This window comes from Peromyscus eremicus, chromosome 1, assembly GCF_949786415.1.
Source record: "Peromyscus eremicus chromosome 1, PerEre_H2_v1, whole genome shotgun sequence".
NCBI lineage: Eukaryota > Metazoa > Chordata > Mammalia > Rodentia > Cricetidae > Peromyscus > Peromyscus eremicus.
Window position 1 is genome coordinate 158,823,435 of NC_081416.1, and position 67,306 is coordinate 158,890,740.

Here is a 67,306-nt window from a genome sequence, read left to right on the forward strand (position 1 = left end):
GCTGGCCTTGAACTCACAGAGATCCGCCTGGCTCTGCCTCCCGAGTGCTGGGATTAAAGGTGTGCGCCACCACCGCCCGGCCTCTTTCTTTTTTTTAGGCCAAACGGCTTTATTTATCAACCAATCAGAGAAACACATATTCGCAACATACAGAAAGACATTCCCCTATCACTTCCCCTTTTCTGTCTAAACAAAAGGAAGGTTTTAACTTTAACCTATTAAAATTATATATAACGAAACAGTTATCAAGCAAGAATTACAGTTACAATATTTAGTCTATTTGTATTTTGTAAAATTAATTTTTTTATCTATCCTATATTTGTGAGTCTAAGATTTCATATCTAATTTATCTTTTATCATAACCAAGGAAAATTATGATTATAACTATCTAGTCTTCAACTACATCAAAGACCTCAGAAGGATACAATATTATCTGTGGCTGCATTCCTGCTGAGCTCCTGGCCTGGCTCCGGAGAGCAGCACCTAGCCCTAATCCTTCCTTTGTTTAACCACATCTTTTGTTCCTCTTACCTTTTGTTTCTCTTATTGCCCTATGTGAATCTTGTCTGAGAGTCAAGGATCAGAGAGTCCCCCAAGGATCAAAGGTCTATGCAAAACTTGGTCCAGGAAACCCGGAAAACCGAGGTACCTGAGAATAATTCAAGAAATTTGCACCTGGCATTTGGTCTCTGGGAGCTCCTTTTGGGTTGCCCTGAAGGTAAGGAAATTAACTATCTAAACTGTAAAAATAAATATGCCCTAGGTGAAGGGAAAAAGCTTCAGTCCTTTGAGGCTGGACCCCCCTACAGCCGTCAAGAGGCTAAAGACATTCTTAAGGTGCCACTGAGTCTTTATTCCGCGGATCCGAGTGAACCCACACACCTGTGTCACGATGAGTGAACCCACACACCTGTGTCACGATGAGTGAACCCACACACCTGTGTCACGATGTACAGCTACAATTATCTAAGTAAACAGGAAGAGCATTGTAAGCAACTTCCAAACATCTAGAATGACAAAAGACAGCTGCCTGCCTGGACAGTCGCCCAAAGTTCCGCTGTAACATTGGGGCATCCATCTTCATCCCATAGGCCTAGTCTCTCAGTCACTTCTCTCTGTGTCCTGTAGAATGTCTGGAAATTTCTTCTGTGAAGCAGGAACCTGAGGGATCATCTCGCCTTGCAAAATGGTCACCTTCCTGTAGGTCCTGCATGTCCAATTGATACAACATTTTGTCAAGAAGTCCAGGCAAGAACAGTTTCTTGCCCAAATGGCTATAAATTAGTGTTTATTTTTTTTTAAAAAAAATCTCTGGAACCGCTAGGGCTACACAGAGAAACCCCGTCTCGAAAAACCTAAATAAATAAATAAACATTAAAAACAAACAAATGTGAATCCTCTGCTTCCTTTTGGCATTTGAAGCCATAGGCCTGGATGATTTTTGTAAACAGTTCATACATTTATGTTTAAATTATTTATGTATAAGTATAAATAAACATATGGAAGGCCTCTAGAAGTGTCAGGGAGCTACACCCATAAAGCCTCAAGGACATGACTGTCCAGAAAGACGTGATGAACAGGAGGGCATCAATGGACACGCTAACATGGAAGGGGAAAATCTGGCCCCACCCTAGACAACCACAGGCAACTAAGGGATGTTGAGCACAGCAATGGTTTTCCTCAGGGAAAAGCCCCTCCATTTGATACCCAACACCAAGTGCTCAGCCCTGAAATCATATTCATACAGGTAGCATTATATGGATCGAGCAGGCCGTATTTATCTATTTAGGAATATATAACAGAGAAAACAAGACTAAAGGCTGTGGATTTGGTGGGGATTTATATGGGAAGGGTTAGAAAGGGGAAAGGAAAATGATGTGATATTTTAACATTTTTTTATGTATGAGTGTTTCGCCTGCATGTATGTATGTGCACCACATGTATTCCTGATGCTTTCAGAGGTCAGAGAGAGCATCGAATCCTCTGAAACTGGTGTTGCAGAGTTACCACCGTGAAGACGCTGGGAATTCAACCCAAGTCCTCTGCAAAAGCAACAAGTGCTCTTGACCCCTGATCCGTCTCTCTAAACTGTAGTAATTATATATATATATAATTGAGGCGCCACTTCCCGGCCTCACTTCTGTAGGGAGACCATATATTACATTATATATTACATTATATTACATATATAATTTTTTTGTTTTGTTTTTGTTTTTGAAGACTGGGTTTCTCTGTGTAGTTTTGGAGCCTGTCCTGGATCTCGCTCTGTAGACCAGGCTGGCCTCGAACTCACAGAGATTCGACTGCCTCTGCCTCCCGAGTGCTGGGATTAAAGGCGTGCGCCTACACTGCCCGGCATTTTTTGGCTTTTTGAGACAAAGTTTCTCTATGTAATTCTGGCTGTCCTGGAACTCTTGGCGTAGACCAAACTGGCCTCGACCTCTGCCTCCTAAGTGCTGGGGTTAAAGGCCTGAACCATTATGCCCGGCTTCCATATTGTATTTTACTTTCAAAAATAGTAGGAAGAATTTAATGTGGGAGAACGATACTCTGATAAACTTGAGCGACCTGACTTTAAATCCCACCTGCTAGTTCTCTCAAAGTCTGTCTATGTAGTGATACTTGACAGTTTTCCAAATGGCTCCACGTCGCCACCTCTTGGCTTACAGACGGTACCCTTTAAGAAGGAAATTCCACAGACTGAAGCAAGGGCGGCCATATTGACTACGGGAATGGGCGGGGCATTGTGGGTGTCATTTTCAGTTAGAGCGAACCGACTTCCGCTCACCATTTTGAATGCCAGCAGAGGCGGAGCTCTGACATGTTCATTGAGGGCCGGGCTGGGAAGGCGCCCCGGCGAGAGCAGCGGCGCTCCAGCCGCGGCGGGCAGAAGCTGGCGGCCGTAGCTCCGCCTCCAGCCTTGGGCTCCACCTCTCGGCCTCATTTCCGCCGGGAGACCATCTCTCGGCGTCGCTGCCGTAAGTCAGGTCGGCGGTTTGCCGCATCACGGAAGATGGCGGCGGCGGCGGCGGCTACGGTGAACGGGACGACCGGCGTCTCGAGCTCGGGGCCCGCGGCCACTTCGGGCGCGATCTTGCAGGCAGCGGCTGGCATGTACGAGCAACTCAAGGACGAGTGGAACCGGAAGAGCCCGAACCTCAGTAAATGTGGGGAGGAGCTGGGCCGTCTGAAGGTAGGGTCGGCGGGCCCGGGATGCCCAGTCCTGGGGGGACGGTGTCGGGAGCTCAGGGCTGGTAGAGAGGGCCGAGGACCGGGACGAGCGAGGTTCGGCACGGCAGAAGGTGGGCCTGGAGGGCTCAGAAGTGAGATGGCTGGAGCAGACCCAGTGCGGCCCTTACGGTGGCGGGCGGGGAGTGATGTCAGACTGGATTGGCGGAATCGAATGAGGTGGTTACAACTCGGGTGTTTGGAGGGGCAGAAGTTGGATCAGACGCAACCGAATGTAGAACGAGGGGTGGTGAAAGAATGAGGTTCAGATGACGGGCTGTGAGGGAATGTGTGGTAAAGACCAGCAAGGCAAGCTGTGGGAGAGCAGAGAGAGGCGAGGGATGTGTGGAGAGAGGCAAAAGCAATAGTTTGCCCGCCCGTGCTCCCCCCCCCCGCCCCCGTACCGAACCCAGAAGAGCATGAGGTTCGGTTGTAAACACATTCAGATGTATGGAAGGCCAGCTTGGTCTCCAATAGCAAGTTCAAGACGGCTAGGGCTCCATAGAGAGACCTCATCTCAAAAAATATATATATTATTATTACTAATAAATACTCAACAACAACAAAATATATTTTAGTTTCCCTAAGTTTACTAAGGAATGGTGTCCTGTAATCCTAGCACTTGGGAGGCTGACACAGGATCGATCTCCAGTTCTAGGCCAGACTGGCCTGCATAAGGAGATCCTGTCTCAACAAAAGAGAAACCCCGAACAAGCGGAAAATAACAACAGTAGGAATTGAGATCAACAGTGTCTCCCCACCCCATGATTCCACTGGGCCAGGCACTGAGTGCCTCCTGTTTCCCAGGAGAGTTAATTGTAAAATGAGGTCATCCAATGGCCCGAGGCTGAGTGCTTTACAAGGACTGACTCCCTTAATACTCATAGCAGTTATGTGAGTTAGGATGCTCGTAAGCTCCATTTTCCAAGTTGGAGCAGCATCAAAGTTGAGAGAAAGTGGGTAACCTGTATTTGAAGTCTCATCCTCGTTCCCCCCCTCAGCTGGTTCTGTTGGAGCTCAATTTCCTGCCAACCACAGGGACCAAACTGACCAAACAGCAGCTCATTCTGGCCCGTGAGTGTCACTGGTTGGTGGAGGGTGACTGGGGCGGGGGCGGGGGATGATGGTAAGAATGATGGTAGTGATGATCCCAGGAGGGATTCCAGTCACCACCTCAGAGCCACCCCCTTACTAACAGGTGACATCCTGGAAATCGGGGCCCAGTGGAGCATCTTATGCAAGGACATCCCCTCCTTCGAACGCTACATGGCCCAGCTCAAATGCTACTACTTTGATTACAAGTGAGGTTGGGCCCTCTGGGGAGGGGACTGGAGTGGGGGTGGTTACTTGGTAGTTCATTTACCTCTGTCCCCAGAAGCTAGAGGGACGGGATTGACTCGGAAGTCTTGAGACTGGGTTTATGTAGTCCACTTCGTTTGTGTGGCCCATTTCTGTAAGTTTCTAACTGGTTTTCCTTTCTCTTAAAGACTTTTTATGTATTTTTATGTATATGAGCGTTTTTCGTGTATATCTGCACATCAGAAGAGGGCATCAGATCCTGTTATAGATGGTTGTGAGCCGCCATGTGGGTGCTGGAAATTGAACTCAGGACCTCTGCAAGTGCTGAGTCCTTCTCTGCTGAGCCATCTCCGCCTCCCTGATCTGGTTTCCCTGATCCTCACACTGTGTCCCCTCTGCTCTGTGTGGCTACTTGTTACCCTTCATCTGCGAGGCTGTGCTCTGGACTCCTAACTGACATGTCTATAGCAGCCAATAGGATGCTATTCTGCTTCACTGTTTGCTAGTTTTGTTTTAAGACAGGATTCAAGGCAGTCCACCTGCCTTTACTTGGAGAGGATAGGTAGTGCTGCCCCCTGCTGGTTTGTTTGGTCGTTTGATTGGGTTTTTTGTTTGTTTGTTTGTTTGGGTTGCTTTGTTTGTTTGTTTTGAGACAGGGTTTCTCTGTGTAGCCCTGGCTGTCCTGGATCTCACTCTGTAGCCCTGGCTGTCCTCAAACTCAGAGAGATCCGCCTGCCTCAGCCTCCTGAGTGCTGGGATTAAAGGCGTGCACCATCACTACTTGTTTTTAAGTTTTTGCTATGCAGTTCAAGCTGTCCTTAAATTCGTTGCCATCCTCATCTGCCTCCTGAGTGCTGGCATTGAAGGCGTGGGCCACCACACCCAGCTGTTGTGTTTTGAAGACTTTGTCTCCTGTTCCCTAAAGCTGGCTGAGAACTCAGTGTGTAGCCCAGGGTGAACTTCTGATACTCCTACACCTCCTTCCCAATAGCTGGGATTACAGGTGTGCACATCCTTGTCTGGCTTATACAGTGCTGGGGACTGAGCCCAGGGTGTTGTTCATGCTAGGTAAACAACGTTTTCCTCCTGAGTACCTAACCTCTGGATGCTATTCTTAGGATTGTATACCCAGGTTAGGCCATTTAATTCACTTATGTTTACCTCCTTTGTGGTGCAGACTTAGTGACAGCCGTCTAACAGATGGGGAACTGTGAATTGAGGTACCTCTCTTGGTCCATATGACTTGTGGCTTTTCTTGCCTCTCTGTACCTCACTTGTCTGAACTCCCACAAGTAGTTGTAAGGATTCTGGAAGGTAGATGAGGCACTTGGTTAGGTCCCCAAGACCTGCTAACCTTGGTTCCCTCCCTGCTGGTCTACAGGGAACAACTTCCTGAGTCAGCCTACATGCACCAGCTCCTGGGCCTCAACCTCCTCTTCCTGCTATCCCAGAACCGAGTGGCTGAGTTCCACACAGAATTAGAACGCTTGCCTGCCAAGGACATCCAGACCAATGTCTACATCAAGCATCCTGTGTCCCTCGAGCAAGTGAGTCTGGGCAGGGGAAGGGAGAACCTGGCTGAGGTGGGTGGTGTCAGTTCAGAACTTGAGGAGAGTTTCCTGGAGGAATGATCAGGGTTCAGCTGTTTTCAGCCCACCAACTCAGTTAGCCAGCAGTATGTTAAACAGATGTGTGCCAGGCCCCAGGGTAGTTTTCACATTAAGGCAAATCAAACAGGTAAAACCTTTAATCTTGAGACAGTGAGGGGAGGAAGCATTGAGTACCAAAAGAATGAGTCACCTGTGCGATGCATGAAACACGAAGGTTATGGGGGACCTGGGCCTGGGAGGGGTCAGCGAGGATCTGAGGTCATCTGGCAGAGACTGTCTGTGTCTCTAAGAGGTCATCTGGCAGAGACTGTGTCTTGAGGCTAAAACCTGCCTGCAGTATCTGAGGGACAGCAAAGAAGGTAGAGGAACAAGGGGATAAGGCTAGGGTAGGCCTTGGGAGCTGGTCGGAAGCTGTGTCTGGTGCTGAGGCCTCCAGAGGATTTGCTGTGGGGAGGGTGGCAGAGTGGCAGGTAGGTGCAGCAGTTTAGATGTGTGTGGAGTGGGAGCTGGGGTTGATACACCTCTGTCTCCCCTTACGACCGGAGAAAAGGTGGTTGGATGCCAGTCCAGAGTAGGCTGCCAGGGTGAGTGTGTAAGCCGGTAAGGCTTCTTGGAAGAGGAAGAACCTAATCTCCTGGGAATGGGTGGGCTGTGTGGCAAGGTGTTCTGGTAGAGCAGGCATTGGCAGGCACCAAGGGAGCAGGGAGGCCCCTGTGCTATCTCATCCTTCCTCTTCCTCCTTGGCCTTGGCAGTACCTGATGGAGGGTAGCTACAACAAGGTGTTCCTGGCTAAGGGAAACATCCCCGCTGAAAGCTATACTTTCTTCATTGACATCCTACTGGATACTATCAGGTATGTGGGGTCTGGGTCCCCAGACTTCCTGGCCTTGCTTTCCCCAGATGCTACCCTCCCCAATTCCTGTAATTTGATGCCTTGGTGTTTTTCGTAGTGGATTTTTCCCCCTTGTGGGGTTGAATCAGCTTTGTGCAGACTAAGCAAGTGCTCTACTGCTGAGCTGCACTCCCAGCTTTTTCTGAAGGTAGGGCTATTGAGAAAGGGTTTCGTGTAGCCAAGACTGGCCATGAGCCTGATCCTCCTGCCTCCACCTCCCAAGTGCTGGGAGTACAGGCATGCACCACCACAGCTGGGTGCATGTGGTGCTCGGGATGGAGCCTGTGCCTAGGGTGTGCTGGACAAGCACTCTTCTTCACTCACGCAAGAACCTCCTCCAGACTGAAGAAGGTGCTGTGCTCTTGGGAAGGAAGGTTCCTGTGTGAAAAGACTCCCTGTGCCTGCTTTGTGACTGACTGGTCAAGTTAGTCTCCTCTTTCTAAGCCCTCAGTGCTGGAGACTGTCCCAGGAAGACAGGGTCTGGGAGGTTGTCTACTCCGTAGTGAGAACTATCACCTTCCCACAGGGATGAAATCGCAGGATGCATTGAGAAGGCCTATGAGAAAATCCTTTTTGCTGAGGCTACCCGGATTCTCTTCTTCAACACACCCAAAAAGATGACAGACTATGCCAAGAAGGTGGCTGGGGTGTGGGACAAGGACTGCGGATCGGGGTTGGGGAATGGAGGGTGTTGTACCATCCCAACAGTATTAGTGCACAGTATGGGTAGTCTTGGGGACACTAGGAGAATTGAGACTGCCCATGGCTAAATCCAGTTGTGAGGCCTCAGATAAATGGCTCAGCCTTTCTGAGCTTTTTGGCCTTTCCATAGAAGGGGCTAAAGTTTGGCATAGACGTAGAGCTTAGCATAGTACCTGGGACTAGGTCCAAGGATGCTCTGCATGTTAGGTTTGCCCTTAGCAGAATTCCTTGGAAGCAGCTTGCCCCATAAGACTGCTTCTTCATGTGGGGTGGAACATGTGAGTAGGAGCAGTGCCCCGGAGATGCTGACTCATGCTGCATACTGACCTTGGTGTCCAGGAAGCAGAGGAGTCAAGAGCAGACTGAAGCTGCCAGGCTAGCCAAGTGGTCTGAGACACCAGGCTCAAGAGCAGACTGTCAAAGGGATGGATTTGAGCTGTGCTGGTGACAGCTGTTAACTGCTGACTGTGGACCAGATACTAGTCTCATTGCTCAGAGGCACTAACAGTCCTCGTTGTAGATCACAGAAGAGTGTGATTATGGTACCAGTCTCAAACATGGAGTGACATTGCTTGCCTCCAGTTAATCTGGTGGCAGTGATCTGTGAAGAAAGGAGTCATGGTGTACTGAGAGGTGGCTACATGGGATGGGGAGCAGCCTGTGGGATCATCCACTTACTTCTTTCTGATTTCTCTTCCTTCAGCGAGGTTGGGTCCTGGGCCCTAACAACTACTACAGCTTTGCCAGCCAGCAACAGAAGCCAGAAGACACCACCATCCCCTCCACTGAGCTGGCCAAACAGGTCATCGAGTATGCCCGGCAGCTGGAGATGATTGTCTGAGCCTCGGCCGGGGCGGGTGGACATGACTAGTCCAAAAAACCCAGTGTAGGCTGGCCTTCAATAAAGGCGGATTAACCTTTTATGGGCCCTAGTCTCCCAGTGGGACAGTGGAGTTTGGGGGCCTTTGGACCTCCTGGGTATGTGTTACCCAGTAGCCATTGCTCTGGGTTTTAAGTGTAGATGCCCAGCAGCCCACAGGAGAGCACAGGCCCAGCTTGAGGACTCTTCTAGCCAGCTGTGGATGCATTGTGGTGCTGGGCCAGGGGACTAGATTTTTCAGTGAAGCACCGTGTGTCTCAATTTTTAAAAAATATTGGCCATGGATTAAATAATTTTTCAAATGACACGTGAAACTGAGCTTGTCTGTGGGCTACCATTTGTGCCCTCTGTAATAAATGGTATGGGCCGTGATGTGGATATGCCTTGTCTGACCTCCTTGAGCCAACACTGTAATTTGTAACTTAGACCCTGCTGGCCCACTAGCCTGTGTGCTGGGAAACTGTTTTAAGGGCAGTTCCAAGTCTGGCCGAGTTACCTGCAGAGTTTTTGAGAAAGCCGGTTGGTTATCCTCACTGTTGCTCCGGAGTGACCCGTGACCATGGCTCAGCCACAGCGTTGGTGGTGTAAAGGGGACAAGACCCTCGTCCTGGGCCTAAGTGTGGGTGCTCCCTGGCATCTCATCACTTGGTCACCTTACTTGGTGTGCATAGGAGTTGGTTCTTTGCTGGTCTCTGCACCTCAGCCTCCCTGGTGGTGAAGGATAGGCAGCTAGGCAGGCTGTGTAGACTGGGTACTTTATTAAAGAAGGTGAGGCGGAGGGTGTTGGGCAGACCGAACTCAGTTGGAATGGGTGGCCTGCAAGTCATAGTGCTCCAGGCCAGCTACTAGAGAGCCGGCCAGCTTGACGGTGACCACCCAGGGAGGCTCACTCAGGTGGTTGGTGGTCGTACTCAGCCTGGGAGGAGAAGAATTGACAGGGTCTGTCTGTGTACTTTCCTGGGCTTCACCTTCCCCATGGGCATAAAGACAAACTGAAGGTGTCATTAGGTTCCCAAGGGCATTTGGGGTGGAGGTACGGCCATGTAGAAAAGGCAGGAGTGTGATGAGTCCTAGCTAAACCCCCAAAGGAGGCCAAGGCAGGATTTTGTCCACAGCTGGGCTTAGACCTGGCAACACAGTCCAGGGGCATAGTGTAGTAGCAAAGGTGGAGGAGGGCGGTGTCCCCTGCTGGGAAAGTAACCTTTGCGGCCAAAGGCTGAGACCTCTACCCTCTAGTTGCCAAAGCCTTGCCTCCGGGGTAGGGGGTTGGGAAAAGGTATGGCAAGTGGGGATTTCACTGGGCCCAGGAAAGTTGGGGGCCTATTTATTCCTCCCTCAGGTTCCAGTAGACAGTTGTTTCCTTCTGACATCTGAAAAAACTTGTCCCTAGTGCCCTCAGGGACAGGGTTAGAGCAGAAGAGGGTCAGAAGACTACAGGACCAAGGGTCGAGGGGTTGAGCTAAAGGCCAGTCAAGGGTCAAGGCCCCTGGGGCTCAGTTAGGCTGAGACCCACGTAAGTCAAGGGGTCAGCCTATGGTCAGGATGCCATAGCATTGAATCTTACTCTATCCAGGGAAAATGGGTGCTGGACTTGGGAGTGTGCCCCCCCCCCCACTCTCCACTCCTCCGTCTCCCTCACCAGGCAGACACGTTGCGTGGCAGGCGTCGGTGACGGGGCTGATGGCGGCAGTAGCACTTGGAAGGACAAGAATTAAGCACCTCGAAAGGCGGCCAGTGGCGCACTGCACCCTTGTTAGGGGCCCCGGCTGTGGGTGTTCCGCTGCTGCTACCGCCACCCCCTCCACTGCTGCTGTCAGTCACTGGAGTCGCAGTCAGTTCTCGAGGACCGTCTCCGGATAGAACCTCTTCACGGATCACACCCCGGGCCGCTCGGGGACCTTTGTTCTTGCGTGTACGAATCTTGGTGGCCTGGGGCACTGGCGGTGACGGCTCCACGGTGGTGGTTGCTGGAGCTGGGGATGTGGCCGGAGCTGGCACCGGGGACGGGGGCGGAGCCTGGTCGGCAGCCACAGTAGGGGGCAGAGCAGGGGCAGGGGTAGGAGCCAAGCCTGACTCAACGTGGCCAGGGCTTGGGTTAGGAGGGTGGGCCACCAGTATCGGCGTCCTCGGAAGCGCCGGTGGCTGAGGTGTGGGTGGTGGCGCCGGTGGTGGAGTGGTTGGTGGTGTGGGCGGTGGAGGTGGCAACGGAGGTATCTGCTGTGGACCTGGAGGCACTGGGCGTACAGGCTCGCCATTGGTGGGCGCTGGAAAGATGAACATGGGTGGCGCCAACAAGGCAGGTGTAAGCCTCCGGGGCCCTGAAGCTGGATGCGTCTGACCTGACCTTGGTGGAGGGGAGCCCCAAGGCCCTGAGAGCGTGGTTGTGCGTCGTCGGGGTGCCCCGATTCCCCCGACAGCCCCGTTGAATCGGAAGTGCCGTTCACTGCCATCGGGAGGGCTCACCCAGTCGAATTTGGGCTTTGAACCTGGGAAGGTGGCGTAAGGGGGTGGCGGTAGAGCCCGGGCAAGGGGAGCAGGCGCCGAAGGGGGACCAGAACACCCTTCACCATCTCCATCACCGCCCTCGGTTTCCTGAGCTGCACGAGGGACCTCTCCCAAGGCACGAGTGGCTCCAGGAGGCTGAAGACCTTGTTTCAGGACCTCAGCATAAGAGATGGCCCCCGAAGAGGCAAACAGTCCTCCACCGCCGGCCCCATGTGAGGCTTTGGCTGCTAAGGGACCCGAGGCCGACGCGGGGGACAAGTGGGGCCCCGACTTGAAGGTGACTTTACACAGCAGGCTCAGGCCGGACTCGGAAGTAGCAGACCGAGCCATTTCGCCCTCTCCGGCTTGGGGAGGCGCCCCTCCGCGGGCTCCCCCGGCCGCCTGACCCTCGCTGCTGTGCCTGACCTGGCTTTCTGTGGGGCTTGGGGCCGAAGAGGCCAGAGTGATTCTGCGGCTCGGGGGCTGCGGGTCGCAAGGCGGAGGTGCTGGCGGTAGCTGCTTCCGAGGCTCCAGGAGCGTCGGAGGTGGGGCGGGGGCCCTCGGGACCGGTTCTTTTTCGGTCAGTTGCCGGGGCAGCGGTGGCAGCGGGCGGAGGCTCGGAGGGTCACCCTGACCACGATGGCTCGCCTCCAACAGGCCGCGGATCCGAGGCACTGCAGTGCCCGTGGGTTTTCGCCACTTAGATGGCGCGGGCAGCAGGGTCCCCACGGGGGGCGGGGGTGGTGTGGAGACCGCCGCCGTAGCCGCCTCCTCTGGAGGTGGTGTCACTGGCGAGGGCAGCTCTAAGGTCAGGGGCAGGGGCGAGGGTGAGGCCTGGGGCTCCGGGGGTATCAGGAGTCCCGGGGGCCCGGAACTGCCAGGGAACCAGACGCCCAGCCCTCGAGCCAGGTGCATGGCTGGGGATGAGGGGGTCACCTCGGGCTTCACCAGAGGCGTCCTGCGGGAGTCGGATGCGCGGTCTGAGGCTTGCTCTTTTCGGGAGCCCCCGCCCGCGGAAGGCTCCGACTGAACGTTCCCCATTTTCGACGGAGGCCGGAGACTGTGGTTAAATAAACTTCCACCAGTCAGTCGTCGGGTTCTGCGGGGACTCCAAGGCTCAGGCTGTTCTTGGACTGTCCCTGTCTGCATTGGTCTGCCCTGTCCTCCAGTATTCTCTCAGCCCCTGTCTCTTAAGTCTCCAGTTCTCCGATTGGTCATGACCACGCCCACTTCCCCACGCTCTCAAAGCTGCGGTTCTTAGTCTTCGAACCCAACTTATTAATGTACTAAGGTGCCAACCCTGACTCCTCGGGTGCTTAGATCATATTCTTAACACTTTGGCCACCCCTGGGATCTCAAGGCTTCAGGGGTCAGTTCTCGCCAGCCTCTCTGTTGAGGTTTGAAGCACACCGATAATGATGGTTATGCCCTGTAGCCAACAAGGAATTGAGGCTTCTATCCTAACACTCTAACCGGGTCCCTGAGGCCTAAGCCCCGCCCCCACCCGGGTCAGGTCCGCCTCTGTGGACTAACTAATCCCCCAGTCCTTCAGTCTTAACCCTGCGATCACCCACCGTCTCTCTCTGTCGATCATTTGGATCCCTCCCTCTTCTCAGCCAGCAGCTAATCCTCAAGCCTCCTAAACTTTTCCCGCTCGCCGTTTGTGACAGCTCTTAACTTAGGCTCCACCCCTTTTCCTCAAGCTCCGCCCCGGCTCCTCCGCTCAGCAGACCCCACTCACCGACTCCTACAGCCGACCAAAGATCAGGCCATGGCCCCGTGGACCCAGGGCAGGGCGGGGAACGGCCGTAGCAGAAAATAACCGAAAAGAACGGGTGTGCGGGTGAAGGCAAGTGGGCGAGACAGCGAGGACGACCCCCGAGATCTAGGCCCCGCCCCGAGCTCGAGGCCACGCCCCCGTGGGCCAGCTTGAGCGCCGCCCTTCGAACCTAGACCAACTTTAGAAATACTAGGGTGTCTTGCCGATGTGCAGGCCCCTTCACTTTACGCCCCACCCTTTAAAAACGCCCCGCCCCTCCGTTAAGCCCCTCCCTGGACCCCGCCCATTGCGAACATTGCTACGTAGCTCCTCCTTTTGGGCCTCTTATCTGACCTGCCCCTAGGGAAATTTATCTCCAAGCTCCGCCTTGCTAAGTCCCGGCGGCATCTCTTGCCAAGACCCTGTCTTCGTTCGGACGGCTCAGAAGGCCCACCCTCCCGCCCCTTCCGTGACGCACCCTCTCTGTTCTTCAGCGTCCAAGCCTCCTCTTTACTCGGGCTCCCAGGCCCCTTCCCTTTTCGAACCCTGCCAGGCATCCCGCCCCTCCCATTCAGAGCCCAGACCGTGGACCACCTTCCTTCTAGAATCCTGAGACCAGGCCCTATCTCTGTTCCCTTCTCACATCATCAGGGACCAACCGTTCAGATAAGTGGGAAAATGGGGGACTCCCCTCTGGGTCCCGAGAAAATGGGGGCTATAAGGGGTGTTCGTTGGAGCCCGAGCCGGGCTCTAGGACCCAGCGGGCAAGTACGCCCGCTTTGCTCCTACCCCTCCCCCAAGCCGCCCCCTCCCCCCCACACGTCTTCCAGGTTCCCCCTCCCTCCCCCCTCGCCCCGGCTCCCGGTGCCCGTCTCCAGCGCCGCCGGAGCCAGCGAGGGAGCGGGAGCGAACAGGAGGAGGAGGAGGCCGCGTCGCCGCCGCTCGGAGCCCGGCCGGAGCCTCCCAGGCAGGTGCCCAGAGCGGCGAGGGGGCGGGGGGCTGACGAGATCGCCCGCCCTGGTGAGAGGGCAGCCGGGACCGCAGCTGCACCCTTCTGCCCACCCGTGCTCCCCGCGGACATCGGCTGGGAGAACAAGAGGGTGGGGGCCCCAATCTACGCGGTAGCCATTTGGGGTACCAATTTCCATTAGGGGGTCCTGGACTTCTTCCAAGGATGCCCCATTCACAAAATTCTGTCGTGGACCCTCGCCATTGAGGAACTCTGAGGACTACTCTCCCTGGGAAAATAGATGTGTAGGGAACATAGGACACCCCGAGATCTCAGTGCCCCATGTCAACTAGGCCTTTGGGGGGGACCCCTGCCCTCTTTCCCTGCTTCACCTGTTGTTGGGGGAGGCGGGCGGACAAAGGAAGCAGTGTCACGTGACTGCTCATTCACAAAATCCCATCCCATTGAGAAAAGGGGGCTGGGGGCGCTGTGGCCGCCCCTTCCCCTCGTGAAAGGCTGGGGAAACCCGACAGCCTGCAGGTGGGGGAGGGGGCTAGAACTCATTGCCTGGATCCCTAAGGTTGGGACTCCAGGGTCCCTGAGCTGGTGGGCAGTGGGGTTGGATGCTAATCCTGACTGCTGGGCGGAGGGCTACATCCCCTAAGCTGGGGGCGGGGTAAAGTGTTTCTGAAGGACTGGGGAGGGTGAGGGGATGGATCATTATCTCCCCCTCCCATCTGTCTTCTTTGGCGTTCCTCAACTGAGACCAAAGGGAGCAGCCTTGATTTTTGTGAATGAAATGCTCCTTGGATCTTTTCGGTCGCTGGTTGCTGGCTTCCTCTGCCTCCATCTCCTTCTCGGCCTCTCTTTCTGGCCATTTCTGGTTCTCTCTCTGCTCCCTGCCCATCTCCCGGTTGCTGGGTGACTCAGTGAGCTTTGCATCCGGTCTCATTCATAAATCCGGGAAAGGGTGGGGGGAAAGAGCCAAGGTTTCTCACCCAGCTAGTGGCCTGGGCGACTGGGGTGCGGAGGCAGTGCTGGGGGCACTGAAGCTGAGTTGATGGGGCCAGAGAAAATAGATATGCGCAGGAACCCAGCTGTGAGGGGGGACAATGGGTGGGGCTATGGGGTTATGATGAGCGGGGGGAAGGAGACTGGGGTTGAGGGGAGAAGCAGTGGGGGGAGGGGAAGTAGCAAACCCAGGCTATGGGGGTGGGGATGGGGGAAGATGCTGAAAAGGTGGGTATGGTGCGAAAAGGTAGATCCGACGGAAAAGGTAGGTGGGCAAGATGTCACCAAGAAGAAAGAAGCCATGATAGAAGAAAGTGGGCAAGGGGTGGGGGTACTGGTGGCTTGAGGGTGAGGCCCATCCAGAGGTAGCAGATAAAAGGAGATCAGGGCTAGAGGAACGCTAAAATCGGGAGCAAGATTTGAGTTCACGGCCTGTGTTGTCCCTCCACCCTCCTCCAGGTACATGGTGCGGGTCCGAGCCGTGGTGATGGCCCGAGATGACTCCAGTGGGGGCTGGCTGCCTGTGGGGGGCGGGGGCCTCAGCCAGGTGAGCGTATGTCGGGTCCGAGGGGCCAGGCCCGAGGGGGGGGCCCGCCAGGGGCACTACGTCATCCACGGGGAGCGGCTTCGGGACCAGAAAGTGAGCCACCCTGGGGTGTGGGAATGGGATGAACCCTGGGGAAGGAGGGAAGGGCCTGGGGAGGGGGGGGGACAGGAGAGGTCATGTGTCCCCCTACCACTGGGACTCAGAGTGGGCCATGGGATGGAGTCTGGAATGGACATCTCATTTGTGAATTAAGAGCTGGGATTTGGGGGTGGGGTGGGGTATTGGGAAACTTGTGTCGGCTTCTTCTTTGGCTATTCTGTCATACAGCTACTTCGGTAGTGGTCTTCCTGTCCTGTTCCTGCTCCTCCTCCAACCCTGGTCTGTCCACAACGACCCAGCTCACACCCAACTCACCTCATGTCCCTTCTCTGCTCGGAACCCTCTCCGGGCTCCATCTTGTTCAGAGATGCCCTCTACCAACTGGCTCTTGTCTGCCCTAAGTATCTGGAGGAATCTGTGGGGTCTGCTTAGAAGTGTCACATATGATTGACAGTCCTATGTCACATGCTTCTAATCCCAGCACTAGGGACACTGTGGCAGGAGGATTGTGAAGTTCCAGGACAACCTGGGCTAGGTAGTGAGACCCTTTTCTTGAAAGGAAAGCTTGGGAAAGAGGATGCATTTCAAAGCAGGGCCTGAGGAACAGTGTAGAGGAAGTGTTGGGATCAGACAAGGACACAGAGGGACATCGAGGGGTGGTCAGCATTGAATGGGCTGTGTAGGAGGTTAGTATCTCTGGGCCAGCTTTCAGGGGATTATTGAGGCATCAGAAGGGAATTGGCTGTAATATTTTGATATGTCCAGTAAAGTGTGAATAATGCCTTTTCTTCAATCAAAGCAGGGCATGTTAGGTTATGAGAAAAGGTTAATTTTTTTTAACATTTAATAAGATTGGAGGTTCCTACTGGGACATCAGAGGAAGAAATTAGATAAGTATAGAAATCAAAGGATTGAAGGAATATTGCAGAATCAGAGACGTGTCCCCTAAGACTAGGATATGTTAGTTTGTGTTTAGGTACACCTGGTGTTGAGAATGAAGTAGTTGGGATATACAGAGGGGCTGGCACACCACCCTAGCCCCTTTCTGCCCCTCAGACCACCTTGGAGTGTACCCTGAGGCCAGGTTTGGTTTACAACAAAGTGAACCCTATCTTCCACCACTGGAGCCTGGGTGACTGCAAGTTTGGGCTGACGTTTCAGAGTCCCGCAGAGGCTGATGAGTTCCAGAAGAGTCTGCTAGCCGCACTGGCCGCACTCAGCCGAGGTGAGTAGTGTAGGCACAGACTCCCAGGCTGGGGGACAGACATAGGTGAAGCTGGGGTCTGGGGACTCACTTCTGCCTCTCTCCCTGCCCTAGGCTCGCTCACTCCCTCCTCTTCCTCTTCCTCCTCCTCCCCTTCCCAGGACACTGCAGAGACCCCCTGCCCTCTGACGGTGAGTCTTGGAATCTGCCATGGGAGGATGGGGGTGGTTCTAGTCAGCAAGTATTCCTGAGTACTTGCTGTGGAGCTCGCAAAAGGCCGCATGCTGGGGACACAAAATCAGGCCCCAATGGATAGTGGCAATTCAACCGTGGCCATTCTAGTTTCTCTACTCTTTTATATGTATCTATCAATTTACTTTTAGAGTTTAATGTAGCCCAGACCAATCTCAAAGTTCCATATGTATCTGAGGATGACCTTGGATTTAGGTCCTCCTGAGTGCTGGGATCATTGGTGTGTGTCACTGTTTGTGGCTTGCTTGCTCACTCCTCTCTCTTTCCTTCCTTTTTTTGGGGGGGGTTGGGGGGTTGGGGTGGGATATGGTGGCACAGATTCTCACTCTATGGCCTAGGCTGATCTGCAGTTTGGATCCTCTTACTTGGTGGGATTACAGGGGTGCACCCTCACATCCTGCTTAGTTTTTCTCTGTTGCTGTGACTCATACATTTGGTCAAGGGTACTTAAAAAGCACCAGGCAGTGTTTTAGGCACCAGGGATATATTAGTAAGCAAAACAAACTTCCTTATTTTTTCTTGGTGCCTTAGTCCAATGGGAAAGACAGAAAAAAAGATAGAATATAAAAAGCAATGAACTTTAAAATGAGTGCATGGACAAATGAATTGATAATTCTCTTTTTTTTTTTTTTTTTTTTTTTTTGGAGACAGGGTTTCTCTGTGTAGCCTTCCCTGTAGACCAGGCAGGCCTGAAACTCAGAGATCTGCTTGCCTCTGCCTCCTGAGTGCTGGGGCTAAAGGCCTATGCATCCACCACCTGGCTATGAATTGATAATTCTATGTTCTAGTTACTGCCCAAGCTGCAGGCTTGTAAACTTGGAGGCATCCTTGATGTCATCGGTTTTTGTTTGTTTTGTTAGATAAGGCCTTACCACACGGCCAGGTCATGTGACCCAGGGCCTGGTGGTGTGGGATCTTACGTGCCACTGTAAGGGCTTTTTCCTTTACCTTGAGGGATGAAGCCATAGAGGGTTCTGAGGGAGGGAAGGCTCTGATGTCAGTTCATGATCAATAGAATCTCCTTGGCTCTGCTGGGGGACTGATGGCAGGAGTTGGCGGGAGGGATAACAGTGAGAAGCTGTGGCCATGGTTCTGTCAGGAGATGAAGGCAGCTGGACCTCGTGATCCTTCCATCTCAGTCTCCCATGTGTGGGGTTATAGGTGTGTGCCACCATGCCTGGCTGCTTGTGTTTTCCTGCTTCCCATAGAATCTGTCACAATATTGGTTCTGCTTTCTTTCTTTAAAAAAAAAAAGTGTGTGTGTGTGTGTGTGTGTGTGTGTGTGTGTGTGTGTGTGTGTGTTCGAGTGCTTTGCCTGCATATATGTCTGTGCATCTACTGTGTGCCTAGTGCCCGAGGAGGCCTGATGAGCTGTTAGATCACCCTGGAATTTATTTACATCTGGTTGTAAGCTGCCATGTGGGAACTAGGAATCAAACCAAGATCCTCTGAAAGAGCAGCCAGTGCTTCCAACTGCTGAGCCATCTCTCCAGCCCTCTTTCTAATTCCTTCCTTCTTCCTTCCTACCTTTCTTTCTTTCTCAGTACTGGGGCTCAAACTCAGGGTCTTGTATATGCTCGGCAAGTACTCTACTGCTGAGTTACAGCCCGGCCCAGGTTCTACTGTCAAAATGACCAAATCTGCTTTTCATTCAATGGTGTCCAACCTCATCTCCCAACTGAAATGTCTCCACAGCTTCTTCTTGTCACTTTCTCTCCTGACCCTTAGAACAAGTCCACGTGGGGTGGGAGTGGGCTGCCACGGTGTTCTTATCAATGGCTGAGTCAGATCATACCCTTTCTCTACTCAGAACCTTCCCATTTCTCCTCCACTCCAGGTGGCACATGAGCTCCCTCTGGGCCTGGACTGGTCCTCCCCTCACCCTGTTTTAGTCCCGCCAGACTCCTCACTCTCATCGCAACAGGGCTGATACATCCCTGTCCTGGGGCCCTTCTGTCTAGAACACTTCTTCAGGTTTCCATCTGACTTACCATCATTTCCTTTGAGGCCCTATACAAACGTGTTCTTGGTGGCTTCATGGAGCAACCTATTGAAAATTGCATTCTCAGTCTGGGGATTCGGCTTGCCTAGCATGCACGGAGCCCTGGCTTTGATTCTCCAGCTACCATCTGTAATCCCAGCACTAGGGAGGTGGAGGCAGGAGGATCTAAATTCAAGGTCACCCTTGGGCTATGTTATAAGTTTGAAGTAGGCTTAGAATACATAAAACACTTTCCCCACCCCACCTGGACATGGTGACGCACGCCTTTAATCCCAGCATTTGGGAGGCAGAGGCAGCCAGATCTCTGTGGGTTTGAGGCCAGCCTGATCTACAGAGTGAGTTCTAGGGCTACATAGAGAGAACCTGTCCCAAAAACAAAACAAAGAAAACCTTTGTGTGCCATCCCCCCACCCCCATGACGATCTCCAATGTCCCCCTTATCTGGTTCTAAGCCCCACTACCACCTTCTAAACCAGTTTTCTTATGTGATAGTTTCCTACCCATCCTCCATGCTAGCACGTCAGCTCCTGAAGGCCAAGGATCTTTCACTAGTTCCTTGCTTCACCTCTAGTCCCTCAAGTCCCTGGTGCACATGAAGTGTTCAGTAAACGGGTTGAATAAATGGATGAGATGATAAAAAGTGAGGCACAGAATGTCCAGATGCATTTTGGGAGCTGCTGAGAACACCAAGAATAACAAAACTAGTTTCTTGGGTCAAAGAAGCTCAAGGTCATAGGGGTGGAGGTGGCCTAGAAGTCACACCCAGTCCATGTCTATGGAACTCATCTTCAAAGCTGGAAGCTGCATCAGTGGCCTTGTGTCTAGCATGCTGTGGTGCTCAGTGGCTGTCGAATGAAGGCTGTGAACAGCTAAGTAGGAGTTATGTCCAGGTTACAGAGAGGGAGCGGAGGGCCTGAGAAGTGGGGCTTCAGCTAGTAAAGTAGAGGGCCTGGCTTGGGGGAGAAAGATGTAGTGAAAATGAGGCAGGAATGTGCTGACTGGCCAAGGAAGAGGGCTTCTGGGAAGGGAGAGGATGGTGGGTGGCCTGTAGGTTGGTGATCTGAGCCATTGGGAGTCTAGTAGAAATAATATCTATGTCCAGAGTCCGGTGGTACACACCTGTAATCCCAGCTACTTCTGAGGGAAGGCACGATGATCTGAGTTTGAGGCCTGGGCTAAGAGAGACTGAGGAAATAGCCAAGGGTTGTGGATGTGACATGGTGGAATCCCCCAGTGAGAGGCTGGGGTGTGGCTCAGTGGTAGAGTGTTTGCCCGGAATCCACTAGCAAGGGGCTAGGATGGGGACAGCTCTTGCTTAGAAGCACTGGCCAGGGACCGTAAGGAGGCTCAGTTGTGGAGGGCGCTGTAAGACGGGTGCTGGGCCCTTGACAGTGTCCTAAACAAATCCTTATGAGTAGGTGCTATGATGATCCCCCCTTTTACAGAGGAGAACACTGAGGCTCAGAGGTGAGCTCACTTGTCACATAACCAGTGACAGAGCAAAGGTTTGAGCCCAGGCCTCCTGGTTGCAGAGCTCTTGCTCTCGGAGGAAGGGAGGTCTGTGTAAGGGCACCGTCCTTGGTTGGAGAACGCCCTACACTAAGGCCTCTCCAATCTCCCTCAGTCCCACGTGGACAGCGACTCCTCCTCCAGTCACAGCCGCCAGGAGACTCCTCCCACAGCTGTTGCAGCTCCCATTGTCACAGTGGAGTCAACATCTGCCTTCCCACCAGCCACACCCCCACAACGGCGACGCTCCTCTGCTCAGGTACGACTTCCCGACCCTCAGCAGTAATGAACAGAGCTGTGCTGCTTCAGGGCTGATTCCTAAACTGAGTGAGAAGGGACCCAGATCCCAGGAAATGGCCAGTCTGACTGAGCTGTAGGTGGTAGTGGGATAGAAAGAGGCCTGGGTTTGGGGCTAGGGAAGCAGCTCAGTGATAGAGTGCATACCTTCGTGTGGAAGGTGCTGGAGATGCTGAGTTCAAGCCCCAGTACTGGGGTAGAAAGAAAGCTGCCTGGGCTCCCGAGAGCGGGTAGGAGCTTCCAGATGTCTCTAGCTCTCCGGGAGATTTGAAGACCGTCTAGTTTATACAGGGGCTTGAGGGAGGACACGGACAGATTTTCAAATATGTTAGAAGATGCTGGAACTCATGAAAGGACTCCTTAAGACTGTTTCCTTTAATCCTGAAGGAAGGATTGGGGGTTGAGTGTGACTGAACTGGGAAGTCTTAAGCCACGAGGTCCTTAAGGTGTGTGCTTGCCGCCTACATTCATCTGTCTCTGAGGGCTGAGGGACTTGGATGAGGAGGAACAGGCTGGAAGACTAAACCCCAAAACCAAGAGAGTTTTAGGGGGACACGGTTCCTCTTGACTGACTCTCGGCTACATCCTGGGATTTTGGCACTTCTGAACCTGGGTAGCCTATGGGGACTTTGTGAGTTGCAGATGTCCCTAACCTGATCTCCTTGTCCCTTGGCTCTGCAGAGCTACCCTCCGCTTCTACCGTTCACTGGGATTCCAGAACCCTCAGAGTCTCTAGCCGGGGCAGGGAGCCAGGGCTGGGGCGGCCGTGGCTATGAGGACTACCGGCGATCCGGACTACCGGCACCTCTTCCCCTGTCTACCTGCGTCGTGGGCTTCGCCAAGACTGGTGCATTGAGGGGTGCAGCTCTGGGTCCCCCAGTGTCACTCCCTGCCCCTCTCGCTGAGGCTACACCCCCAGCACCCCCTGCTCGTCCACCCCCGGGTCCGGGCCCCACTCCTGCTCCAGCCAAGGCCTCCCCGGAGGCCGAGGAGGCTGCACGCTGTGTGCACTGCAGAGCACTCTTCCGCCGCCGTGCGGATGGGCGTGGTGGTCGCTGCGCAGAGGCCCCAGACCCAGGTCGCCTGCTAGTGCGCAGGCTCAGCTGCCTGTGGTGTGCCGAGAGCTTGCTGTACCACTGTCTGTCGGACGCCGAGGGTGACTTCTCGGACCCATGCGCTTGTGAGCCAGGCCACCCGCGCCCTGCTGCACGCTGGGCCGCTCTGGCTGCGCTGTCGCTGGCAGTGCCCTGCCTCTGCTGCTACGCACCTCTGCGCGCCTGTCACTGGGTTGCAGCACGGTGTGGCTGCGCAGGCTGTGGGGGTCGCCATGAGGAGGCTGCACGGTGAGGATCGTTGGGCTGGTTTGAAAATCGGTCTGAAGACCTAAAATGGAGGGTCCAGGACCCTGAACTCCGTACAAACCTAAAACCCAAACTTAGGTACGTCTGGAACTTGGAGCTTAAATGGATTTGAGAGATCCCAGATCTAGTACCTTGGACCCCAAACCTAGGACTAAGATCTCAGACTCAGCTTCATCAGGATGCCTGTCAAGTGGACCCAGGAGTCCTGAATTCTGGATTCTCCCTCCCTCTTCCCCACTGAGGAGACTCATGACATCTCCAAACATTGCATCTCAGAAGGCCCAGGAGCTTACACCCCTGAGACCCAGGGATCTTGGACCCTGACTCTCTGTCTAAATACCCAACCCAGACTCCAAGTCATACTTGACGTTGTAAACACTCATACTACAGCTCCCAAATTAGTCAGGAGTTGCTAAAACCTGACCCTTTATCAAATGACTTAGACCTTGAGACCAGAGGACCCAGGATCACTAGAAAACAGTCCCTGAATTTTCACTGGAGACCTGGTATATACCTACATCTGGATGTTCTTATAGCCCAGGACCTGGAAACACCAAATCCTCCCGGGTTAGAGACACCAGGATGGTTTGGAATCACCAGATGCTGACCTGAAGTCTACTCACTCCTGAGAGTCCACAGATCTTACCATCAGTTCATGTACAAGTGATTCACAGATTCCCGCAGGCCCCAAAATGCACCAAAAGTCCTCAGATATCCTCAAACATGAGGTGTTTTCTGACCAAAATAATTTGGGAGGCCCTTTTCAGAGCTCAGCAAGGTCCAGATATCAGACATCAAGATGCCCTGGAAGCCAGGGCCCGAACACCTGCCCCTCAAGTCAGCAGTTTTGGAGAACTTGGGTCTCACGGATGGTCTCTGAGGTGCCTGTTACCCTCAGATGTATGCCTGAAGGCCACCAGCACTTTGGGCCCAGTGCACTGGTCTCAAGTGCTTAGATAGCCTTCCAGTTTCCCTGGGGCCTGAATTTTAAGAACCCAAATGTTCTGGAAACATTAGCTTCCTTCTACCTACGTTCCCCAACCAACAGCTGGGTAGGATCTCCTGGATCTCAGGAGATGCAGTGGCCATGGTAATCCAGGCCTCTCATCCCTTGACTCTCAGCTCTATAGCAACTCCAAGGTGCTTTAAGAGCACCGGGTCTAAGACTCTGAGATACCAACCGACCCCTGTGTGCAGGATTCAAGCCCCCACAATCTTGAGATTGTTTTGGCCTGAGACCTTGGTCCCTCTGTACCAGAGATGTTAGAGACAAGATGGCCCAGGGCCTTGGCATCTTTACACTCCCGAGTTTCTTGAACTCAAAGTACTTCTAGACTGATGAAGCCCCCAGATACCTCATCACCTGATCCCCCCGAGTCCTGCCATCCAGAGATTCCTGAGACTGCAAAGTCCCAGCAACATCCAGACATCCTCTTTATCCTGGGAAAACACTTGCACCAGTGTGAATTCAGATTGCTGGAATCCTGGACCACCCAGCAGTTTCCCTCTCCCACCTCTAGGGCCTGGCGTTGCCACAGACGATTGTACAAGCTCTCAGCTAAGCAGAGACAGGCAGCTGCAGGGGTCAAGCAGGGACAGCAGAGGAAGGCCTACCCTTCTCTACTGTGCAAAACTGTACCTTTTGGGCTGGCTATGGCTCCACAGAAGCCCCCATCATCCCTAACCCTTGCAGATCACTCCTGCCATCAACCCCTAGTTCATTCAGGTCCATCTCCTGTTAGCCTCCTCCATCTCGGTTGGGAGTTGCTTTGGGAAGCTCGGCACTGTGTAATGGCACTTCCCCATGCTTTCCTTCTGAAGAAGAGGGGTGCCACAGCCTCTCTTCCCTAACAATGGGGTGTCCACTGTGCCTAGGAACTGGTGTCCTGGATAGGGGAACCAAGGTCTCAGAGCCAAGACAGTCTTGATGGTTTATGGGCTTAGGACCTACATCTGGCCCGAAGTTACTAGGAATGTGCACTTAACCATTCCTCATTACCTAGACTTGGGTGGCCTTGTGGGGATTCAAGGGATTAATATTTGTGTCACTTCCTTTAAATTATTAACTATTTATTGTATCCGGAACCTGTGATTCAGCTCTCCCAACCAGACCCTGGGATGGGTGAGAGAAAATGGGGAGGGGGGTGTCCCTCCCATCCCCACTCTGTTCGGCTGTCATCACTGTCAGACCCACCAGAGCTGAGGGCGGAGGAACTGGGGGCTGGGGCAGCCTGGGTCCCCATCCCCCTCTCTGTGCCTCGGTCTCCCCCCTTCCATGGTGAGTGGGGGGAAGCTCCATTCTTAACCTACCTCGTTTGGGAAGGGGTGGGATGGGGGACCAGAGTGCTGTATGGTGCTGTGAGATCTTCGGATTAAGCAGTGGGGACTGGGGAAGGTTCCCTAGTCCCCATCTCCCAGTACCCCCTCTCCCAGGTCCCCAGCCCTGTTCCCTGCTGACACCCACCTCTGATCCATGATTACCTTTCACTGCCCCCATATCTGGGGTGTGTGGAGGGCTGAACCCTGGGAGCCAGGAAGACCTCAGACCCTGGAGCCCCCAATTTTCCAGCTGCTTGCCCCTCAGATTGGATGCTTGCCCCCCAGATTTTGGGGGAGGCATGCCAACATTAATCTTCCTGATCGTGATTCCAAGCCAGTCTGTGACCTCAATATTGTTAGTGTCAGTGCAGGCTGAAGCGGAGGGAGGATGGGGGGCCAAAGACCCAGTCTTGTCATTGGGGGAGAGGGGCTTGAAATCTGCTCCAAGAAATGTCTGTGACAGTGTCTAAGCCTGGTCTTTATTTGCATTGGCGCGTCCCCTCCACCTGCTTACCAGAAGTGCCGGACTCCTACGGTTCTTTCCCTCACCATCCTTTAGTCCCTGGCTGACCATAGCTGGGTTTTATTTGTCCAGTCAGCCAAGTACATTTACTAAACGCCTAACGTGTCAGGCCCTGTAGTTACTGGTGGTGCTGCAGTGGACAACAAGCATTTGAATCAAACCCTGCAAAAGGTGAGGGGGGTTCTGTGGGTGTGTGCAGGGTTCAGCCAGCACCAGTCACTAAGGCGGGAATATATCTGGTAAGCTGGGAGCGGAGTTAAGCAAGGGGGATCCTGGGAGAGGGGCGTGGAAAGGTGAGAGGGTGTGCCATTGTATGGGCTTTGTTACCCCGTGAGTGACATGGAGCCACAGGAAGGCTCCCGAGCATGATTTGGATTCTCAAAGGCTAGTTGTAGCTGTATGAGGAAGGCCCCTGGGGGGACAAGCTGACAGAAAGCTCCTCCCTGTGGAGGTAGTGTGTGAGAGGGGAGAAGGGGGGGTAACGGATGTTTTGAAAGAGTCCATAGATTTTTTTAAAGGTTTTATCTGTATTTTATGAGTGATTGCTTGCACATATATATGTCTGTGCACCACCTGGTTACCTGGCGTCAGGTCCTCTAGAGCTGGAGTTGCAGCTGTGAGCCACTGTGTGGTTGTTGCTGGGAACCCGGGTCCTCCATAAGAGCAGCAAGTGCTCTTGCTGTCCCAGCTCTCCAGCCCGAGTCCATAGCTTTATATGGAGTTGAAAAGCAAGCTGGGAATGTAGATCAGTGGTAGAACACATGCTCAGCATGAGCAGTGGCCGGAGTTAAGGCCCCTGCACCAAAAGAAGAGGAGTCAAGGTTAGTGGCCCAAGTTGTTGGTAAGAGTTATTTTAATTATTTGTGGGTACATGCATGTGAGCTGTAGTTACAAGTGGTTGTGAGCTACCCACACGGGAACTTGTGGCCATCTTCCTATGGGAACACAACCCTAAGCCACCAGACCTAGCTTTGAAACAGATTTATTCTTGTGTGTGTGTGTGTGTGTGTGTGTGTGTGTGTGTGTGTGTGTGTGTTCAGGGGTGCACAAAGAGGCCAGAAGTGCAGGGTGGGTCGTCTGGTGCTTATGAGCCTCTGGAGGTCAGTGCTGGGAACTAACCTTTGAAGGAGCACCGAGTGCTCTTAACTGTTGGGCCTTGTCTCCAGTCCCCTGCTTGTTATTTACTTGGTGTTTTCTCAAGATGGGGTTTCTCTGTATCTCTGTCTGTCTTGGAACTCACTCTAGACCAGGCTGGCCTCGAACTCTGAGAGATCCGTTTCTGCCTCTGGAGTGCTGGGATTAAAGGCATGGGCCACCACTGCTTTTATTATTCTTTTTTTGGTTTTTCGAGACAGGGTTTCTCTGTGTAGCTTTGCGCCTGTCCTGGATCTCGCTCTGTAGACCAGGCTGGCCTCGAACTCACAGAGATCCGCCTGGCTCTGCCTCCCGAGTGCTGGGATTAAAGGCGTGTTCCACCACCGCCCGGCTGCTTTTATTATTCTTTACTGAGGATGTATTGAGTCCTACATGACTTTAAAGCAACTTTTACATAAGAACTAATTAATCCTCACTGATGCCTTTAAGAGTGAGTATTTGCAAGGCTGGGTGAGGCACAAATTTGGTAGTCCCAGACCTTGGGAGGCAGAAATAGGAGAATCTTCAGTTGAAGGCCAGCCTGGAATACATAGTGAGACCCCACTGGGGAAAAAAAAATAGAGAGGCTGGAGTGATGGCTACATGGTTAAGAGCACTTGGGTTTGGTTCCCAGCACCCACATGATGGTTCACAACCATCCGTAACTCTAATTCCAGAGGATCATAGGCCGCCTTCTGACCTCCATGGGCGCAAGGCACACACGAGGTTCACATACACACGTATGCGAGAGGCAGGCAAAACAATCATGCACATAAAATAAATTTCAAGTATCATTACTCGGACCCCAATTACATAGATGGAAAACCAATTTGGCAGGAACATGGTCTGGTTAAGGGCGAAGTCAAACCCAAGTCCTGCCTGCCTGCCTCTCCCCTCGCACGCAGTTTCTCAATGGCGCCTGCTCCTTCTTTCAAAGACCTAGAGAGGCAGAGGATGAGTAGCACAGGAGGCCACTGTGATGTGGAAGGAGGGCCTACCTGTAGTGGGAGAGTGGGTGTGAGGGTGTGCTGACATTCTAACCCTAAGGTGAAAGGAACCAAGATGGATGAGCTTTGCGGTCTGGGGTGATTAAAGAGCAAAGGGCAGCCGGGCGTGGCACACGCCTGTCACCCAACACAAGGAAGGAGGAAGCAGGACCAAGAGGCCAGCCTGGACTACATACATACCGAGACCCTGCCTCAAAAACAAAGAATTTAAAAAGCAGAGAGTGGAAAAAAAAGAGAGTGGAAAGGAAAACAGGTTGCCTTTTGCTTTTATGTTCCCGAGAGCAGGGACACTCGAGCGTCCCGCGACCTCGGGGATCCTAATCTCAAGCTGTGAAATTTACAACCCTGGACAAGCTACCTGAGGGGCGCGCGTGGCGGACTGCCGAGCCAATCGGAGCGCCGAAGCTCCTTCGCACGAGAATGTGATTGGATAGAGGCTGGGGGGGGCGGGAGGAGGCACCCTCGGGGCGGAGCCTGTCCCAAGCGGAAGGGGGTACGCGCCCGGGGTCCCCAGGCGAAGCTGCGATGGATGGGGCCACGGTGGCCGGCGACCTGCTGACTTTGGGGTAAGGGGTTCGGGAGGTACGGGAAGGGCGCACTCGCCTCGGGACGCGGACGCACAGGGACTCGCACTGACGTGCGCCCCGCCGCAGGTACGGTGCCCTCCCGGAGGTGGCGGCGTCTCGGGGCCCCGCGTGTGCGGACTTCAGGGCGCTGTGCGCGCGGCTGGCGGCCGAGCTGACGGCTCTGGGAGCTCTGGAGCGGCGAGAGGAGGGCACCGCAGTGCTGGGCGCTGGCCATGGTGCGTGAGGATCTGGGTGGACGGCGGGTGGAGGAGCGGGACTCGCCGCTCCCTGATGGCTTCCTCCTCCCGCAGGCCCCGAGTCAGAGGAAGAATTCCTGCGGCAGTTGGCCGGCCTTCTCCGGGCGTTGCACTGCCCGGATCGCGCGCTCTGCGGCGGAGACTGCGCCACCGTGCTGCGGGAGCCGGGCGGCGGCCTGCGCCTGCTGCGTGAGCCTGGAAAGCCCCGGGAGGCGGGAGGGGCGGGGCCTCGGGGCGGGGCCTCGGGGCGGGGCGGGGCCGGCTCTGAATCTGAGACTGGCCTCCCCGGGGCCGCGGTGCCGGGGCGGGGGTCGGCTTAGGGCTGGGCTGGAATTCTGACGAAGGTCTCTGAAAGCTTTAATGGGCTGGGTGAGATGGACCGGTGGGGTGGTTCTGAAGTCGGCTGAAGGAGGAGGAGGAGGAGCTGCAGCCTTGAAGTGAGCGAGGCTTACTCTGGGGGAGGAGCCAAGGTTCTAGGTGAGCAGGGATCTGCTCCTATTTTTAGGGTTTCTTTGCTCCGAGCTCCAGGCTGCCCGCCTTTTGCGTCTGCGGCTACAGCTAGATCCTAGCCCTGTGCAGTCCTTTGGAGAAGGGACAAAGGAGGGGAATGGCGCGGTTCAGGAGCTGATGCTAACTCTTCAAGCACTGGGGCTCCCTAAACCCGTGCGTGGAACCCTGGCCAGCCAGCTTCTTCGGGAGTTTCACAACAAGGTAGAGAGACAGGGTCCCCTCTGGAGCTACCTTACTTGGGGAGAGGATTCTGTCTTCAAAACTATCTCTAGAAAGACTGACCCAATGACAGGGATAGTTTAATATGCTTTTTTGCTGTGATAAAACACTGACTGAAACCAGTGTGAGGAGGAAAGGGTTTGTTTCCGTTTACAAGTTACAGCCCATCGTTGAGGGAACTCAAGGCAGGAACTGAAGTCTAGACCATAGAGGAACACTGTTTACTAGCCCATTTCTGGCTTGTTTCAGCTACCTTTTGTATACAGGCCAGGTCCATCTGCCCAGGGATAGCACTGCCCACAGCAGGCCAGCACTCATACATCGAATAGCAATTAAGAAAATACCCCAACAGGCATGCGAACTGGCCAATCTGACCGAGGCAGTTCCTCAAATGGAGAGTCCCTTTTCTCAGGTCTGTCTAGATCTGTGTCAGGTTGACAAAACAGCGTTAACACTATTGATGCTTCTGAGGCCCTGGGTGCATATGGCTGAGGGGCACTGGAGTACTTCCGAAGGTCCGTCCTGTTTGTACCTTCTGATGGTTTCTTCCACCAGATCTCTGAGCTGCTGCCTTCCCTGCCCCCAGAGTCCATGCGGCCCCTCCTTAGCTCCCCACTGGATGCATCACAATGGGTAAGAGCATGTGTAGATGGCTGGGAACAGTGTCCTTACCCAGACATGGGACCCTTGGTGTGACTGTGGCCTCTTCTTCCAGGAAGCCCTGGAATCTCTGTCCCAAAGCCTGACAGAACAGTACTGCTGCCGCCGCTGCCTTCTTCTGAAGCGTCTGGACCTTACAACGTCTGCTTTCCACTGGGGTGACCGTGCAGAGGTGTGGGGACCTTAGCAAGAATAAGCAGGCCATTGGGACGCACAGCTGCAGGGCAGAGGACCAAGGGGGGGGCGTTATTACCCTCTTGGGGAATGCTGAGGCCCGGACTACTCTAGAATTCCTTCAAGATATTATTTTTTTTTTATTTGATGTGTTTTGCTTATGTGTGTATATGCATCATGTGTGTGCAGTATTCACAGAGGCCAGAAGGGTGTGTCAGATCCCTTCGAACCAGGGATGGAGATGGTTGTGAGCCACCATGTGGGTGCTGGGAACTGAAGCCAGGTCTTCTATAAGAGCAGCAAGTTCTCTTAAGTGTCAAGCCATCTCCAGCCCATACTTTAGAATCTTACAGGGTTCAAGACTTCTAGACTCTCAGGGCCTCGAGAGCATTCTAGAATGCCCAGCTCTCAGCTGGGAGTGTCCTCAGAACTATTCCCCTGTGTAACAAAATGGACAGTTAAGACTATCTCAGTTGGTTTTATGTTGCCAGCAAAAGGTACCAGCAACTGGGTGCTTTATAAGGAAAATCAGGTTCATTCTGGCTTATAGTTTTGGGGGCTGAAGTACCTGCAAGCTTGGACAAGTAGTGGGATTTGCATGAATTGCCTCCAGGGTCAGTGCCCTGTAACCTTGATATCATCACCTACACTCTATCTCTTATAAGGTCAACCACTTTTAAGATTTTGGTTTTGCCATGTGGCTGAGGATGACCTCGAACTCCTGATCCTTTAGCCTCTATTTCCCTAGTACTGAGATGACTGTTTTTTGCGCCACCGTGCCCAGCTGTCTGTCACAGCACATGTACCTAATCCCCTCCGAAGCATACAGAGACCCTGAGCGGGGATGAGCTTTGGGCACCTTCTCCATGAGTGCCCTTTCCCCCACTCCAGGCCCAAGGAGAGGCCATGAAGGCAGTGCTATTCCCAATCCGAGGACTTCTGACTCCGGAAGCTGACATCTCTGTTGCACATGTTCTGGCTGCCCGAGCTGACCTTTCCCGTCTGGTCCCAGCTACCAGTGTGGCTGCCCGCCGAGGGACCAGCTGTGCCATCAATAAGGTACCTCAGGCAGGGGAGAGTCTGGGCATCCTTGGCCTTCAGTTTGGCCTTCTGGGCTTTCTTCTGGTCCAGTGTTCTCCCTGGTTCCTGGCCTCTAGACTCAACTGGCCTCAAACTAACCACTCTCCATAGTAGTTGGAGGGAAATTTTCTAATTTTTTTTTTTTTTAGATAGTCTCATGTAGCCCAGGCTAGCCCTGTAGCTAACTCACTCTGTAGCCAAGAGGTTGGCCTCGAACTCCCAATCTTCCTCCACTTCCCAAATGCTGGAATGATGGGGTGCATGAGCACACCCAGCTCTTTTTTTTTTTACCTATTGGAACTCCAGTCTAATCAATTCTCAGGTGCTTATGGGTGATGTGCCAGACCGTGGGGGGCGCCCAGGTGAGCTGGAGGCGCCCATGCCGACCTGGAAGAACCGAAGGGAAGATGGAGGAAGGGGGAAGGCTGGCCAACAGCGCTGGGGGCGCAGAAAGAAGAAGAAGTAAAGGGTCTTGGAGGGTCGGTCGGTCGGAGGTTCTGTAGGTGCTGATGCCGCTGGTAATCTTTGAGAGTCACTTTTAAGGTTTTCCTTGGCCCCTAAGCCCAGCATCCCCTGTTGTAGAGGCCCTAAACCTCTCTACACCCACCTGCCACTCAACACTATGAACCATGTTGTCTGAAAATAAATTTAATTCTTTTGATGGTTGTAGGATCTGTTTCTGGAGGGACCAGCTCAAGGGTGTGTGGGTTTGTGGAGGGGCAGGGTGCCCCCAGGTCTGGATAAGCCTTTTGCTTTTCACATGGGTGTGGGGAAAGACACACTGAAGCATCAGACAAACACTTTACAGGGGCTGGGCAGCCAGGACACGGCGGGATAATACAGATGAACATCTGCCTTTTGCTAGCTCTTCCTGGTGAGGAAGAGCAGGCGTTTAACAAGATAAATAGGTGAAATGTCTAGTCTGCTAGAGGACCAAAGCACCGCAGAGGAAAATAAAGCAGGAAGGGAGGTCAGGACATGGATGGGTGACATCTCTGAGGTCAGGAAGCCTCGTCAAGGGGATGTCACTTGAGCAAAGCTCTAAGGCAGGTGAGTCATATAGACCTCTGGTAAAGAGCATTCCAGATAAAGGGAACCTCCAGTGCAAAGGCCCCGGGGTAGGAGTACTTTGGGCATGTTCTAGGAACATAGAGGCCAGTGTAGGCGGAAGAGGGTGGGTAAGGAGGTAAGATGTGGAAAGGGAAGACAGGGTGGTGGGGACAGGTCTTGCAGAGCTTTGTAAACCACAGGACCGGGTTTTACCTTGAGCACGGTGCAGAAGGCTCTGAGCAGAGGAAGATATTTCCTGCCCACACCAGCGTTTCTCCTGACATTGGTTAGGACTCTGTTCCCTCCATTCTCATAACCGTCAGACACGTGCCAACAGTCCTCGTGGTCCACTGGTCCAGAGCTTCATTTGGAAACAGTGTGAGTCTTGCCTCCCACATTTTGAGCATGAAGCTTAACCTTACTAAGCTTTAGTCTCCTTATCTGGAAAGTGGGAGGTTGGGGAGATGACATGGCCCGAGTCCAAATTCATCCAACACCAAGCCGCAGATGCTAAGTGGGGGGAGGAGTATGACTGACAGTCGGTACAGGGTAAAAGATGATGGGTGCTTTGTCAGAGGCAGTGTGGGTGTGGATGAGACGGTGGTTCGGGAGTGAGGGAAAGGACTCCAGATGCTGTTCAGGCACTGGGCTTCGAGGAAGCGTTGGACGATGGAACTGGTGCTGGGAAGGGCACCTGGTAGGAGGAAGAATACACAATGAGGGGCCCTTCATTTCTCTAGGTGACAGTTCACAACCAGGACCAGGGTCTCACTCAGATTGTGGCTAAACGAACAATACTCCCAGATGAAATCTCTGCCTTTCAGGAGTGGAAATTGTTCCAATAATATTTATTGTAGCGCCTGACATATTTGGCCTTATTTTTCCGTGTGTGTGTGTGTGTGTGTGTGTGTGTGTGTGTGTGTGTGTGATGGGTGTGTGTGTGGTGTGTGTGTGGTGTGTGTGGCATGTGTGGCATGTGTGGTGTGTGTGTGTGGTGTGTGTGTGGTGTGTGTGTGATGTGTGTGTGTGTGGTGTGTGTGTGTGTGTGTGTGTGGTGTGTGTGTGGTGTGAGTGTGTGTGTGTGGCGTGTGTGTGTGGTGTGTGTGATGTGTGTGTGGTGTGTGTGTGATGTGTGTGTGTGTGTGTGTGTGTGTATGCGTCATGTTCCATGTGGATGCTGCTGACCCTGACCCTGGAGAGCATGCCAGGGACTCCTGGGTAGGCAAGTGCTCTTGGTCTTATTCTCACTTTTTTGGTGGGTGGGGTGAGACAGGGTCTCTCACGGTGACGGTCTAACCTGGATCCTCACCATGTAGGCAGGCCATCAAGTGTGACTCTTCTCCTTTCTCGGCCTCTTCAGTGACAGGTGTATAGGCTTGAGCAACCATGCCTAACTTTTTCTTTCCCCCATCTTTGTTTCTGTGCTAGCCGCTACCCACCCTTGTCACCTGAGTAGATTGTGACTGCTATCATTTCTGTCAACACTGAAAACTAGTCAGTGTCCACCGGGCGTGGTGGCTCATGCCTTTAATCTCAACACTCTGGAAGGGAAGGCAAGATGACGTTTGAGGCCAGCCTGCGCTACAAAGTGAGTCGGTTAGCTTTTGCCGTCTTGACACAAACTAGAGTCACCTGGGAAGAGGGCCCGTCAACTGAAGAACTGCTTCCATCCGACTGACCTGTGGACATGTCTTGATTAATGACTGATGTTCTCTCCTTCAGTTCCTGCCTCCAGGGTCCTGCCTGACTTCTTCCAAAAACTGAACTATGCAAGTCAAACAAACCTTTGCTCCCCCAGGCTGATTTTGGCCAGTGTTTTATTACAGAGAGGGAAAGCAAACTAGGACACATAGTGAGACACCATCTCAAAAATTTTTTTTTTCCTTTTTCTAAATTAGTCAGTGTCTCTAACCTCCCATCCAGGTGACTGTGGATTTCTATATGGTTTTGCTTTTCTGTGATTCCCAGATCTGTCTGGTTTTTCCAGGCAAATGGCCTGCCTCTCCTGGATCCAGCTAGGGACTTCTTCTTACCATCTCTGTCTCCCAGGAAGAGTGTGAGGACTCCGTCTGGGTCCAAGCATGGCGAAGGTGGCAACCAGACTCCGCATCCGGGGAGAGTGTATAGGAGAGATTTTCCTCAGAGCCTGTTTGTGGTGTGATGGGCAGAAGAGATGTGACTAGGACAGGAAGGACTCCGTGACCTCAAGAATGAACCCCATCCTCTGGGCTCTCCTCCCCGGTCCTGTGCTAGCCAGGTCTTACCGCAGCTGGCACGAGGGTGTGGTGTGGCTGGCACAGGCGCTCCTGGGGGACCAGGATCGCCCCTCGTCTCCGGCCTCTTCTTACACTCCGCTCTCACTTGGTCCCTGCAGTGTCTGTGACAGCACAGCCCGCAGTCTGGGGATGGGGTGGAGTGGGGAAGGAGCTATTAAATACCTCATTCTTCCAGCCTGCAGGTCGCGAGTCCCTCCCTGTCACTTACCCCGACAACGATAACCTTGCTTGGTGACACCCCAGAGCTGAGGGAAGAAAGGAGAATGGGTTAGTGAGACTAGAGGAGGAGCACGGGAGGGAGAGGATGGAAGCCAACAGGTTTTGAAATTTCGGAAGATGGAAGCCAACAGGTTTTGAAATTTTGGAAGATTCTGAGACTTCACCAAAATGATGGGAACTTGGAGATGATCTCAAACTCAGGGAATCGTGTAGAACCGGGCAAACTTCTGAGTTAACAAAAGTGTACATTCTGTGGGTGGGGCTGCTTGTGTCATTCACAGTGTTTCCAGACCCCAGAACTGCCTGGCTCATGGGCTGTGTCAAGTGCAGACCTAGCAGTAAATAAATGATGAGATCTGTGAATTTGTCTAGACTTGGTGGTTGAGATTTGTCCACTATTAAAAATTTGAGGGCTGGAGAGATGGCTCAGCGGTTAAGAACACTGACTGCTCTTCCAAAGGACCTAAGTTCAATTCCCAGCAACCACATGGTGGCTCACAACCACCTGTAATGAGATCTGGTGCCCTCTTCTGGCCTGCAGGGACACATGCAGGCAGAATACTGTATACATAATGAATAAATAAAAATTAAAAAAAAAAAAAAAGAATTTGAAGCCAGGTGTGTGTTTTTGGAAGACCGAACCCAGGGCCTTGTACATGGCAGGCAAGCACTCTACCACTGAGCTATACCCCTGCCCTAGCCCTATAAAATGAATTTGAAGCTAGCCTAAGCTACATGGGAAGACTCTGTCTCAAAAAGCCAAAATCTGAGGGAAAACAAACAAAAATAAAAGATGTCTTTAATTTGGAAATGAAGAAAGATTTGGATGGTCCGGGGTAGAAGGGTCAGAGAATGATTTTTGGGGCCAGTTTTTCTATGTAGCCCTGGCTGGCCTGGAGCTCCACATGTAGACCAGGCTGGCCTCAAACTCACAGAGATCTGTCTGCCTCTGCTTCTTAGCTGCTGGCATTAAAGGTGCACCATCATACCAGCTAGAGACTGACGGTTTGGTTTTTTTTTTTTTTTTTTTTTTTTGCTGTTCTTTGAAAAATAATTTGAGTAACTTCTCTTAAGATTCTGTATTACTACCCAGCATGTGTGTCTGTGTCTGTTGTGTGTGTCTGCACACATACACGTGCCACAGTGCATGCTGACGTCAGAGAACAACTTTGTGTATCAGTTCTCTTCTTTCCACAGGGCACTGGATCCTCTGAAACTGGAATCACAGGCAATTGTGAGCTGCCCAATGTGGGTTCCAGGAACTGCATCCAGTCCCTCAGCGAGGGCAGCCAAGTCATGTTCCCTGCTGAGCCATCTCTCTGGCTCTGCTAGTGTTTATTTATTTATTTATTTATTTTGGTTTTCCAAGACAGGGTGTCTGTGTGTGTGTAGTTCTGGCTGTCTTGGAACTCACTTTGTAGCCCAGGCTGGCCTCAAACTCAGAAATCAGCCTGCTTATGCCTCCCGAGTGCTGGGACTAAAGGCGTGCGCCACCATGCCCAGGTATGTTAGTGTTTTTTAAGACAGGGTCTCATATAGCCCAGGCTGGCCTCAAACTCACTGTGTAGCTGAGGATGACCTTGCACTCCTGGATTCTAGCACGCTATCATGCCCAGTGCAACCTACCCAGGTTTGCAGGTTATCCAGTGTTTTGGAAATTGCTCAGGGCTTTGGATAGTATTCACAGCTTGGCCATTGTCTGGGTGAAGATTACCTGCTATCACATAGAGTTTGGCGAGTGCACAGAATATAGGAATGCCAGTGTTCGGTGCTTATATAAACTATGAAATATCAGGCTGGAGCATTTCTGGAAGTCTCCCCCACCCCACCCCCACCCCCACTGTCCCAAGTTAGGTTGGGAGAGCTAATCCAGGGGAGACAGGGCCTAAGGGTGCTAACAGGGCCAGATGCTCACAAAGCCACTGCAGCTGTGACAGAAGGCGGGCTTGCGGAAGGTGACCTCATGGAAGGTGTGCAGGAAGGCCAGGCCCAGCTTGGAGCAGATGGCGCTGGCACGGAGCAGGTATTCCGTCAGCTCCTCTCTGCTGAAGGAGCCGCTCCTGCAAGGTAAAGGCCACACCTCAGCATGGCCTCTCGTGGCACGTCCAGGATCCTTGTTTTCGGAAGACCCAGGAGCCAGGGCCTCTTACCCGTGGCGGGGAGGTGGGTGAAGCCCATGGCAGGCAAAGGGGAAGTTGCCTGACAGTCGCTCAAAGTCCTCCAGAGAGATGGTGCCATGGCCTTCTGGGTCGTAGTTCTTGAACACAGACTTGAGAGGAACACCGAGAGTAGAGTGAGGACAAGACACCCAGGTCCAGCCCTGTGGGCACGGCTGCCTCCCCACTTCCTACCTGACATCCCTCCACAGGGACCCACAGCTCCTCCTCACCGCCACTAGCTGTTCCACGTGCTGACCCAGGGTCACACTGTCTGGCTTTGGTGTCACACCATGGGCCCACTCCAACACCAGAGGTGCTTTGTAGGGGGAGGGTGGCTAGAAGGACACAGGGATACAGTTAGTCAAGGCACAGGCTCGACCAGGGCGGGTCAGAAGGTCAGGAGTCAAGGCTCACCAGGCTCTTGGAACAACGTGGTTCCCGGGCATAAGAAAGCTCGTAGATCTCATCTTCTGTGTAGAAGAGATCCAGGGAGAGCTGGGGGGTGGGCGAGGCAGTAAAGTTCCTCCTCCAGGTCTCTGCCTGGAGCCTGCCCCATCCTCTTCTCAGACCCTTCTCCAGAGACTCTTGGACCTGTCCCGGCACACCCATCACCCTCCACACTGTTCCCTCCACAATCCAGAAGTGCCTTGTTCCCACTGAGGCCTTTTAAAAACAAATTATGTATGCGTGTGTCTGTGTGTCTGTATGCCATGTATGAGCGGGTACCCCACGGAGAACAGGAAAGGCATTGGATCCCCAGGAGCTGGAGCTGCAGGTAATTGTGAGCTACCCATGCGCATGCTGGGAAGGGAAAGGAGATTCTCAGAACAGCAAGAGCTCTTAACCTCTGAGCCATCTCTCCAGCCTCCCCCCCGCCCCCACCTTTTGAGACAGTTTCACCACATAGCCCAGGCTGGCCGGGAATTCCCAATCTTCCTCTGTTAGCCTCCTAAATGCTGGGATCTCAGGCACACATCAGCACACCCCGCTAAGTTCTTTAGAATATAATAACGAGCCACATCCTTTCAGTTTCCACTGGGCCCTGACAATTATGCATGGCCTTGTCTCGGGTCTGTGAACTCAACTTTTCCGTCTTACACTAGGCAACCTTCAGAATCTCTCACTGTCTCAACCTTCTGGACCCACGAAATGATCACAGTAAGGACACTCAGTTGTAGGGTTGTAAGCTGAAGTGACTTGGAGGTTCTTTTGCATTCTTCTAAGGATCAGACTTGGGGTCTTGAACATGCTCTGCTACTCTCTGGGCATGCTGAACATGTCTGAATTATAGTGTGAGGTAGACAGAGGATGGAGGAATGTCACCAGTTTAGGGATAGCCTGATCTACATAGTGAGTTCTACACCAGCAAGGGCTATATAGGGAGACCCTGCCTCAAGGAAACACAGCAAAATGCAAACAAAAAGTGTTCTACCACTGAATTACATCCTTAGCTCTTACTTCTGTGTGTGTGTGTGTGTGTGTGTGTGTGTGTGTGTGTGTGTGTATGTGTGCAGGCACATGGGCTCACATGCATGTGGCTTCAGAAGTCAATGTTGGTTGCCTTCCTTAATTTCTCTCCACTTCATTATTTTTTTTGCCATTGTGTCTGCAGACAGGATCTTACTTTGTAGTCCTGGCTGGCCTCGAACTCACTGTGTAGACCAGGCTGGCCTGGAACTCAGGATCCTCCTGCCTCTGCCTCCTGAGTTTGGGGTGCGTGTAATCAAGGCCTGTCAGAGCTTCTGGTTACACCCCAGCTACGCTCACCATGGAAGCCTGAGATTTGATATGAGGAGCTCAGACACTGGGTCATTTTGTTTTGTTTTTCTTTCCAGAGACAGGAAAGAAAGGGCCTCTTTACCCAGGGCCTCTCACTTGCCAGGCAAGCACTCTACTACAGCACAGATTCCCAGCTCCTTACTGTGGCAGGGATACAGAAGCCCAAAGCCATCCAGGGTCCTGGAGCAAGGGTCTTTGTGTTCATCGTGTTCCATTAATGCTTTTTTTGTTTTCTTTGAGACACAGGTAGCCCAAGCTAGCCTTGACCCTGTAACAATCTTCCAGCCTCATCCTTTCCAGTGCTGGGATTACTAAAGGTGTGAGCCACCACACCCAGCTCAGATCCTACTTTGATTACTTCATATTACATTATTGATTGTTTCTTCTTAGCCACATTCTGAAGAGGGTCTTATTATTGTCCCTGTTTTGCAAGCAATGAAATTTTTACAGGGCTGTGATCTGCGCGAAGTCACACAGCTAGCTAGATTCCTAGAATTCCATGAAGCCGTTGCTTCATGATTCCATAGCCGGGCTTCCTGCTACACACCCATAATCACTGCACCTGGAAGGCTGACACAAGAGGGCTGCTGCCTGGCTCACAGAGTTCTAGGCTGGTCTGAGCTACACTGTGAGACCTGATGTTAAACAAATACTAAAGGAAAAGGAAGACACTTGGATTGGGGATGGAGCTGAGTGGAAACTTGCCTAGAACTCATCATGCAGGGGGTGTGGCTCAGTGGTAGAGCCCTTGCTAGAATCCCCCAGTGAGGAGCTGGGGTGTGGCTAAGTGGTAGAGCCCCTGCCTAGAATCCCCCAGTGAGGGGCTAGGGTGTGGCTCAGTGGTAGAGCCCCTGCCTAGAATCCCCCAGTGAGGGGCTAGGGTGTGGCTCAGTGATAGAGCCCCTGCCTAGAATTCCCCAGTGAGGGGGATATGACTCAGTAGTTGAGTGCTCACATATTATAAATGTCCTAGTTTCAATTCCCAGTACAGCAAAAACCAAACCAATCAAAACTCTCTCATTCCATTACTGCCTATCCTGGTCCTCCAGACCCCTAGCAGCCCAGGGCTCTAAATATTGGTCCCCTGTGGTCTTCAGGGAACTTAGGCAACACAGGGCCCACACCTCACCGTCAGCAGATGTAGCAGGTCCTCGTTGGCACTGCAGGGGGGATGCTGTCCCTGGAGTACTGCCAGCTCCTGGAGCCGTAGGTAGAGGCTGTTCAGCTTGGGTAGGTGCAGGCGGCCATCCGGCAATCTGTCTGGATGGGCCTCATACAGGGACACCAGGTCCTTGAGGTGTACACCCAGCACTGGCAGCCGGAAGCCAGCACAGCTGGCCCAGATGCGGCGGTAGCAGGCATAGTTGTGGTGGGAGGTGAGGAGTTCTGCCAGCTCCAGAAGGGCCTGTGTAGAAAGTGCATGCTAGGGATAGGAGTGCTTCTGTCCTGAGCTTCTTGGAGCAGGGATAGCAGTAGTCTCATCTGTGGACTCTGGAACCCGGGAATCTGGACCAGATGCACAAAGAGTGAGCAGCTGCCTAGAATCTACCAGTGAGGGGCAAGGTCATTGCTCAGTATATAGGTGACCCAGGAAGAAAGAATAGGGATAGCCAGGGAGTCTATGGAATTTGGAGGGTAAAGGTCCTAAGACGGTTCCAGAGCCCTGGAGTAAGGACTGACAGCAGTTAGGGAGTGCTGTGTGAAGGTGCGGGGCAGGTTTTGGACTTTGGGGAGTCAAGGGGGTTACCTTAGTGCTGTCGGGGCTCAGGTGGGTGTGGGAGTCCTTGAGCCTGGAGATGGAGCTATGGCACAGGCCCCCTGTGACTGCCATCAGTGTGTTGAAATTCTGTAGCTGGCGAAGCCTCTAGAATGGAGGTAATGGCAGAGGTAGGAGGCACCGCGGAACAGCGGCAGAGCGGGGTGCTGACCTAGGGTTCCAGCCGTGTGTGTGTATGGACCAGGTGTGAGCAGATGAGCGGGTTAGGGTGGCAAGGTGCCAGCATATACTGTTGGGCAGATTCGGAGAACAGGCAGGTGTGTGTCAGCCATGTGTAGAAAATTCTGAAACGTATCAGGCGTCGGGCTTCTGGGAGTCAAACGACTCACGCAGGTGAAGGCGTGACTGTGCCTGCGAGTTGGGGACCAGGTAGAACTGAATGGGATAACAGTGATGGAGAGTAAAACAGATGTGGGACAAGCATGAGGTGCACATGCAGCACGGGAATTCTTTCTCTTCCTCTAGTCTAAGCTTGAAGGGTGGAGGTCACTGTGGAGAAAGGTGAGGCAGGACCAAGCAGAAGATGCTCAGGCCAAGAGGCCTCAGGCTGATGCCAGACCCGTTCCCAGGTCTAAAGAGCTCAGCAAGATATAGTTCAGTGGTAGAGCCCCTGCCTAGAATCCCCCAGTGAGGGGCTGGGGTGTGGCTCAGTGGTAGAGCCCCTGCCTAGAATCCCCCAGTGAGGGGCTGGGGTGTGGTTCAGTGATAGAGCCCCTGCCTAGAATCCCCCAGTGAGGGGCTGGGGTGTGGTTCAGTGATAGAGCCCCTGCCTAGAATTCCCCAATGAGGGGCTGGGGTGTGGCTCAGTGGTAGAGCACCTGCCTAGAATCCCACCAGTGAGGGGCTGCGGGTGTGGCTCAGTGGTAGAGCACCTGCCTAGAGTCCCCCAGTGAGGGGCTGGGGGTGTAGCTCAGTGGTAAAGGACTTATTTAAGGGTGCAGGAGGCCCTGGGTTCAATCCCCAGTACTGACAGAAATAGCCAAGCAAGAGGAAGCAGAGTGTTGGAAGTCTCATAAGGAAGGGCGTGCTCTGCTTTGGAGATACTCAAAGAGGCCAGACCACAGGGCTTCCCTTTTCCCAGAAGGGAGGGGAGGCTGACTCAGGAGGTCAGGGCCAGAGTCACTAGACTAAGTCTCTTTTTATCTAAGTAGCACTAAGAGCAATACAGGATACAGTCACCGTCCAAAGACACCCAGGGGGCCTGAGGACTGGAGATACAAAGTGAAGACATGGAAAGGATCCTCTCTCAGCATTGGGGGATAGAATTGGATTTGGGGCTTGGGAAACGGTGCTAATTCCTCAATAGAGAGCCAACAGGTGAGGCCAAGCATGGTTTGACTCTGTGATATCAAGGTCACAGCTGGATCCTACGAGTGTGGACTGGGTATGATTCGATAGGTCTGGTGAGTGGGTACAGATGAATCATGCCACCACAGGACAGGCTGCTGGATCAACAGCCTGAAGCCATGGGCTGGAGAGATGGCTCTGTGGTTAAGAGCACTCTTGCAGAGTTCCATTCCCAGCACCCACATAGGGCAGCCCACAACCGCCTCCTGTATCTCCAGCATCACTGGCCTCTAAAGGTGTGTGCGTGTGTGCACACCCACATAACTTAAAATAATTAAAAAATAAATATTGAAGGAAAAAAAAAAAAAAAAGCCCGGAGCCTTGGTTAGCCGCAATATGAAGGGTGGGGTAGCTGTCCCAAATCTATAGTCCCAGAAGCAAGTAGAAGGCGGCTGTGGTAGCACATGCCTTTAGTCTCAGTATTTGGTAGGCAGAGGCAAGCAGATTTGAGGCCATCCTGGTCTACATAGCAAGTTCCAGGAGAGTCAGGACTATACAGAGAGACCTTGTCTCAAAAATAAAAGAGGGGGGTGGGTGGGACAAGCAGAAAGACTGGGTGGTCAGGCAGGGGCTTACCTTTGCCACATGAATGAATTTTTCCAGTACCTGGGCACGTTGTGCAGGCCCAGGACGGCTCAGCACCATGACCTGCACCCAGCGGGACACACTGTTGCTTAGACCCACAGAACCTTCCAGAGCGGGACAACCCCTCACTGAGCCCTGCAAAACATAGCCCCGAAGGTCTTGGGGCTGAGGGTGAGATTGGTCAGAGTGGGTCATAGTGCTCACATGCCGTCTTCCTGGCAGTCCCAACCTCTAACACCCTAGCATAGTCTAGTCGAAGGCTCCCCTCAGGCTATGATAGGTCCCTGATGTCACCTTGTCCTTCTCCAGTCTGTGTGCTCATTATTATGTACGTAACTGGGGCGTGGTCAGCAAAGGGAGGCATGGGAAAGAGGACTGGGAAGCAGCTTCTACTTGTTCTGCTCAGTAATATGTACACGCCACTCATGTCCACCACACCACACAGGCACGCACACACATGCCACTCATGTCCACCACACCACACAGGCGCACACACACACGCACACACATGCACACACTCACACACACACTCACACACTCACACACACACTCACACACACACGCGCACACACACACAGGCACACACACACACCACACAGGCACACACACACACACTCACACTCACACACACAGGTACACACACACACACACAGGTACACACACACACAGGCACACACACACACACACACACACACACTCACACACTCACAACAGCCCAATCTGGAAATCTGTCCTCTAAAGGAACCAGGTCCCCACTTTCCTCCAAAACAATGTCTAGATGTTAGCAGCTGATATATTTCAACATAGAACACATGCAGTTGCCTTTAGGGAAGTGAAATACAGCGAATGCAAAGGTTTTCCTCAGATACTGTTTACTCTAACCATGTACTGCTCTCTCTGGGGTAGGAACTGTTAATATCCCGCTTTAATTAAATTTTTTTTTTTTTTCTGTGTTGCCCTGGGCTGTCCTGGAACTCGCTCTGTAGACCAGGCTGGCCTTGAACTCACAGAGATCTGCCTGCCTCTGCCTCCTGAGTGCTGGGATTAAAGGCGTGCGCCACCACCATTTGGCTTCATTTTAATTTTTATCTTTATGTAGGAGGGAGCTGAGGCATGGTAAATTGACATGCTTGGTGGATACATGAGTAACTGATAAAATATTCTGAGCAAATAACTATGTGATTCTTTTGCAATAAGTAGTTTTGTGACAGGGTCTCATGCAGTCCAAGCTGGCCTTGAATTTCACATGTTCTGCATTGGCCTCGCAAGCACGAGGATTTTAGCCCCGTGCCTACACACCATACTGCAGTAAACATTTTCAACGGGCTTTCTCATTCCGTCAGCCACTCTACGAAGTAGTGTGGTCTCTAGCTTATGAACGGGCACCTAAGAGGTGGGGAAACTGGTTCAAAGCTAGGTAAGGAAGCACTGAGGAGGGCTGGGACATAGCTCCTTGGTAGAATGCTAGCCTAGCATGCGCAAAGCCCTGGGCTTGATCTGCAGCACTGCAGGAACCAGCTGTGTTGGCACACATCTGTAATGCTAGCACTGGAGATGTGGAAGGACCTGAGTTCAAAGTCATCCTTGGTTACATAGCTGGGGGCCGTGAGACTCCTGTCTCCAAACAACGGGGCAGGCAGGAAGTAAGAAATGAGTGGGGGATAAAGAAAGGTTTGCTGAAATGGCTCAGTGGATAAAAGGCCCTGAGCCGCATTCCTGGGACTCACAAGGTAGTAGAAAGAGAAGACTGATTCCTACAAGTTTTCCTCCAACCACCACATCTCACAAACACGATAAATAAACATGTAAAATAAAAATTTTTAGAAGGAAGGAAGAAGGTGATAGGATTTGAACTCAGGGCCTTAGTGCTCAGCCAGCTTCACTCATTGTGTCAGACCCTCCTGCTGCCACGTTAAGAGCGTTGGCCATGAGTGGTGGCACGGACCTTTAGCCCCAGTACTCAGGAGGCCGAGGCAGGCAGATCTATGAGTTCAAGGTTAGCCTGGTCTACAGAGTGAGTGCCAAGTCAGCCTGTGTTACGTGGTGAGTCCCCATTCAAAAAAGAGTTTACAGTCCAGGCTGGGCATGCAGCTGGGTGTTAGAGAGCTAACGTAAGCAAAACCCTGGGTTCAGCTACCGGCGCTGTTAGCACAGTAACAGTAACGGCAATAATAGTAAAATCTACAACCCCTCACGGATGCCTGTGCCAGGAGCACACCCACCCCACCCCCATTCTGTTTCCTGCTTAGGGGCAGACTCACCGTGATGGCCTGGAAGGACCGGAACTCGAGGTACGTGAGGTGTTGAGCCAGCTCCTCTGACTCTAGGTGATCGAACAGCAAGGAGACTTTGCGCTTCTTGCCCAGGCCTGGGCTGCTCATGAGAGGTGGGGGGCCGGGTCCTCCGGGACTCAGTCTGGAGGCCAAGATGGACAGGTTATTGGAGTGGCTCAAGAGTTGAGGGTTTGGGGGGACATGGAGGGTGCGGGCAGGATAGGGTAGGGGCAGGGGAAGAGGGTAGGGCTGGCTCACAGGTTGGAGGCATCTCCTAGGCTCCTTTGGGCCAAGTTGCCCTCCTGAGCTACAGTGGCCCAAAACCGACCTATGACTTCTTCCAGATGGGGCTCCTGGTGCACTGCCTCAGGGTGATGGGTCAGCCAGTACCTGGGAGGGGTCAGAGACAGGAGATCAACTTGGGCTGGCAGTAGGTAGAGAGCTCTGTATGGGGGTCTGAAGCTAAGGAATTCTACACACGGGGAGCTAAGGGCATTTACATGTGTATGGGGTTTCTGGAGTCAGGATTTAGAGGGGTGACTCGGAGGATGGGGAGATCTCTAAGGTAGGACTTGGGGGGGTCGGATTCTTAAAACAGGATAGAAAAAAAAGAAAAAAAAACCAGGATAGGAATCTTTCAAGACGACTGGGAAGCCAGACAGCAGGGGGGCCAGGAACTAGGTGGGAGCAGGATCTGGGGAGTCCGGGCAATTCAGTCTTAGGAGTCTGTGGAAGTGAGATGTCGCCAGGAAGCCTATGGGGTCAGGGTCTCCCAGAACTGTGTGTTCTAAGGAGCAGGGGGCAGGGGTTTTTAAATTTTCTTGAAAGGTTTATTTTCATTTTGTATGTATGAGTATTTTGCCTACATGTATGTATGTATGTGTACCGTGTGTGCCTGGAGAGGAGGCCAGAGGACAACTCTGGGCCCCCAGAACTGGAGTGAGTCATCAGCAACCATGTGGGCCAGGAACTGAACCCAGGTCCTCTGAAAGAGCAGCAAGGACCTCTGAACTGCTGAGCCCTCCAGCCACAGGCAACGGTGTTTTAGCATGGGGTGGTTTTTTTTTTTTTTGTAACTTTTTTTTTTGAGCTGGGGCCTTACTCTATAGCCCAGGCTAGCCTTAAATTTGAGGCGATCCTTTTACTTTTACAGGCTATCTCATGCATTACAGGATTACAGGCATGAGTTATCCCACAGATTCTTAGCGTGAGATTTTAGAAAATGGGGCTGAGTGTATGTGGGGGGTTGGGCTGAGGGGTCTTGAAGAGGTGTTTCATGGGATTAGGGGTCCTGTCCCAGCCCTACCTGACCAGGTGACAGATCTGTAGCTGTCTTAGCTCCTGTGCATCTTTGGCAGCCTTCTGGTACTTGAGTTCTAGTCAAGGCTGTTTTCCAGCACCCCATTTGCCCACTCCTCCGCGCCCTTCTCCCGAGTTTCCAGGGCTGCCCTCAACCCTCTAGATGGATCACGACCGTGGGAGGATATGAGGTCAGCAGCCGGGCGGCGAAGTCTGAGGATGGCAGCACCCAGCTGTGCATCATAAGCACCATCTTGAGAATGTGGTCCCCACGGCGTAGGTTGCCAGCTGAGTCTGGAGAAGGGAGGAGAGTCCGTCAGCCTGGGCCCCCGGCAACAGACCCATGGCCTCCAGAACTGGGTGGACAGGCTGCTGCAGATGTCGGTTCTACCTGTGATGTCCTGCAGGAACTTGGGCAAGCACTTACGACTTCCTCATCTGTCAGGTGCATGGGATGGCATGCATGGGATGGCATGAGCTTGGTTCCTTGCCTTCAATTACCTCAAGGCGTTTTCCTTGAACTTTTAAGATTGATTTTTATTGTTTTAAACTCTGTGTGTGTGTGTGTGTGTGTGTGTGTGTGTGTGTGTGCGTGTGTGTGTGCGTGCGCGTGTGTGTGCGTGTGTGTGCGTGCGTGTGTGTGCGTGTGCGTGCGTGTGTATGTGTGCGTGTGTGTGTGTGTGCGTGTGTGTGTGTGTGTGTGTGTGTAAGTGTGGGTTTGTTCACATGCCTGCGGGAGCCCTCTCCTGCCAGGTGTATCACGTTCCTGGAGCTGGAGCTCATGTTCACTTAAGCCTTCTGAGGAAGGTACTGGGAGCCAAACTCAGGCCCTCTGCAAAGACGTCCGTGATTTTAATCACTAACCTGTCGCTCCACCCCTCTCTTAATTCATTTTTTTTTTTTTGAGACAGGATATCACTATGTAGCCTTGGCTGGCTCGAAGCTCTCTCTCTATTTAGACCGGGCTGGCATCAAATTCACAGAGATCCATGCCTGCCTCTGCCTCCCAAGTGCGTGCGCCATATCACCCAGCTAGGCCTGGAACTTTCTCCTCCTGCCTGGAACCTTCAAAACTAGGCCACCAGACCCAAGCGCTCTCTCGTCATTTAAGTAAAGAAGATTCACCAACTTTCTACCCCCTCCAGGGAAGCCGACAGGAGTGCTTAGCCGGCTCTTAGGGCTGGGAAGGCCGGCTGGGTGGGCTGCTCACCGAAGCACTGGATACATTTCTCCAGCAGCTCATCTTCGCTGCAGCTGCCTTCGCTCAGCACCCCCAGATTCATGGAAGCCATAACCTTGATGATTTCCCGGGGGGTGGGGCACGTCTTGTGGCGGCGGGCCTGTCGTGGCCGACCCCGTCCTCCTGCCTTCCCAGAGCATTCCTGATGAGACTTCCTGTAGGTACACACACAAAAACCCCCACCGCAAAGCATCATGGGAGCCCCTTCCTCCAAGCACACTCCCAGAATTCCTCTTGGCCCCAATGCTTCTAGGCACCATGAACCAAAGTTCTTATAGGGCAAGGCCCAGGGTTACCCACTAGGGACTCATGGGCGACAAACCCCAAAATAGTTCAGATGCAATCATGATCAAAGACCCAAGACCAAGGGCCTTCCAAAAACTTAGCTCCCTCCTCTAGGCATTGACTCACTCCTTGCATTGTTTTTAATGACTGTGTACAAAAGAGTGGGCTTCATTATGACATAATATGTGTCATTGTACCTGTACCTCGCTCCTGTTTGTCACCCATCTGCCCTCCCTCATCTCGTTGGTCCCTTCCCTTCCCCAAATATCATCATTCTGCTTTCATGTCACATATGTGTGTGTGTGTGCGCAAGTATGTGTGTATGCACATACTTAAATATAGGTTTCACATATAAAGGAAAACACACGTAGTTGTTTGAATGTTTTGTCTCTCCTGTTACCCTCTGTTATGCCCACCTCTCTTCAAGTTCCCTTGACGATACAGTCCCAAAGCATTACAGGAGATATTTGCTATAAGCAGACCCCCAGGATTCATCTTGAGTTTTCAGGGAACCCAAGACATGACCCTGGGACCAACTCCAGGGCACGCAAGGTATCCCATGAGTTGGGCTTCTGGCTCCTCCTGCCAGAGCCAGAATGACATCTAGAGTCTAGAAGTCACGCTTCTGCGGCCCAGGGACGGAGCCGACTCATTAGTCAGGCCTCTTGGAATCTATCCTGCTCCTGTAAGGCAGCAGACCCCTCATCCAAGCTCACCTTCACATGCACAAGAGTCTTAGCCTCTAGCCTGCTCCTCCACATTTGGAGGAGCAGGAAGTACCAGAACTTCTCCTGGGCTCTTCAGAGGTAGGCAGGGCCCCTGGGGCCACAGCCGCTTCAAGGAAAGTTTAAAAATAACCTTTCCTGTCTTGTGCCTCCTTAGGTGTCTCTCCCAGGTGGGGAAAAAGAGGTGATGTGGCAGGGATGGAGGGAGGGGTTAGAGTCTAGCCTTCAGAGTCATTCAAAACTGGGTTTGAGAAATTTCCCACGGCTGTGTGCCTTTTTATAAATTACCCAATGTCTTTCTAGCTCTTGGTTTCTTCCTATGAAAAAGTCAAAGCATCCTTGGATTTTCCCTGGGCGTTAACAAGTCTGGCTCCTCAAAGGGGCCCAGCTGGTGGGGGAGCAGACATTGAGATGTGGAGAGAAAGCTGTCTTGTAATTTTAGCTGCCTGGGAGATTGAGGCAGGGGGATTGCAAGTTTGAATCTAGCCTGGGCTACAGAGCAAGACACGATTAAAAAAAAAAAAAAAAAAGACAGGAGAAAGCAGCCAGGCTTCGGCATAGTGTGGGTGTGAAAAACACAAACAGGGACACCCTAAAATAAGTCTGTCATGTCCCCTGCAGCATCATAAGGGCTTAATGTAGCTGTTAAAGGCTAACTAATAATGGACATTTGCTGGGCACTAGGTAGCAACCCAAGGGCTGAGCACTCCGTAAACAATCAGTGTTTCTCAGGTGCCCACACCAAAGCATCGCCTTCCTGGGCGTTCCGTACAAGCACAGCTTCTCAGGCCCCATGGCAGGCTCACGGAACCTAAAACTTTAGGGGTGGGTCCAGTGGCTTGTGCTTTCCTAGCCCTCCATGCCCTCTAAAGTGGTACCCATGATAATTCTGACAGAAGCGGGAACTGAGACAGAGTAGTCGAGTAACTTACCTAAGGCCACACAGCCAGGAACCGAGGCACCTAGGATTCTCTCACTGTGTTGCTGAGCAGGAGGAGGGAACCCCTTTGATCATCAGGATCATGCTAGCCAGACTGGAGGGGACCCTGCACCATCTTTCCTTACGGGGACAGGAGGGCAGGCAAGGCCAAAAGACAGAAGCCTGTTTCCCCTCCTGCTGGCACAGGCGGCCACCTGACCCTTACCTGCAGAGCGGCAGCCCCCAGGAGCATCTGGAGCAGCCAGGAGTAGTTTAAGAGGCAGGGAAGCTGCAGAGACCTACGTCACAAACCTCTCTCCCGGGACACAGTCCTGCAGGAGCCTGGAGTTTCCAGTCCAGGGGGGCAGTGACCATAATAGGGGACAGGGAAGACCCCAGGGAAGACACAGGCAGCCAGCTGAGGGAGCTAGGGTGGAGGAAGGCAGGACAGCTCCAACTCCAGAGAGACAACAGCAACCACGGAGGCTCAGGTGTTCAGCTCCTGAAGCATGGCATCTCCCGCCCCATGAGAGCCCCATCTGGGAGGAGTGGGGGCGTCCCTTCTCCTGTTGTCCCCTCAACCTCCTCACAGCCAGAGGTGCCAAGGCTTTGGCTCTCCCGGGTCTCCTTGGAGAGGGTCCTTTTACCTTTTGCTGTCTTTCCGGTTCATGTTTCTTGGAGGGGTGGGGGTCCCGACAGGAGTGTGATCCTGTCCGTCTCTGGCCAGATTGTCAGCCCCCTGGGAGCTGCGGTGTCCACAGTGTTTAGGAAGGAAAGAGGAACTGCCCCTCCCCCTCCACCCCCAGGCCAGGGGGAAGGAAGAGGCTGGGGAGAGACCAAAGGCTCCCCTCCCCCCTCGTGGGGATCCCTGACTGCTGAGGTTTCCGGTGCTGCCTACCCCCTCAGCTGTCTCTCTAGCTATCTCCTTATCTTCCCCCCATCTCTGTCACACACACACACACACACACACACCCCACCAGCTTTAAAAAGTGTGACTGATATGTATGTAAAAACACAGGCTCAAACGAAAAGTCTGTATTTCTCTTTTTTTTTAATTTAATTTAATTTTTTAAAGTCAGACTTTCATGGAGCTCAGGCTGGCCTCGTACTCACAGTAAATTTCCTGCTTCAGCCTCCAGTATGCTAGGATTACAGGTGTGGATAGCATGGCTGGTTTGAACGACACCATCTATACCTGGAAAACATTTTCATGGGTTTTTTTTTTGTTTGTTTGTTTTGTTTTGTATTGTTTTGTTTTTGTAAAACCTTTATGTAGCACCTACTGTGTACCATCTACTTCTCTAAGGTTTTGGGGGTTTTTAGTTATTTATCTATTTTTTTTTCTAAAAGTATACTCACCTTTTGTTGTATTTTATTTTGACTTTTAATCATGTGTTTGTGTGGGGCTGCATGTGGCTACGTGCTCACAAGTGCTGGTACCCTTAGAGGAGGCTAAAAGCCTCAGATCCCCCTGGAGCTGAGTTCCAGGCAGTCGCGAGCCACATGGCATGGGTGTTGAGGTCTTCTGCAGGAGCAGGGCAGCCCCTTGGTTTTCACTTTGATATTAACTCAGTGCATGACACTGTTTTTTGTTGTGGTAGGTTTTTTTTTCTTCCGTGCGTGTGCGTGCGTGCGTGCCTGTGTGTGTGTGTGTGTGTGTGTGTGTGTGTGTGTGTGTGTTTCAAGAAATTTTTCATGTAGATCAAGCTGACCTCAAATTCTCTTTGTAGCTGAGGATAAACTTCCACCTCCGGGGCTGGAGAGATGGCTCAGAGGTTAAGAGCACTGCTTGTTCTTCCAAATCTTCCAAAGGTCCTGAGTTCAATTCCCAGCAACCACATGGTGGCTCACAACCATCTGTAATGAGATCTGGTGCCCTCTTCTGGCTTGCAGGGATATGTGCAGACAGAACACTGTAGACATAATAAATAAAAAAATCTTTAAAAAAACAAAACAAACAAAAAAAAACTTCCACCTCCATCTCCCAAGTGCTGAGATCGCAGTTGTGGCTCACCATGCCTGATTCACACAGTGCAGGATCTGAACCTGGGGCTTTGTGTGTCCTAGGCAAGTCTATCCACAGAGCCGCATCCTCCACTCCCAAGGTTATCTTTTTATAAAAATGTTACTGGTAGAGGTAAACCCTGAGCCGTCTCTCCAGCTCCTTCATACAGTTTTAAAACAGACAAAATGACTGGGTTTTGTTATTGTCTTGTTTTGTTTTTTTTCAAGACAGTTTCTCTGTGTAGCCCTGGCTGTCCTGCAACTACCTCCGTAGACCAGGCTGGCCTCGAACTCAGGGATCTGCCTGCCTCTGCCAGGATGACTGTTTCAAAGTCCTGTCCCTTTTCACTGCCCCTCTTAGGCTCTGTGAACAGTACTATACACAATACATTATTCGGTTTTGTCTCCACCGTTTCCTGTATATATAATATAGTTTTGTACCCATGGAAACGGACTTTACTCTTGCGTATGTATGTTTTGTTCTTTTATCTAAATGTATCATGCTTGACATATTTTTAATTGAAGTACCAAAAAAAAAGAGCACACACTGAAATTTAGGCTGAAGAGTTGTGACTGGCTGAGGAAACCCCTATGATGCTCACATCAAGGACAGGAGATCAGCTAGGCCTAGTGTTACACACCTCTAATCTCTAGTGCTTGAGGTGATGCTGGAGGATTGGGAGTTCTAGGTCATCCTCTGCTACTTGTTGAGTTTGAAGCCACCCTAATCTAAAGAGATTCTGGGAAAAAAAAAAAAGCCAGGTGGTGGTGGCACACGCACTCAGAAGGCAGAGGCAGGAGGATCTCCGTGAGTTCAAGGCCAGCCTGGGCTACAGAGTGAGTTCTAGGACAGGCAGGGCTACATAGTAAGGCCCTGTCTCGAAAAACAAACAAAACAAGACAGCCCAATTGTGGTGGCTCACATACTTTTAATCCTAGCACCTTTGGTGGGGTCGAGGGAGACAGAGCTCTATGAGTTCAAGACTTACCTGGTCTACATAACTCTAGACTGGGGCTACCTAACCCCACGCCTCAAAAAAATCCAAAACCAAAAATGTCAAATGACTCCGGAACATTCTTAATCTCTCTTGGTTCCCTTGCCGTCCGTCACCGCCTGCCACGGTTTATCTGCAGTCTCATTTGTAACAGAGCAGTTTTATCTGCTTTAAAACTGTTAGGGGGCTGGAGAGACGGCTCAGCAGTCAAGAGCACGGGCTGCCCGTGCGGAGAACTGGAGTTCAGGTCCCAGCACCCACATTCCGCAGCTCACAACCATGTGTAACTCCAGCTCCAAGGGGATCTAATGCCCTGGCCTCTAAAGATATTGGCACACACTCACGTACAGACACAAATGCCTGCACTTAATTAAAAAATAATAAAAACACATCTTAAAAAGCCCTGTCTGTGCGTGCCCTCATGATTGTGTCAGGTTTCTTCCATTCATCTTTCTGCTTCTGTTAGTGTTACCATGTTTTTATTTGGATACACTTCCCCGCTTTTTGTTACTGTGTTGTCTTTTATTGTGGCTAGTGCATGTTTGATTCATCAATTTTCTTTTTTTTTTTTTGTTTTGTTTTGTTTTGTTTTTTCGAGACAGGGTTTCTCTGTGTAGCTTTGCGCCTTTCCTGGAACTCACTTGGTAGCCCAGGCTGGCCTCGAACTCACAAAGATCCGCCTGGCTCTGCCTCCCGAGTGCTGGGATTAAAGGCGTGCGCCACCACCGCCCGGCTTGATTCATCAATTTTCTTACAATGGACAGCTGAGTTGCTTTCTTGGCTCTGTTAAAACCAGTACATTTCAGGGCTCGAAGGGTGGCACAGTGGTCCTCCAGAGCACCCAAGTGCAATTCCCAGCACACACATGATGGCCCGAAACTGACTGTGTTAACTTTAGTTCCAGGGAATCTCTACTGGCCTCTGAGGGACCAAGCATGCACATAATAGACGCACATATATGCAGGCAAAGCACTGATATGTATCGCCAGGAGAGGGCTGTTTTGTGTTCTGAGACAGGCTCATGTCACTTAGGCTGTCCTTGAACTTGCAATGTAAGAGAAGGATGGCCTTGAATGCCTGATCCTCCAGCCCCCACCTTCCAAGTGCTGGGGTTCCAATTGTGTGCTACCACTCCTCCAAATGCATTTGTTCTTACCACACCACGATGGAACCTAGAGCCTGCACATTCCAGTAGGTGCGCTCTCCTGAGCCCTGATGGCACTACTCAAGCATTCCGCTCTTGGGGAACACAAAGCGTGCAATTCTGTAGGGCAGTTTCCAGGAGTAGAATAAATGGGCCATAGTAGAATGATTCTGCCAAACCTAGTACTTTAAGTGGGTTCAATGAAACAGCACTTTCAGGAGAGTATGTTTGATCCTTTCTTTTTCATTGAAAGCGTTCACCATTGGGTATCTTTTTACATAGCCAAGAAGGCCTACTTTAGTTCTCTCATCAAATGAAGCGCCCTGGTTTGGTGCTCCCTCTCTTCACAGCTCTTTGCCTTCCCCTGTCTCCAGCAGTGCAGTCCTTCAACGATACAGAGCCCCACCGGCCGCTTTCCCCTAGCACCAGCTTAGCCTCCAGTGTGAGAGTATCTCCAAGGCCCAGGGATGCAGAAAAGACCCCAAAGAAGGAGGTGGGAGAGGGCCTTGGCACTTGTGCATAAACACTCAGTCTTCGAGGCCCTCTGGATGACCATTCCCACCCCTAAGAACGCTGGTGACCACAAAGGAAGAGCCTCTGAGTCAAGAGCAGAAACCCACAACGGGGAAACACATGCATCTGATAGCATCAGAGTAGATTTCTTTCCACGAGGCACCATGGGACCAATATTAGCTGGCTGGAGGGGAAAGGTGTTTGCAATGTTAAAATTCCAGAAAGTATCTACAAGGTCAAAAGAACAGTTGTAAGTCAAGACACCAGGAGAGCAACTCCAACAGAAAATCAGCTGGAGGGATTGCTCAGGGCATAAGAGCACTTGCTGCCCAAGCATGAAGACCTGAGTTTGGATCCCCAGCACTCACATAAAACAGCTGGACATAGGGGCTGCAGAGATGGCTTAGCCGTTCAAACACTTTCACAGTGGTTAAGAGCCCTTATTGCTCTTGTGAAGGACCAGAGTTCAATATCTCCCTACCCCCAACCCCACACCCGTGTCAAGTCATTCATAGTGGCCTGGGATTCCAGCTCCAGGGGTTGCAGCATCCTCTTTTGGGCTTCCAAGGGCACCAACACAGATGATACACACACACATACATTTTTTTTTTTAAGCTGAGTGTGGTGACTGGGGAGATACTGTAATGGTTATAATGCTCGTTGGGGAACAGCAAGCATGCACCGGTTTTGATCCCCAGAATCCACATAAATGCTGGGTGGATGCGGTAGCTTCCGTGTGATTTCCAGAGCTCAGAAGGAAGAGATGTGATTCTCCAGCAAGCCTGCCATCTCACCACTTGGGAGACTGAGGCGGAACGTCAGGTATTAGAGGCTAGCTCAGGTTACATAGATGACAGTGTCTCAAACGAGCAAGCCATCAAAACTAAAAAGACAAGAAATAGACAAACAGGAAAGAGAGAAAGTGGGCAAAGAGGACGATCAGGTTGCAGTGACTCCCAAATTTCTGACAGATCCCAGAGAAAACACTAGCAATCATTGACACCTGACTAGTGACTGTAAGTCAGTCTATAAATCTGTTAAACATTAGTAGTCAGGGAGCTAGGGCGACGGCTCAGCCAGTAAACAGCTCGCCACACAAGCGTGACGACACGTGTTCAAGCCCCAGCATCCACCCAAGAAGCCAGGCGAGGCCTGCTCTAATGCCAGCGCTGGGGAAGCAGACGGGTAGATCCCAGGGGCTCGCCGGCTGGCCACCCAGCCTATCCTGATGGTGAGCTCCAGGCTAGCTGAGAACAGTGCCTAAGCTGGTCTTTGTCTTCCATACACACGTGCACACATGCTCATCCACAGCAACGTGCACCCATGTGACCCCTGCCTCTCACCATACAAATGAGAAGTTAGAAGATGCCGAGTGGAGGCTGGGAGATGGAGACTGGAATTTGTGCATGGTGACAGCCATGGTGAGAGCAGGCAGCCGCTCCCCAGGCTGCTTAGAGGAATTGTGTATGTGGGTGTGTCACCTAGCAGTCTGGTTCTGGAGAGCGCAGACCAAAACGGTGCCAACTCCATAAAAAGATGTCTCTCTTCACTTTTCCCATTATTGAGATATCTGATGCAAGTAGCTTCGTAAGGAAGGGTTTGTTCTGGTTCTACTGTGAAGGTCCTGACCACCATTGCGGGAGCAGGAGGCATGCTGCATCCGAAAGCAGGACACAGAGAGAAATGAATGCTGCTCTTCAGCTTGCTCTCTCCTTTTTATTCATTTGGAGACACTGAATCTGTCTCCCTCAGTTAAGCCATCTGGAAATGCCGTCCAGGACACTCCCGAGGCTTCTTGGCCTTCCTAAGCATTCCCAAATCCAGTCAAGGTGACAATTTGCATTTACCATGTCATGTGACACCTGCAAGGACAGTTAGAGGAGCCAGAGGCAGCTTCGGTGTCCACCCCAAGGGAGGGGTGGATAAGCAGAAAGGGACCTGTCACCAAGAAGTCCCTCGAAGCCACCATGGCCATCCACCAGGTGTCCAGAAAGCAATAGGGAAAAGCCTTAACACATGTAGTGATGACTAAAGAGCTAAGAAACACTATTACTATCCTATGATATAATGAATAGCTCCACATTCTGCATAGAACATTTAAGGAAGAAATACTTACCACACAGCTATATAATATATGAAGTACAACACAAAATTATATTGTACCTATAATAAACAATATATATAAAACTATGTTATAGATATAATAACATATATAAACAATATGTATATAAAACTATATAATGTACTGGATTATATCATTTAATAATGCAATATAACTTGTTAATCTCAGCACTCAGGAGGCAGAGGCAGATGGATCTCCATGAGTTCAAATCTAGCCTGGTCTACATAGCAAGTCTGAGACCATCCAGGGCTGCACAGTAAGACTCTATCTAAAAAAAAATGTAATACAAACTTAAGATGCCATTTCCTACAAGTGTATTATTACCACTGTTTAATAAGCAACACCCGCATTGGAAAACACTTTATTATAGTTTTGTTGAACTACAGAATACTGGTTTTAATTGTGTGTGTGATGTGTGTGTGTTCATGTATGTTACTGTAGGTGTACATGCTACAGCATATGTATGGAGGGCAGAGGACAACCTCAGTGTCATCCTAACTTTCTGCCTTGGTTGAGGCAGGGTCTCTTCAATGTTCACCTCTACACACAGGCTAGCAGGCCAGCAAGCTCTGGAGATTCTCAGCCTCCACCCCCCTCTAATGGTCCACCTCCCTCTCATGGTCCACCCCCCCTCTCAGGGTCCACCCCCCCTCTCATGGTCCACCCCCTCTCATGGTCCACCTTCCCCTTATGGTCCACCCCCCTCTCATGGTCCACCTCCCTCTCATGGTCCACCCCCCCTCTCAGGGTCCACCCCCCTCTCATGGTCCACCCCCCCCATGGTCCACCCCCCCATGGTCCACTTCCCCCTTATAGTCCACCCCCCTCTCATGATCCACCCCCCTCTCATGGTCCACCCCCCTCTCATGGTCCACCTCCCTCTCATGGTCCACCCCCCCTCTCAGGGTCCACCCCCCTCTCATGGTCCACCCCCCCCATGGTCCACTTCCCCCTTATAGTCCACCCCCCTCTCATGATCCACCCCCCTCTCATGGTCCACCCCCCTCTCATGGTCCACCCCCCCCCCCCATGGTCCAGGCAATGGGATTACAGCTGCTTGCTGCAGCACCCTGATTTTATGTGGGTTCTGGGGATTTGAAAGCAGGTCCTTAGGAGCTGGAGGGATGGCTTAGTGGTTAAGAGCACTGACTGCTTTTTCAGAGAACCTGGGTTCATTTACCAGAACATACATGTCGGCTTATGACTAGCTGTAACTCCAGTCCCATGGGACCTGCGGCCCTCTTCTGGCCTCAAACAAACAAATAAATAAAATCAGCCCCTCAAGCTTGCTCAGCAATCATACCATCTCCAAAATATTGTTTTGTCTAAATATGCTAGCTGGGGGTTCTATTATTGAATTATATATCCTCAGCCGTTTGTTTATCTAGGTTTTTTGGTTTTTTTTGAGACAGGGTCTGGCTGTATGTAGAGCGGGCTGGCCTTGAACTCACAGAGATTTACCTGCCTCTGTGTCCCGAGTGCTGGGACTAAAAGGCATGGGCTTAAGCCCTTTTTAAAAGGTGTATAGCCGGGTGGTGGTGGTGGTGGTGGTGGTGGTGGCGGCGGCGGCGGCGGCGGCGGCGGCGGCGGCGGTGGCGGCGGCGCACGCCTTTAATCCCAGCATTCGGGAGGCAGAGCCAGGCGGATCTCTGTGAGTTCGAGGCCAGCCTGGGCTACCAAGTGAGTTCCAGGAAAGGCGCAAAGCTACACAGAGAAACCCTGTCTTGAAAAACCAAAAAAAAAAAAAAAAAAGGTGTATAAACACACATTTTGTTTGAAACAGGGTTTCATGGAGCCCAGGCTGGGCCTCTAACTTGCTACATATCTGGGGATGAGCTTGAAGTCTTGATTTCCCTGCCTACATTCTGAGGGCTGGGATCACAGCTATCCACCATCAGGTCTGGCTTATGTATGGTGCTGGGGACTGAACCCAAGGCTTGCACATACTAGGCAAGTCCTCTACTAATCTAACCCCACCCCTGCCTTAGTTTATCTGTCAGATTTATTTATTTATGGGTGTTTGGCCCGGTGCCTGAGGAGGTCAGAAGTGGGAATCAGATCTCCTGGAACTGGAGATACAAATAACTGTAAGTCACCATATGGGTGCTAGAAATGAAACCCAGGTCCTCTGCAAGAGCAGATGTGCTCCTAATTCCTGAGCCATCTCTCCAGCCCCTCAAAACAATTTAAATTACATTAAAAAATGTGTGTGTGTGTGTGTGTGTGTGTGTGTGTGTGTGTGTGAAGAGGTTGCCTATGCCTTGTGGAGGTCAGAGGTCAACTTACAGGAACCTTTCTTTCATTCTATTCTATGGGTCCTGGGGTCACATTCAGGTCATCAGTCCGGGGGGGCAAGCGCTCCCACCAGCTAGCCGTCTTGTTGGCTCTATTTATTTTATTTATTTTTTGAGACAGATGATCATATATAGGTTTGTCTGGCCTGGAACTCCTGGCTCTTACTTTTTACTTTTGAGACAGAGTTTCATGTAGTTCAGGTTGGCCTGAAATGTACTATGTAACTAGGGCTGATCTTGAACTCCTAATCTTTTTACCTTTACCTCCTAAATTGGGGGATTTCAGGCATGTGCCACCACACGGCTAAATTAGAAAAGTCAAATGCAAATATGGAGATGTCAAAGGCTAGCTGCCAGGAACCCCACATTTAGGTCCAGATCCCCAGGTCAGCACAAGGTGCCTGACTCCAGCTCCCAAACTCTGTCTTCAGACTTGGCACTGTGAGTGTGGTGGAAGTGTGACCCCCAAAGGTTGCTGTGAGGACTACAGGACATTTAGGAGGTCTCTGCAGGGGCCACGTGTTTTATTTTCTGCTGTTAAGGCCGCCAATAATAGCAGGGTTGTGAGACATGAGTGATAATAAAAAGATCTTAGCTCACACCTGAAATGCAACAGGTGGGAAAGAGACACCAGCTGGGATGATTTCAAAAGGCAGTTTTTAGTTCAGAGGCGGGGACGCATTTCTGTAATCTCAGCACTAGGGAGGCAGACGGGGGGATGTCTGTGAGTTTGAGACCAGCCTGGCGGACAGGCAGACAGGCAGGCAGACAGACAGACAGACAACACACACACACACACACACACACACACACACACACACACACACACACACACGTTGTTTTGAGATAGGGTACCATGCAGCCCAGGCTGGCCTCTAACCTGCTATGTAGCTGAGGGTAACTTGGAGGTACTGATCCTCTTGTCTCCAACTTTCTGAGCGCTGGGATTACAGATGTGCACAGTCACACCCAGTTCATGTGCTGGAACCCGGGTTTTTGGGTAAACTAGACAAGCACTCTACTAACTAAGACACACCCGGAGCCCTGCTTTCGTTTCTGTTTTGAGTCAGGGTCTTATTATGCAGCACTAGCTCCAAATCTGCAATCCCTCTGCCTCAGCCTCTTCAGAGCTTGGGTGACAAGCCGGTGCCACTATGACCGGCCCTAACCGTGTGTGTGTTTTAAGTTAGTAGGTGTGGTGTGCATCCAGGCACAACCGTGAGATTATGTAGCAAGGGTAAACCCTTAGTTCACGCATTAAGAAATAACAGAATTGGGACGGGAATGTAGCCCAATGGCAGAGTGATTACCTGGCATGCACACCGTCCGGGGTTTGAACCACAGCACTACATAAATCAGATGTGGCCAGAAGTTCAAGGTCATCCTTGACTACAAATGCAGTTTAAGGCCAGCCTGAGGTACATAAGACTCTCAGAGAGAGGGAGGGAAGGAGAGGGAGAGACAGATAAATGACTAGATAAATACATACATGACAGACAGAACTATGGCACCTCACGGTGACTGTGGCCACTCAGCTACTTTCTAGACACCCGCCCCACGGGGAGCGAACACCTTCCACAGTTTGTGCTGTGGGCGGGGTTCCGGACAGGGGCGTGGCCCATCCATCCTGGCCCAATGGGTGTCACGGGGGCGGGGACCTCCTTGCATCTGGGTCCCGCACCAGTTCGCTTCCTGCAGTTCCATCTGCCTCGCGGGTGCCTCTGGTGTCCCTAGAGGTCTCCGACCCCAGCCCTCCCTCAGCCCACCCGCCCAACCTGCAGCCCCTCTCGCCATCCTCAGACCCTAGCCCGGGACAACGGGGGATTGCCATCATGGGTGATGGAGGAGGAGAAGGCGAGGACGAAGTCCAGTTTTTGCGGACGGTACGTTTTGTCTGGGTCAGGAGGCTTTGTGGGAATTTCTCGCTGACCTCTTTGAATCTCTCTGTCTCTGTCTTGCTTGCTGGTGGTCTCTGAAATCCGAGGTCACTTTGGGTGGCTGTCACTTCGTCGTGTCTGTCTTTTCTCGTCACTTTTTTGACCCTAGAGAATTAGCAGGATTTGGGAGGACTGAGTGGGGAGGGGAAGATCCTCAGTTGCCCTCTCCTGACAGGAGAGATTTGGGGTCACTGAGGGAGGACCCCCTCCTGCCATCCTGGAAGCAGGCACTTGAGGAAGGTGGTTCTAATTCTTGGGCTTAATTTAGCTGTCCTCCACCCCCACCCTAGCCCTGTTCCCTTCTTGCTCCAGGCTCTGACCTATTTAAATTCTTGGGAAGGGGGCTGGGGTGGGCTGGACGACACTTTCTCTTCATCTCCTAGCCTTCGGTGGTCTCCTTGGGGGTCGCTTGGATCTTGAATGTTCTTTCCTTGGTTTTGTTGAGGGTAACCATGTCTGCTAAGACTCTGAGGGTGTCTGGGTGATGTCTCCCCCATCTCCTTGGTATGTCTTGTGGTGTCTCGGTCTTTTGTCCCTTGGCTTCAGCCCTCTGAGTTTTACTGTCCCTTTGGTCCTGTCTCCCTGAATCTCTGATCCCCAGCTGGGGGCAGGGATGGGACTTGGAACAACAGGTGTCTCTCCCAGAATAGCCCTCTTTTCTGGGCTCTGGGCAGGGGACAGGGAGGGACAAAATGGGGAGGGGCTGCCTCTTTCTTAGTCCTTCATACCATGCCCTCCTAGGGGCTGAGGTGGAGGTGGGTATCTGAGCCTGGGAGACGGTCTCTCCTTCGGGCCAGGTCTGCTGACCCTGCACTGTCCCTCTCCCCCAGGCCCCGGGTCCATGCAGAAATGCTGACGCAGCATTCCTGACCCAGAATAGGACCCTGGCAGGCTGGGTCCGGTTTCTTGGGAGGGAGGAACAAACAGCTGGGACTGTTAATGAAGGATGGTGACAGCTGGATATGAAGGCACTGGAGGAGGGCCTCTCCGCAGCCCCAGCCCCTTAGCCTACACCATGGGTTTGGCCTTCCACCGCCTAATAAGCCCATGGCTGTGGCTACCGGCTCCTGAGCCGTCACTCTGCTCCAGGCCCAGTGCCCAGGGCCTCAGCCTCCAGAGGCATCTAATTACATTCTCACTGCCCTATCTTCTGAGGTAGGGCCCTATCTTTATCTCCCTGGGAGGTTTGAGGGAAACCAAGCCCCAAGTGGTAAACTTGCCCAAGGTCAAGGCCAGGAAGTGGCATCTCTGAGTGCCCGGGAGGCAAAGTCTTGCTTTTACCAGGGGGAATCTAGGCCCAGGCTTGCCGGGTAGATGGTGTCAGGCCAGGCTGGCCTAGGCTCGGTCGGTCTGTTTTCCTCAGTGTTACTGAGGTTGTGTGGTACCTTCTTTAAAAAAAACAAAAAAAAAAAACAAAAAAAAACTCTTTAAAAATCATATCCCACCTGTAAGAAAGAATCTGTATTGCAACCCAGGGTGCATTGGGTTGTACCTACATATTTATAGGTACTATTAAACAAAAAGAAAATTCCAACTTTAAAGCAGGGTGTGGTGGTATACACCCATGGTTCCAGTGTTCAGCAAGCCGAGGCCGGAGGACTGAAAGTCCAAGGTCAGCCTGGGCAACACTCAAGACCCATCAACTTGGTGGCATAGTTGACAAGCAGCAAATTTTACCGATTCAAAACAGTTAACAAACCTCAGCGCTTTTCTGAGAGGGGCAGTGTTGGAGAGGGTTTCATGTACCGAAGCTGGCTTTAAACTTGATACACAGCCGAGGATGACCATGGACTCCGGATCCTCCTGCCTCCACCTCCCAAGGGCTGGACTTACAGGCGTGTGCCACCATGTCTGGCTTCAGTGGGCTCTGAAAAAGTATGCAAACCAAGTAATCACCGTCATAATCGAGGCAAAGAACACTTCCGCTACCCCAGAAAATCCCTCCTGCCCTTCCGTCATCACACAGACCCCACTAGTCACCACTAGAATTTCACGAACAGTGTGTGTGTTCATTTCTCTCTTACTGCTTAGGATATTTTTGACAGGTAGCATGTATCTAGCCTTTTGAGTGGAGCTTATTGGTATCCTGTTTTACGACTATATTGCAGTTTGCCTGTATCTTCACTTGCCTGGTGCACAGAGGTAGTCACGTCTTCAATACTACAGACAACCCCAGTAAACATTCACACTCACTTTGCGTAGCCCTGGCTAGCCTAGAACTCCCTATGTAGGCCAGACTGGCCTCAAATTCACTAAAATCTACCTGTCTCTGCTTCCCCAATACTGGGATTAAAGGCATGCGTCACACACACCTGTTTTTGGGGAAGTGGTTTGAGACAGGGTTTCATTGTGTAGCCCCAGCTGTCCTGATACTCACTCTGTAGACCAGGCTGGACTTGAACTCACAGAGATCCACCTGCCTCTGCCTCCTGAGTGCTGGCATTAAAGACATGAACAACCACACCTGTCTTGGCACACCTACTTTTAATAACAACTTTCATAACATGTCATTCATCTTGATATCAGACTGGGCATGTTATTTTCTTCTTTGTGTTCTATTTTCTTGGATATTAAGGGTGCTGGCAATAGCCCTCCAGATCACTTCCCTTGTTTTGAATATAGTGACCTCCACCTCTGCCTACACTGGGATCTCTCAAGATCTGGTCAGGTCAGAACCTCCAGAAGTCAGGGGCCTGGTTAAAAGTGCAGGTTCTCAGCCGGGCGGTGGTGGCGCACGCCTTTAATCCCAGCACTCAGGAGGCAGAGCCAGGCGGATCTCTGTGAGTTCGAGGCCAGCCTGGGCTACCAAGTGAGTCCCAGCAAAGGCACAAAGCTACACAGAGAAACCCTGTCTCGAAAAAAAAAAAAAAAAAAAAAAGTGCAGGTTCTCTGCGGACCCCAGAATAACTGAGTCAGGTTCAAGGATGGGAGTGGTGGTAGTGGGGTGCTGGGGTACAAGGAAGCTGGCTTTTTTCATTTGTTTGTTTTTTTGAGACAGGGTCTCATATAGCTCAGGCTGCTCTTGACCTTGAATTCCATGTCCTCCTGCCTCTACCTCTAAAATATTTGGAATAATTAATAGGCATTGTACCACCATGCCTGGCTTTGGAAATTGCACTATTTTATTGTATTGTATTGAATTGTATTTTTTGTTCTTCTCTGTCCCTCATCTACCAATTATCTACTCACTTAGTCATCTATCTATCTATCATCTCTCTACCTCTCTACCTACCTATCATCTATCTATCTATCTATCTATCTATCTACCTACTATCTATCCACCATCTATCTACCTACCTACCTATCTACCTACCCATCTATCATCTATCTATCTATCATCCATCTATTTATCTATCATCTATCAATCATCTATCTACCTACCTATCTATCTATATCTATCTATCATCTATCATCTATCTACTTATTATCTACCTACCTACCTATCTACCTAGCTATCATCTATCTATCTACCTATCATTTATGTATCTATCATCTATCTACTATATACCTACCACCTATCTTCCTTCCTTCCTTCTCTCTCTCTCTCTCTCTCTCTCTCTCTCTCTCTCTCTCTCTCTCTCTCTCAAGGTAGGGCCTTGCTATATTATCCAGGCTGGTCTTGAACTCCTGGACCCAAGTGATCCTTCTATCCCAGCTTCTGGAGTGATAAGAGTACAGGTATGCATCATTTCAACTGGTTTTGCAAGCAGCGTTTGAGGCCAGGCTCCTCCCCCTTCCCTCTCACGCAGGAGAGAGTGGGCGTCAGTACTGTGTGATTTAGGTTTGTTATAGAATTACTATAGATACCGAGATGCCCAGCATGTACCAGGATGTCAGAGATACCAGGACAGAGCAATTATCAGTAGGCCATGCTTCTGTCCCCTCCTGGGTTGGGCAAATGGATTGAAGACTGCCTATGTGGTTCTCATTATATCCTGGCTTTGCCATTCACTTGCTCTCTCTGCTTGGGAAAGTGATTTTAATTTTTTTCTCTAGCTTAGTTTCCTCATCCGGAAATGTGGAGAGGGAGAGAGAGAGAGAGAGAGAGAGAGAGAGAAAACAAAAAACAAAACATCCACTAAGGACTCCAAGGGCCCATCTAAGTGTCTCTCTGACCTCAACGCATCCCTCATCCCTGCTGGTCCCATCTCACTTTCCATTCCTTGACACCCCTTGCACCCACTGGCCACAGGCCTTTGCATAGACTGCCTCTCTGGAACATTCCCCACAGATGACCAGTCCTGCTTCTTTTCTATGTGGACAAGGATCAAAGGTCAAAGGTCATCTTCTTGGAGCGGCTATGTGTCACTCCCCCCCTTACTGATGTTTTCTTTGCCTTAATACCACCCTGTTATATCAGTCTGGCTTATGTTATTCCAGAACGCCTACCACTAACAATAAACTTATGTATTTACTCACCTGTTTATGCATGATCCTTGGGGGCAAGGCTTCTCTACTTTATTCAATGCTGTGTATTCAGTGCCTAAACCAGTGCCTGGCAGGCACCTCAGTAAGTGTCTGTTAAATGAATAAAAGACATAAGCATAAGACAACTGTAAATTCTTGCTAAATAATGTGCAAGTTATAGAATTACTATAGATACCGAGATGCCCAGCATGTACCAGGATGTCAGAGATACCAGGACAGAGCAATTATCAGTAGGCCATGCTTCTGTCCCCTCCTGGGTTGGGCAAATGGATTGAAGACTGCCTATGTGGATTGACACTTAGGATTAGAACATGTCTATCTGACATGCTTGGGAGTTTGGAGGTCATGTGATTTCTGGCAGGATGTGTTACCTTCTTTAAAAATGTTTTCTTACCTTTGTTTTATGTGTATAGGTGTTTTGTCTGCATGTGTGTCTGTGTACTACATCAGTGTAGTGCCTTTAGAAGCGGAGGAAGGTATTGGGTTCTCAAAAGAAAAATGAATGAATGAGCGAACAACCAACCAACCAACCAAATAGATCAATAAATGGAGTCTGGCTGGTGTGGCGTGTATCTTTTCTACTAGGGGAAAGAGACAGCTCCAAGGCACGCAGAGGCTTCGCTGGTCCCACCGGTGAACCTTGTCCCTCTGTTCCCCCAGGATGACGAGGTGGTCCTGCAGTGCAGCGCCACGGTGCTCAAGGAGCAGCTCAAGCTGTGTCTGGCCGCTGAGGGTTTCGGCAACCGCCTCTGCTTCCTGGAACCCACCAGCAACGCGCAGGTCTGTGTGCACCAGGCGCGGAAGGAGGGGCAGGTCGGGAGGGCGGGGTTCTGAGTCCTAAAAGGAAGGCTCTGGAGCCGGAAAGGGGGAAGCTGACAGGAGGGAGTGGGAGGGGCTAAAATGGGGAAGGGGCGTGGCCCGAGGTGGGACGGGAGGAATCTGAGACTGGTGGAGTCTGAAATGGGCGCATGTGTGAGGTGGGGCCTGAAGGGGCGGAGCCCGAGATGGGGGCGGGGTCTAAGGAGGGGCAGAATCTGAGATGGTGGAGCCTGGCCCGAAGAATAAAAGGCGATGCCAGAGGTGGGGAGAGACTTGAGGTAGGGTCTCTGGAGAGAAAAGGGCGGGGCCTGAGGTGGGGGTAGAGCCTAATGTGGAACAGGGTCTCAGGCGGGTGGAGAGGGGATTGAAGAGTGACAGGAGGCGGAGCCTATGGTGGGGGCGGAGTCTTAGGTGGGTGGTGAGGTGTGAAAGGAAAGTGAATGAGGGGAGGATTCCTATTCGCACGGAGAGCAGAGGGTCTTGGGAAGGAGGAGCAAGGGTCAAAGGAGGAGGAGAACTAGGCAGTTTAGAGGAAAGGGGACCTAACAGGAGAGAGAAGACAGGGGCAAGAGATGGGAAGAGTGTGTGGCCTTAGACAGCAAGGGTCTGAGAAAGGGCTCTAGACATGGAGCGAAGTTAGAATCTGAAAGGCAGGTGACTTTGGAATCAAGAGGGTCCAGGCGTCCAGGAGAATTTTAGCAAGGGTTTGCAGGAGGGTGTGGAGGCCAAGAGGCCAGAGAAGCCTGAGGTCCCACGGTGAGGTATACTCAGGGTGTGAGAGAGGAAGGGACCTGCAAGGAGCGCCTGGGGACTGAGAGGAGATGGCCTCCGGTGGAGGAGGTCACCAGACATCTGATGGGCAGGGAGTTCAGGAACCTGAGGGGACAGTGTGTCTATCTCCCTGCGGTATGACTGGAAAGGCAGGGGTGAAGGCTAGAAGTGGTGTTCTTCTAGGACTGGAGAGATTTGGGGTGATTTGCAGGAGCTTCCTGCAGAGGGAGCAGGGTCGGTGTGATGAGACCAGGGGGCATGAAACAGTTGAGTGACGTAGGTGATCTGGAAGTTTCTGTGGAGTTGGATGAGTTGGAGGAATTTGAAGGAGGAGACTGGAAGGTGTTTCCTGTGATTTTGGTATGTCTGATGCCTGGCTGGGGCCCCTTGTGGGGTGTGGGTGGGGTCTGGGTGTCTGGAAGTGTGACTATTCAGGCTAAGCGACAGACAAGGCACAGTGGGGAATGGTGCATGAAAGTCTAATGACCCGAGTGATGTTTGTTGACCCCACCTCAGAATGTACCCCCTGATCTGGCCATCTGCTGCTTCGTCCTGGAGCAGTCCCTGTCAGTTCGAGCCCTACAGGAGATGCTGGCCAATACTGTGGAGGCTGGTGTAGAGGTAAGGCTCCCCCTCCAAGGAGCAGGGAACAGGGACAAGGATGGGGAGGGGGCCTGTGGGTCATTCACCATATGCTCTTCTTCCTCTCTCTGCCCTGCCCCCCACAGGCCCTCAATTTGGATAAGTGGGTAGGTCTGGCCTTGGGTGTCATGTTTTTCCCATCACTCCCGACCCCAGGCCTGCTGCTCAGGCCCACATCCTGAACACAGGGGCTGGAGGATTTCCCCCACCCCAGATGTCAGGGGCTGTGGAGCCCAGAACAAGCCAGGCAGGAAGGAAGGAGGGAGCAAGGGGCTTCTGAGCCCCTGTTCCCTGGCCCATTCCTTTCTCTTCTTTTCTATCCTCCTCCCCAGCCTGCCCGTCACTGCATGGGACCTCTTCCCTCACCTCCCTCCATCCTAAGTGTGGGTCTGCCACAGGACCATGTGGCCCCATGACTTGGCTCCCTCAGAGCATGGGCATGGGAGAGCCATGATGGAGGCATGATGCCATCAAGGAATTGGATGTACCTCCCTCCTCCAAAGAGCCAAGTCTTCTCATGCATGGGAGTGTGTGGCAGCACTAGGGAGTCACTTTATCCCAGTGGCTGAGAGTCATGTGACAAGCAGTAGTTAGGACTGTGTTTGTGCCAACAGGCTATGGTTCAGATCGTTTATGACAGGCTGGAGTAAATGGGATACTGGGGTTCTCCTGAGTGTCCTTAGTCACCTGGAAGATTCATACACCTTGGGTGATGTCAGGACCTGGTTTATAAGAGGAAAGAGGCAGGATGGCAGAGTGGGTTTTGTAGTTTCTGTTTTGTTTTTATAGAACCTCATGTATCCCAGGCTGGCTTCAAACTCTCTAAGTAGCTGAAGTTGACCTTGAACACCCGATCCTCTTGCTTCTGCTTTCCAAGTGCTAAGATCACAAGCTTCTGGGTCTTGGGGAATATAAAACACTCCATGTCTAGGTTTCTCAGAGACAGTCTCTGCTTCTACAGATGGGAAAATGGATGCAGGCAATATGTTGGGTGTTTGAGCTGAGGTTTCCTGCCTGGGCATCACATTTCATGGGGTTCATATATCCACCTGTGAATAAGCCATATGTTTTGGAAGGTGCTAGAAATCTGGGCATCTGTGCTTACTCTGCACCGTCTCTTCCCCTGTAGTCATCCCAGGGCGGGGGACACAGGACACTCCTGTATGGCC

General features: G+C 51.9%; 6 protein-coding genes and 1 non-coding gene across 11 annotated transcripts in view; 5 read left to right on the plus strand and 2 right to left on the minus strand.

The window, feature by feature from the left end:
• Positions 1 to 2,764: 2,764 nt before the first annotated feature.
• Positions 2,765 to 8,653, plus strand: Psmd8 (proteasome 26S subunit, non-ATPase 8). Its single transcript, XM_059276484.1, has 7 exons — positions 2,765 to 3,193; positions 4,230 to 4,302; positions 4,427 to 4,529; positions 5,909 to 6,074; positions 6,891 to 6,991; positions 7,557 to 7,668; positions 8,436 to 8,653. Exons 1-7 carry the CDS (start codon positions 2,822 to 2,824, stop codon positions 8,571 to 8,573), a joined length of 1,065 nt encoding a protein of 354 aa, XP_059132467.1. The 5' UTR covers positions 2,765 to 2,821; the 3' UTR covers positions 8,574 to 8,653.
• Positions 8,654 to 9,351: 698 nt separating this feature from the next.
• Positions 9,352 to 13,099, minus strand: Ggn (gametogenetin). 4 transcript variants are annotated; one of them, XM_059276511.1, is made up of 3 exons: positions 12,838 to 13,099; positions 10,252 to 12,156; positions 9,352 to 9,528 (listed from the first exon to the last, which is right to left on the minus strand). In XM_059276511.1, the coding sequence occupies exons 2-3, from the start codon at positions 12,135 to 12,137 to the stop codon at positions 9,411 to 9,413; spliced, it is 2,004 nt and encodes a 667-aa protein (XP_059132494.1). In that variant the 5' UTR covers positions 12,138 to 12,156; positions 12,838 to 13,099; the 3' UTR covers positions 9,352 to 9,410. The 4 variants fall into 4 exon arrangements, with proteins under 4 accessions (XP_059132494.1, XP_059132483.1, XP_059132500.1 ...); XM_059276500.1 differs by lacking the exon at positions 12,838 to 13,099 and adding an exon at positions 12,671 to 12,831; XM_059276517.1 differs by lacking the exon at positions 12,838 to 13,099 and having other exon boundaries at positions 10,252 to 11,899; positions 12,033 to 12,138.
• A 1,888-nt stretch (positions 13,100 to 14,987) lies between these two features.
• Positions 14,988 to 24,875, plus strand: Spred3 (sprouty related EVH1 domain containing 3). The gene is made up of 6 exons (XM_059276529.1): positions 14,988 to 15,080; positions 15,275 to 15,455; positions 16,518 to 16,686; positions 16,780 to 16,856; positions 20,544 to 20,687; positions 21,407 to 24,875. The coding sequence occupies exons 2-6, from the start codon at positions 15,279 to 15,281 to the stop codon at positions 22,070 to 22,072; spliced, it is 1,233 nt and encodes a 410-aa protein (XP_059132512.1). The 5' UTR covers positions 14,988 to 15,080; positions 15,275 to 15,278; the 3' UTR covers positions 22,073 to 24,875.
• A 2,719-nt stretch (positions 24,876 to 27,594) lies between these two features.
• On the plus strand, positions 27,595 to 31,196 carry Fam98c (family with sequence similarity 98 member C). Its single transcript, XM_059279536.1, has 8 exons — positions 27,595 to 27,635; positions 27,720 to 27,871; positions 27,947 to 28,081; positions 28,398 to 28,603; positions 29,177 to 29,254; positions 29,337 to 29,453; positions 30,347 to 30,514; positions 30,858 to 31,196. The coding sequence occupies exons 1-8, from the start codon at positions 27,595 to 27,597 to the stop codon at positions 30,999 to 31,001; spliced, it is 1,041 nt and encodes a 346-aa protein (XP_059135519.1). The 3' UTR covers positions 31,002 to 31,196.
• Positions 31,197 to 31,272: 76 nt separating this feature from the next.
• Rasgrp4 (RAS guanyl releasing protein 4) lies at positions 31,273 to 49,219 on the minus strand. Of its 2 annotated transcripts, none has more exons than XM_059253388.1 (17): positions 49,116 to 49,219; positions 46,510 to 46,694; positions 45,475 to 45,593; positions 45,307 to 45,368; positions 44,259 to 44,390; positions 43,989 to 44,142; positions 41,719 to 41,892; positions 39,766 to 39,882; positions 39,148 to 39,423; positions 36,654 to 36,734; positions 36,470 to 36,574; positions 36,231 to 36,349; positions 35,996 to 36,140; positions 34,070 to 34,106; positions 33,850 to 33,984; positions 33,619 to 33,731; positions 31,273 to 32,279 (listed from the first exon to the last, which is right to left on the minus strand). In XM_059253388.1, the coding sequence occupies exons 1-17, from the start codon at positions 49,136 to 49,138 to the stop codon at positions 32,223 to 32,225; spliced, it is 2,034 nt and encodes a 677-aa protein (XP_059109371.1). In that variant the 5' UTR covers positions 49,139 to 49,219; the 3' UTR covers positions 31,273 to 32,222. The 2 variants fall into 2 exon arrangements, with proteins under 2 accessions (XP_059109371.1, XP_059109370.1); XM_059253387.1 differs by having other exon boundaries at positions 34,070 to 34,107; positions 35,982 to 36,140.
• On the plus strand, positions 40,642 to 40,767 carry Trnas-aga (transfer RNA serine (anticodon AGA)). Its single transcript has 2 exons — positions 40,642 to 40,677; positions 40,732 to 40,767. It is a non-coding gene; the product is annotated as a tRNA-Ser (tRNA).
• A 10,153-nt stretch (positions 49,220 to 59,372) lies between the features above and the next one.
• Ryr1 (ryanodine receptor 1) overlaps positions 59,373 to 67,306 on the plus strand; it is a 128,656-nt gene continuing 120,722 nt past the window's right edge. The window contains exons 1-4 of the mRNA XM_059279630.1: positions 59,373 to 59,423; positions 64,566 to 64,685; positions 66,012 to 66,116; positions 67,267 to 67,306. The exon at positions 67,267 to 67,306 is cut by the window's right edge and continues 35 nt beyond it. Of these exons, the coding sequence (XP_059135613.1) occupies positions 59,373 to 59,423; positions 64,566 to 64,685; positions 66,012 to 66,116; positions 67,267 to 67,306 (316 nt within the window). The remainder of the gene's footprint in view (positions 59,424 to 64,565; positions 64,686 to 66,011; positions 66,117 to 67,266) is intronic.

Coding starts and splice junctions, on each gene's coding strand:
- Psmd8 (XM_059276484.1), top strand. CDS start 2,822: ATGTTCATTGAGGGCCGGGCTGGGAAGGCGCCCCGGCGAGAGCAGCGG. Junction 4,530..5,908: donor TGCTACTACTTTGATTACAA/GTGAGGTTGGGC, acceptor GCTGGTCTACAG/GGAACAACTTCCTGAGTCAG. Junction 7,669..8,435: donor TGACAGACTATGCCAAGAAG/GTGGCTGGGGTG, acceptor CTCTTCCTTCAG/CGAGGTTGGGTCCTGGGCCC.
- Ggn (XM_059276495.1), bottom strand. CDS start 12,245: ATGCAGACAGGGACAGTCCAAGAACAGCCTGAGCCTTGGAGTCCCCGC. Junction 9,529..10,251: donor CCACGCAACGTGTCTGCCTG/GTGAGGGAGACG, acceptor TTCTCCTCCCAG/GCTGAGTACGACCACCAACC.
- Spred3 (XM_059276529.1), top strand. CDS start 15,279: ATGGTGCGGGTCCGAGCCGTGGTGATGGCCCGAGATGACTCCAGTGGG. Junction 15,456..16,517: donor AGCGGCTTCGGGACCAGAAA/GTGAGCCACCCT, acceptor TCTGCCCCTCAG/ACCACCTTGGAGTGTACCCT. Junction 16,857..20,543: donor AGACCCCCTGCCCTCTGACG/GTGAGTCTTGGA, acceptor AATCTCCCTCAG/TCCCACGTGGACAGCGACTC.
- Fam98c (XM_059279536.1), top strand. CDS start 27,595: ATGGATGGGGCCACGGTGGCCGGCGACCTGCTGACTTTGGG. Junction 27,872..27,946: donor AGTGCTGGGCGCTGGCCATG/GTGCGTGAGGAT, acceptor CTCCTCCCGCAG/GCCCCGAGTCAGAGGAAGAA. Junction 28,604..29,176: donor TTCGGGAGTTTCACAACAAG/GTAGAGAGACAG, acceptor TTCTTCCACCAG/ATCTCTGAGCTGCTGCCTTC.
- Rasgrp4 (XM_059253387.1), bottom strand. CDS start 49,138: ATGAACCGGAAAGACAGCAAAAG. Junction 39,883..41,718: donor AATTCATTCATGTGGCAAAG/GTAAGCCCCTGC, acceptor CCTCCATTCTAG/AGGCTTCGCCAGCTACAGAA. Junction 36,350..36,469: donor ACGTGGAACAGCTAGTGGCG/GTGAGGAGGAGC, acceptor GTTCCTCTCAAG/TCTGTGTTCAAGAACTACGA.